Here is a 72,089-nt window from a genome sequence, read left to right as displayed (position 1 = left end):
TGACAACATCTACTAGTAGCAACCAATTTGGCTCCATTAAATGGCACAATGGAGTTACCTTTTCTAGGTCAGATGTTAGGCATTATTTGAAGGTAGGTATATTCAATACTATTCTAAGTTAAAATTAATACTTAAAACAATGTGTATTAAACAACATATAGACTATACTAAAAAAAGGAGACATTTGTTTACATTTGTGCGTTTTTTTTTTTAAAGGTAAGCAACTCAAAAGCGGAGAGAGCTGGCACTGAAATTCAAATTTGAACAAAATACACCAACCAATTTGAAGTATGTATTTATATTTTTGCATGTTCTTTGACTGCATGTCGTTAAAGGTACTGACTAATAGTAGACAGATACAAACAATGTTTGAAATTGTTGAATTAGTATTGTAGCGAACAGTGTAGGGCCAAAAATAGCATGTCAAATTGTATTTTAGTTAAATTGACAAAAAACCCCAACAACTTTTAAAATAAGAAAAAAGTTTCTAAACAAATACTCGACAATTGTCATTCTCCTAAGAAATATAAATTGGTTAACCCAAAGCTAATAATAACTTTAAGAGAACACAATACGAAATACAAATTAAATAATACTTTGAGAAGAATGGATAAGGATTTATAAAACAAATTGATGTGTTTCAAATAAAAATAACTAGAAAACAGTATAATGTTAATAAAATAAGAATTTTTTTAAAGAATTTTTTTATTTAAGACAAAGTTAGATAATATATTTTTAATATAAGGAGTTCCTCACTGCATCTGCCTCACAATACGAAGGTCCTGAGTGGTCTGGGGTTCAATCCCAGGCTTAGCATCCCCTTGACTGCGTGGGTTCCCTCCGGGTACTCCGGCTTCCTCCCACCTCCAAAGACATGCACCTGGGGATAAGTTGATTGGCAACACTAAATTGGCCCTAGTGTGTGAATGTGAGTGTGAATGTTGTCTGTCTATCTGTGTTGGCCCTTTTAAAATAAGACAAAATAGTAAATACAATTTTATTTCAGTTATATTGTGTTATATACATTTATTATAACTCAAATTAATCACAATAACAGTTTTGGTAGTATGAGACAACTAAAATAAGGCAATCCATGGGTTTGCATGGCCTACTAATAAACATTTGTAATTGGGTTAAAATGCTGTGCATAGTGGCGTAAATGCACTATTTACCTTAAATAAAATTTATAAAATTATTTATCAATCAATCGATCAATCAATCAATCAAAGTTCATTTATATAGCTTTTTAATCACCAATCCCTCAAAGGGTTGCACGGCATCCTTGGCTCTGATCCCACATCAGAGCAAGAAAAAACTCCATACTAATGTTGATCCAACACACTGTACTGTTATTTATAAACAGCATTAGCATGGACACCCTACTCACAGTACCTTGCAGTTTTAAAATAAGAACATATATTATTGCATTAATGTTTGCATTAAAAATAGCTAGCGATTAGCACTGTAGTTGCCAGCATCTGATTAGCCCTCTAGTTGCCAGCTGCTAGTGTTGTCCCGATACCAATATTTTGGTACGGGTACCGAAATGTATTCCGATACTTTTCAATACTTTTCTAAATAAAGGGGACCTTAAAAACCCTTATTATTGGCTATATTTTAACAAAAAAAATCTTAGTTAGGGTACATTAAACATATGTTTGTTACTACAATTATGTTATAAAAAAAATAGTGAACATACAAAACAACTTGTCTTTTACTAGTAGGTAAGCGAACAAAGGCTCCTAATTAGTCAGCTGACATATGCAGTAACATATTGTGTCATTTTCCATTCTATTATTTTGTCAACATTATAAAGGACCAGCTGTAACAATTGATTATTAATTCCCCGGTACTTTTTAGAGTACCAAATATGATTAATTAGCATCGTGGTACTATACTAGTACCGGTATACCGTACAATCCTACCAGCTACTGATCAATACTTTAGTAGTCAGCTATGATTAGCGCACCAGTTGCCAGCTAGTGATTTATTTGCAGACTAGTTGCCAGCTAGCGACTGGCGGTCTAGTTGCTAGCGAATATCGAGCTAGTTGCCAGGTAGCAATTAGCACTTTAATTGTCAGCTAGCTATAGCGGCACTACTGCTATTATTTGAACATCTTAGTATTGCACAACAATAAGGTACCTTTATGACCAGTTTAATATAAAACACTTTTTTTTTTACAAGAAATTTAAGTACAGGGTCCATCAGTTTGGGGGTCTTTAGCTTAGACAACGTAGAAGACCTCCGCTCTAAACAATCTCCTAATTAGACGATTTAACAAATATTTTTCTATGGCCACACAGCCGGTGATGGTTTTCTTTGTGTGGTTTTGTAAGTGTGAAATTTTAACACACAGCCAATCTCTTCGGTGCGGACACAAATACATAATCAGTAAATAATCACAGGATACTTTATTGTCTGACTGAAGGACACAAAAGTATTGTAGGTCACGGAGTTTGGTACAGTATTTAGAGATCGTATTGCCCTTTATACAGAGGAATGTGATTCACTGGAGTGTCTTTTACAATGAGGACACAAACATCAGCTAATGGGATGTATTTCAAAGCCTTTCATGAATCATATTGCTCTTTGCTGCCGGCGTACTGATGAACACACTCCCTGACTGGCCTTGAACACAACACAGAAAGACTAAGGGAAAGGGAAGCTTCCAAAGCCAAATTTTTCGAGGGAAACGTCTCTGAAGTGGCACAAAACATGGACGTCCTCAAACGTCATGGGACTTCCCAAAAGGTTTGAAGGAGAAACACGATGTACACCATACAGAACAGGGGTGTCCAAACTCTTCAGTGATTGCAGCAGACAAAGCAATTGAAGAGGGCGGTTTTACTTTGGCACATTTTGTACATTACAGATAATATATCCAATGTATATCATATATGCTAAGGCAGGAGTCCCCAATCCGGGCGTATCATTGGGTTAAATAAATTTGGCCAGGGGCCGGGCTATATATATTCAGGAAATCCCCTGAAGAGCTAGGAAACCTGCAAAACAGGCTTGTAGGGATGAAAAAGCCTATGTGTTTTTTCCTGACCTAACGTATATTCCAATCTACCCCTGTTTCAAGCACTCTATAATGGATACACCACATTAACCTCAACTATATACTGTATATCCATCCATACATTTTCTACCGCTTATTCACTTTGGGTTTGCTGGTGCGTATCTCAGCTACAATCGGGCGGAAGGCGGTGTACAACCTGGACAAGTCACCATCTCATCGCAGGGCCAACACAGACACACAACATTCACACTCACAGTTAGTGTTGCCAATCAACCTATCCCCAGGTGCATGTCTTTAGAAGTGGGAGGAAGCCGGAGTACCCGGAGGGAACCCACGCATTCACGGGGAGGACATGCAAACTCCACACAGAAAGATCCCGAGCCCGGGATTGAACCCTGACTACTCAGGACCTTCGTATTGTGAGGCAGACGCACTAACCCCTCTTTCACTGTGAAGCCCAACTATATATATATATATATATATATAAATATATATATATATATATATATAAAATCTGTCTCATTGCAGATTAGACAAAACTGCCTTTTCCTTACATTGTCCACTGATGCTTAAAAACTCTACAATCAGAGTCTATTTTACGTTTCCCCAACGAGTTTGCCATTTTTTTCCCGTCGTGCACGAACTGACTGAGTGTGCACCTGATGATGTCACGTTATCGATAGGAAATTTTATTTTTAGACAATATGATTTGCCTGACGGAATGGACTGAATGAGACACCCAGAACGTACATGAAAATAAAGAATGTGGGATCTACAATATTAACTATGAATGATAAAACACTGAATATTGACAACATGTGAACGTCACACCTCCATCGATATATTTTACAATCAACTGAAACGCAACAAAAATGCAACAAACACAGCAAAATATGAACGCGAAGGGAAAAAAATAAACCCACCTACAAACTGATATATCCATCACTAAGCTTTAGAACTTTGTTGTAAAAATCTCCTTCCGCGTCTTCGTAGAGTTAGCCTGACAATCAAACCACGACTCCGATTTACTCTTTTCTACAGATTGTTTTGCATTATTAAGGGTTGGTGTGTCTATGGAAATATCGAAAGTATTGATACCAAGGTGGGTACTGGTATCAGATTTCTCATTTGTACTTTTATCAAATTTCCCGATATTCCAGTGAGTTTATTGCAACACTGTAGTTTAAGGTAATAGTAATTATTTTACTTAAAGGAGCCATATGTAGTAATTTTATGTCAAGTCATCTTTCAATAGCCATTAAAAGGCATTAATAAATCAAGTTATTTTCGAATACCTTTATAACTGATAACGGTAGTTCAGCCAGGATATGCTCATTTCAAAATTAGATTTACAGCCCCGAAATCTTGCTATTGTTTTCATTTCAATGCCTTGCTCTCCACCGTTTGACCAATTGAAAAGTCTGTGAGTGTGTCACATCCAGGTTGCCAGTTACGCACCGCCACATTTGTCTGGCTCCTGCCACCGGTAAAGTTACTGAACATGTCAGACCTTAGTAAATCTAAAAAGGCATCATTATGATTCTCAACTTATTCATGACAAAGCCAGGAACAAAACAAGGATTTGTATCGGGAATGCCTTTGTCAGATGGAGACGATTGAAGGCAGGGAAGATTTTTTCATCTGACGCCAAATTTTCTAGTACAGTGGACCAGGGGTTAGTGCATGTGCCTGACAATACGAAGGTCCTGAGAAGTCCTGGGTTCAATTCCGTGCTCTGGATTTTTCTGTGTGGAGTTTTCATGTTCTCCCCATGACTGCGTGGGTTCCCTCCGGGTACTGCGGCTTCCTCCCACCTCCAAAGACATGCACCTGGGGACAGGTTGATTGGCAACACTAAATTGGCCCTAGTGTGTGAATGTGAGTGTGAATGTTGTCTGTCTATATGTGTTGGCCCTGCGATGAGGTGGCAACTTGTCCAAGGTGTACACCGCCTTCCGCCCAAATGCAGCTGAGATAGGCTCCAGCACCCCCCGCCACCCCAAAAAAGGGACAACCGGTAGAAAATTGATGGCTGGATAGTTTAGAATATTAAAAAAATTGCTTGATCAAGTGAAATTACTCAAAAACATTTGCAGGTAAAAAAAAAACAGTAACAGACTTATGTTTTTTAAATGGTGTGATAATTTGATTCTAGTGATACCTGTTGGTCACAACAATTTATTAAATCCACCTCATGATGCAGTAAATTGAAAGATGCGAACACATTTGTTACCGGATCCTTTTTTTTAAATCAACTATAATGACTTAATACTTGTTTATATACCGACAAATGTACTGTTCTAGACTTAAATATTGTTCAGTTAAAGACCCTTTTGTCATATGCCTTGCTTGTGCATTATTGTGTGCTTAGCTGTTGTGTAGCTGCTAGCCTACCACATGAAAAATTCCGTGCTCTCCCAGTAGATGGCAGGAGTAAGCCATTTCTGTCGGTGCATGGTGTGCCGTAGGGCAGTGGTTCCCAACCTTGGGGTATTCCGCACAAGAAAAAAAATAAAATTTAATAAATAAATACAAATAAAAAACACCCCCCCATTTTTTTGTTAGTTTTTCCCCCATAAAGAAATACAATCATGTGTGCTAACGGACTGTATCCCTGCAGACTGTATTGATATATATTGATATATAATGTATGTATTGTGTTTTTTATGTTGATTTAATAATTTAAAAAAAAGTATTTATTTTTATTTAAAACATTTTTTCTTGTGCAGCCCGGTACTAATCGGTCCCGGGCCGTGGCCCGGTGGTTGGGGACCACTGCCGTAAGGGATGTTAAATTGGCTCCATGATAATTAAGAAACACTGTGCTGAGCTAACAAATCAACATGTAACACCTGTAATATACATCTCATTAATAATAAATGTCAGGGCCAATAAAAAGTGAAATGAAATATATTTATATAGTGCTTTTCTCTAGTGACTCACAGCACTTTTACATCGTGAAACCCAATATCTACTTTACATTTAAACCAGTGTGGGTGGCACTGGGAGCAGGTGGGTAAAGTGACTAGGATGGCCGAAAAGGGGGATCAAACCTGCAACCCTCCAGTTGCTGGCACGCCCACTTCAACAACTGAGCTATACCGCCCAATAAAAACCCCCAAACTGAAATATAGCATTATTAGTTTTTGTTGCACTATTAACCGTATTTTCCTCAAATGGATGGATGGACGGGCATTTGTATGTAAGAAGAACTCACTTCTGATACTATATAATGATATTGGACTATTGGCCAAAACCATTATTATTCGACTCATTATGTATTGTTATTTTCTAGCTTGTATTATTAAAAAACGGCTTGATTGAGTGAAATTATTGAAAAACAATTGCAGGTATAAAAAAAACAGTAGACTTATTATGACAGACTTCTGTTTTTTAAGTGGGGTGGTCATTTGATTTTAGTGACACCTGTTGGTCACAGTAATTTACAAAATCAACCTTATGACGCACAATAACAAATGTGGCATGGCGTAGTGGGTAGAGCGGCCATGCCAGAAACCTGAGGGTTGCAGGTTCGCTTCCCACCCATTTACATCCAAATCGCTGCTGTTGTGTCCTTGGGCAGGACACTTCACCCTTGCCCCAAGTCCCGCTCACACTGGTGAATGAATGATGAATGGATGAATAGGTGGTGGTCGGAGGGGCCGTAGGCGCAAACTGGCAGCCACGCTTCCGTCAGTCTACCCCAGGGCAGCTGTGGCTACAGATGTAGCTTACCACCACCAGGTGTGAATGAATGATGGGTTTTCACTTCTCTGTGAGCGCTTTCAGTATCTAACAATAGAAAAGCGCGATAAAAAATCTAATCCATTATTATTATTATTATTATTATTAAAGGCCTACTGAAACCCACTACTACCCACCACGCAGTCTGATAGTTTATATATCAATGATGAAATATTAACATTGCAACACATGCCAATACGGCCTTTTTAGTTTACTAAATTACAATTTTAAATTTCCCGGGAGTTCGCAAGACGTCATGGGTTTTAAGGAAATATGAGCACTGCACACACACACAGCTAAAAGTCGTCTGCTTTAACGGCATAATTACACAGTATTTTGGAAATCTGTGTTGCTGAATCTTTTGCAATTTTTTCAATTAATATTGGAAAAGTCACAGTAGAAAGATGGAGTTGAGAAGCTTTAGCCTTTAGCCACACAAACACATGGTGATTCCTTTTTTAAGATTCCTGGAGGTGAAACTTTACTATGGATCAGAGCGCGGTCAAGCAAACATGAATCACGACGGAATGTCAACCAGCAGTTTTCGGTGAGAAAATTGTGGTAAAAACTCGCTTCTTACTGGAGAAAAGCTGAGCTTGTGCCGTCCATAAAGCTGCCGTCGGCTCCCCTGAGACATTGGCGTCAGCACACCCGTGGACATACACCTCTGACTATCAGGTACTATTTAACTCACTAAAACACTAGCAACACAATAGAAAGATAAGGGATTTCCCAGAATTATCCTAGTAAATGTCTTTAAAAACATCAAAATCCGTCCCAATGCAATCGCGTTTTTTTTTTTTACTTATTTTTTTAAATCTTTTTTTTTCTTCTAGTCCATCGCTATCAATATCCTCAAACACAAAGCTTTCATTTTCGCTCAAATAAATGGGGAAATTGTCGTTTTCTCGGTCCGAATAGCACTTTTTGTTGGAGGCTCTCATTAAAAACAATGTGAATATGTGAGGAGCTGTCACGCCAAATTTCTTCCCCTCTACAACCCCCCTCCGCCCCCATTTACTTCCGGGGTCATGATTAATACAGACGTTTTGTTAACGCTATATTATAAAAATATAACGCTATATTATAAAAATACAGACGTTTTGTTAACGCGGTATTATAAAAAAAATTAAAAAACAATTTACAAACACAAGCTATGGGATGACGCATTTACTTCCAGGTCACGTTTCCTCTTATGTCATCCCATAGCTTGTGTTTGTAAATAGTTTTTAAATTTTTTTTATAATATAGCGTTAACAAAACGTCTGTATTTTTATAATATAGCGTTATATTTTTTATAATATAGAGTTAACAAAACGTCTGTATTAATCATGACCCCGGAAGTAAATGGGAGGGGGGTGTTTGTAGGGAGAAGAAATTTGGCGTGACAGCTACCATTAAAAACAATGTGAATGTGTGAGGAGCCATCAAATATGTGACGTCATCGTCTGCGACTTCCGGTAGAGGCAGGGCATTTCCCTTAGCACCGAAAGTTGCGAACTTTATCGTGGATGTTCTCTACTAAATCCTTTCAGCAAAAATATGGCAATATCGCGAAATGATCAAGTTTGACACATAGAATGGACCTGCTATCCCCGTTTAAATAAGAACATCTCATTTCAGTAGGCCTTTAAATGTTAGGGCCAATAAAAAGAAAAGAAAAAAAGATTGCGGGCAGAAGATGGCACCTACGCCGCAATTTGGACACCCCTGCCGTACATTAATGCTGCGCTCGATGGACGTGACATGGGATGGCGGTGACCTCAGTGTCGCGAGTGCGTGCGGTACGAGTAGGTGTGCTGCGTGGAGGGGCTCATGATGTTCTCCGTGATGTACGCCACCAGCAAGCAGATGATGACCAACATCACGCAAATGGCTCCCCCGACTGTCGTCATGGCGATGACGATATCCTGCATCCCGGATGGCGGCAGGACGAACTCCACGCAGTCCCCGCGCCCGCCGCTCCTCCGGGCTGCGGCCCGCAGGCACACGCGGTAGGGGATGCTTTCGTGCAGCTCCGTCAGCAGGAAGTCGCTGCAGCCCGCGCCCAGGTGGACGCCGGCGCACTCGAACTGCGTGTAGCTGCCGTTCCACCAGCAGCTCAGCTCGTAGCCGCGGCGTCGGTGGCGGCGCCCGGCGAAAAGACTCGACAACCCCGGGACGTCGCTGTCTCGCCGCCACTGGAGCAGCACGCTGCCGTTGAGGAGGAGGTTAGCCGCGAGGCTGCCCGAGGACACCGCCGACCTGCAGTCCGGCCCCTGGCACGTGTAGCTCGGCAGCGGGTGGCGGAAGCAGAGCGGGCCGCCGACGCCGCCCTCCGTCACCTGGTAGGCGCACAGCGGCGGCGGCTCTTCGGACGCGCTGGTGAAGAAGCTGGAAGTGGCGCTTTCATGGCTGTCGTTGCCGTGGCGCCACCTGGGCTGCGGTGCAGAACCCGCAGCCGATCCGCCGCTGCCGTCAGTCTTGTCCGGGGATACACTCAGCAGGAGTACCGCCAAGGCGAGCACCGATGGCCGCCTGCTCATCCTCGTCCTCTACAGCGCGCTGGCGGCCGCCATTAAACGCATCATCTTCATCGTCATTACACGTCTTCCACGCAAAATCCTCACTTACTTCCTCCGTGATGGTGGCCGTGAGTGCCGTAGCCTCCTGTCGGGCTTGACGTAGCAGCTCGGATGTCCGTACTAGGCGTGGGCACGCGGGAAGGCGCGCGCACCACGCACGGTGCAAAATGCCGCCGTGCTCGTCGACAATCGGCGTTGGCTGAGTCACAATCCCACGCACTTAAATGTTCACAATGTGGAGGCTCGCTGAAATACACGTCACGCACTTTAAATTGGGTTTCACATTAGGGGCGTCACTAGACCTAATACTGTACTGGGGCACACCTGGGGCACAAATAATTCATGTGAGCGTGCAAAGTGCGCAAGCAAAAACATTTTTAGCTCTTATTTATCATAAAAAATACATAAATAGTCCTTTAAACTATGAAATCATATCAGATTATGTTGTATGGATCTTTGATTAACTACCTGAAATTAACTAATGCATTTGACCTGAAATTAACTAATGCATTTGACCTACTTGTGCACTTTTTTACCCCAGACTTCTAAACTGCTACTGGTAAAAGCAAAAAGGAAGAGCAATGAATCTTTTTGAAATATTTATTGCAGTAATCATCTGCAAATATAACATCTACAAAAGTAAAACAAAAAATAAAGCACCCCTACATCTCTGGGTTCTTTTATATTACTGAATTTCCATTTATGGCAATGTGGCGAATCCTATTTCAGATACACGAAACTATAAAATATACACAAAACAATAAAGCCACAGTAGTAGAATAAATGAACAACTGTTGTGTGTCTGTTCAGGGAATCATTTTCTGAGAAGTAAACTGTAACGTCTCCTTTTCATTTTTGCAAAGTGGTCAATCACTCTGGACAGACATGGAAATATTACAGTAACTGTTATACAGTTGACCAGTGGTTCCCAACTGCTGGGTCGTGACATAAAAGTGGATTGTGTGTCATTTTCGGTGAGTGGCAGTCAGATGTGTGCATGAAAAAAAAAAAGTTTAGGGAGAAAAAAATCAAATTGTGGCAACAAAACCAGATATTTTTAGCCATTTTTCTAGTGACTATTAGTGAATATTTTAGCAAAAGGCAAACTGACTAACAAGTTGGAGGAGGACTCAGAACAGACATGGAAATATATTTTTAAAAAATCTAAATGGGGTAACCAAACCCGATATTTTCAGCCATCTTTCTGAAAATAAATACAGAAATGTTACTATTTTTTCTGGAAACAAAACCAGATGCTTTAACTGTAGCCATTTTTCTGGTGACAAAACAAGATTATTTTAGTCAAAGTCACACCGATTAACAAGACAAGTCTACGGTGCTATTTTTCTGTGAAATAAACTTGAATGATTTAAAAATTTGGCTCACGACTTGATGATATGGAAAAATGTTTTTCCTCCTGAAGATAAACCATTTGAGAAGCACTCAACTCACACATGCTTACTCTAAATCATCATTGATGCAGAACCAGCAGACAATAACCAACATTATGTTTCATGTTGATTGGAAATTCCCCCGACAGCTCATACAGCAAATGAATATGTTTGTCTTGATACAAGGAATAACGTTAGCTAACTTAGCATCAACTTAAGACAATGATGTTGCCTAGCTAGCTAGGACTTCACTTACATCTCTCATTCCTTGCTGCTTCTTCCCTGCTGCTGGCGAATAACTTTCTGATATCCATCTAGGTTACAGTTTGAGTCAAATCCATATCAAAATAATATAATTAACAAATTGTTGTTGGCTAACGTTACTTATCTCAGCAGTGATTCGTATCCCCCCCCCCCCTCTCTCTCTCTCTCAACAGAAGTCTCCACACGTGAATAAATTACCATATTAATTAGCCATGTGCTCATTGTTGGATGGAGTGAATACAGTAGCAAACAATTACCATACTAAGTAGTATGTGCGCTGTTGTCCATGTTATGTAGACTTAAAACTCTGAAGCTTTTTTTTTTTATTGGTGAAATTTTCACTGGGGCACTGCAGATCAACACTGGGGCACGTGCCCCAGTGAAATCTGTCTGGCGACGCCCCTGTTTAACATTAAGACAGTGGTGTCAAAGTCGTTTTCACTGAGGGTTTGATTGATTGACTGATTGAAACTTTTATTAGTAGATTGCACAGTACAGTAAATATTCCGTACAATTGACCACTAAATGGTAACACCCGAATAGTGAAGTGAATTATATTTATATAGCGCTTTTCTCTAGTGACTCAAAGTGTTTTTACAAACCCCGTTTCCATATGAGTTGGGGAATTGTGTTAGTTCTAAATATAAACGGAATACAATGATTTGCAAACAATTTTCAACTCATATTCAGTTGAATATGCTACAAAGACAACATATTTGATGTTCAAACTAATAAACACTTTTTTGTGCGCAAATAATCATTAACTTTAAAATTTGATGCCAGCAACACGTGACTAAGAAGTTGGGAAAGGTGGCAATAAATACTGATAAAGTTGAGAAATGCTCATCAAACACTTATTTGGAACATCCTGCAGGTGTGCAGGCTAATTGGGAACAGGTGGGTGCCATGATTGGGTATAAAAGCAGTTTCCGTGAAATGCTCAGTCATTCAGAAACAAGGATTGGGAAACGGTCACCACTTTGTGAAGAAATGCTTGAGCAAATTGTCAAACAGTTTAAGAACAACATTTCTCAATGGGCTATTGCATGGAATTTAGGAATTTCGCCATCTACGGTCCGTAATATCATCAAAAGGTTCAGAGAATCTGGAGAAATCACTGCACGTAAGCAATGATATATTTACATCTAACACAATTTCACAACTCATATGGAAACAGGGTTTGTACACAGGGAAACCCAATACATAAGTTACATTTCAACCAGTGTGGATTCAACTAAAGATGGGTTGAAAAGAATTTGCAAATCATTGTATTCCGTTTATATTTACATCCAACACAATTTCACAACTCATATGGAAACAGGGTTTGTACATAGGGAAACCCAATACATAAGTTACATTTCAACCAGTGTGGGCGGCACTGGGAGCAGGTGGGTAAAAGTGTCTTGTCCAAGGACACAACGGCAGAGACGAGGATGGCGGAAGCGGGGGATCGAACCTGGAACCCTCAAGTTGCTGGCACGGCCACTCTACCAACCAAGCTATACTATATATAGCTTTTCAACAAAGTCATCATAAGAGCTAATCATCAGAGTATATACATTGAATTATTTACGGATGTTGGGGGGGGGGGGGGGTATTCAGTCAAAGGCTGGACTCCAGGGAGGGGCCCAGACTGAGGACAAGGAAAAAAAAACCTCATAGCCATAGCACACATAAACAAGTTACATAGAATCAACAAAACTTGCAACAAAGGGGAGGGAGTGGAAGCTACAGAGGCCGGAGCTACATGCCAACATTACTGTTGGGGGTGGATGGGGGGGGTTAGGTTGCTATCAGCATATTTCAGTCATCATACATGTATAGCATCTGAGAAATGGACATTGTAACAGTGTAGGTCTCACTTTGTAAGGCCACATTAGATTTGATTAGTTTATGTCAGCCACCCGAACGCCTCCCTAGGGAGGTGTTTAGGGCACGTCCGACCGGTAGGAGGCCATGAGGAAGACCCAGGACACGTTGGGAAGACTGTGTCTCCCGGCTGGCCTGGGAACGCCTCACGATCCCCTGGGAAGAGCTTGACAAAGTAGCTGGGGAGAGGAAAGTCTGAGCTTCCCTCCTTAGGCTGCTGCCCCCGCGACCCGACCTCGGATAAGCGGAAGAAGATGAATGGATGGATGGATGGATGGACGGATGGATGGATGGATATATCAAAGGCGACAATGCAATTTCATAAAAACACATTACTACACATGGTTAAAAAAGCCAGAACTAGTAGTCCGCTGGCCATGATGTAAAAAAAGGCAGTGAAAAATTAAAATGTTCAATAAAAATAAAAAAGCAAACAATACATATGCAATATGATAAAAAATAAAATACAACGTCACAACATAACATTTATCTTAGCATCAAAACAGGCTCATCTTTTAGTGCTGACATAATTGATTAATTATTCGACTCATAGTGTACTTTTGTTATTGTTATTTTCTAGTTTGGAATATTAGAAAAGGGCTTGATCAAGTGAAATTTTTCCCAAAAAATTGCAGGTATAAATAGAAAAACAGTAACCTTATGACAGACTTATGTTTTTTTAAATGGGCTGATAATTTGATTTTAGTGACACCTGTGGGTTACAATAATTCATAAAATCAACTTCATGACGCAGAAAATTGAACGATGCGGACACATTTGTTACTGGTTACTTTTTTTTTTTAATCAACTAAATCGCAGTTATGTTTGGGGGCCGCTTCTAACAGCGAATATTTTTTAGTAGGTTTTTAAAAAATAAAATGCAAAAAAATATATAGTACAAGTTGTAATAATTTCACCTCAAAATGCTGTGTACAGTACTGTAAATGGAAAAATAGTACTGCTGTTTTTAGGGTTAAAAAAAAAAAAATAGGCAGCTCAGTTGCAGAATTTTACTGTAAAATTTACCTTTGTTCTTTTACTGTAAATAACAAACCTGCAATTTTACAGTAAAATTTTTGGCACCTGTGCTGCTAGTTTGTTTGATTTTTTTTTTTTTTTACAGCAAATCAACAACTGTAGATTTTTCGGTGTATTACTGTAAATGCCAAAACGGCACCACAGTTTAATACAGTAAATCAATCAATCAATCAGTCATCCATCCATACATCCATTTTCTACCGCTTGTCCCTTTTTTGGGGTCGCTGGAGCCTAGCTCAGCTGCATTCGGGCGGTAGGCGGGGTACACACAAATATGAAAGTGATTATAAAAAATGGGATGGAGTGGATTTTTACACTCTTAAGAAAAATATATTCAAAAAAATTTTAAAACCATTTATCATCACCAAGCGGTTACTGCTACCTTACTCCATTTGACACTTACGGTATTTAAAGAAGAAAAGCTTGAAGGCACATCATGTCTTTATATCTGGGGGGTCCACAAATTAAGGAAAGACAAAGTTGGACTTATTTGTGCATCGCCAGCTGTAACGTACTTGATTGACATAACAAGTGCGGTGCTGCTGTAATCGTGACACTAATGAGAAAAGGACTAAGTTTGTTTGAAGTTCATTTCCTGCTACAAATACTAGTCTCATTTACAATTCGTGTCCGCAGGGGTTTTTATGGTGTGAAGTTTATATTTTGTCTCGTTATTTAGCAATACATACAGTATCCCTGTTGTTCAGCAATGTTTGCTAGCGATATCAAGGTTAAGTATATGCTGTTGAGTCATCTAGTTTATTGATACTATTAAGGATATTTTGTTGATGCCGACAAATGTCACTAAACACGCTATAATGTGATCATCTGTGTCGAATAAAGAACTTTTCTTTCCTGCACAACAACAAAGCCTTTAGTTTCTGTTATGAAAATCGACAACGAAAATATGGTGGATTGGACCAACAATCACAATATTAATTACTTGGACCTAGTTTATTTGTACAAGCATGTTTTACAGAAGTTATATTTAGGCACAGCAACCACAAAAGAACAAAAAAACTAATGTGATCTTTTGTCCTTTTCTTACGTTTATTCTGTTATCAAACATCACTAATATAGGAGAGGATAAACTCGATTACATTACATGTTGTTTTTCAAACAAATCAAATGTTCAAACACACATTTTCCAAAGTGATTGCTGTTGACACGAGCATGGTCCGATTGTATTCCACAAGGTGATGAAAGTGATATATTGAAGAGCCATTTCCTTCCACACACTTTTGTTTTTCCCTGACTTTAGTACCTTTATGAGCCACTTCTTTCAGGACTCTATGAAAGCTATTTTCTATCTCTCGATTTGAACGATTGGAACACCCAGGAACAGAACAGCAATACGACATTTTCTGATTAAAATTTACACCAGACTTGGGCAAATTAAGCGTAACGGGCCACAAGCTTTTCAATCTGGCCCGCCTGACATTCCCAAATAATTTTTTAAAATGATAAATGGGTTGTACTTGTATAGCGCTTTTCTACCTTTAAGGTACTCAAAGCGCTTTGACACTACTTCCACATTTACCCATTCACACACACATTCACACACTGATGGAGGGAGCTGCCATGCAAGGCGCTAACCAGCACCCATCAGGAGCAAGGGTAAAGTGTTTTGCTCAGGACACAACGGACGTGACTTCCACTGCGCCACGCCGTCGTTTTTAGATCTTTAAGATGGAAATTGTAGCTGCCAGTATGATGTACAGTAATGTTTTCTCATGACCGTAAGTTTTAGGGACGCATAAAAGTCACCTATTGCATAAACACACAAATCTACAGCAATATTGAATATAGGTTTAATAATGTTGCGCTGTGTGACAATTACATGAATTTACACGTATGTCAGTTTATTCCTGTCTGATGCCCAGAGAGGTACTTGGTAAAAGGCAGCAAAACAATTAGCACCAAGGGACATGGAAGAATTGCTGACTAATAAATGGAAACTTCTCCTCAGCAGCCCAGTAGGTCACAGGGGAAACGTGTGCAGACTTAATTAACAGGAGCAAGTACAAATAAGAATACACATTTGGGTTTAGTGCAAAAACTGATTAAAAGTAGAACAAATTGAAATTTTAATGCAAAACTACATAATAATAATACACTTTGTCACCTGCAAGCTGTTTTTTAAGATATAAATGAGCAGATAAAGGATTCAGACCAAGAGAACAATTAAAGGCTCAGAAAGAGTGCACAATAGAATAGTAGTGTAGATATTCAACATTTTGACCATTTTTCCCATTTATCAAGATATTACATTTGAGTATTATAAATAATCAATTAGCTATATATACATATTTTTTAGTATGTGACCTTCGAAGGGAAAAACTGTGAACACACTGTAAAATAACATTCACTCCTGAAATGCAGCGCACTATTATTTTTCTGACTTTTTTTTCTATATATAAACACCATTAGTGAGATCTGCGATGAGGTGGCGACTTGTCCAGGGTGTACCCCGCCTTCCGCCCGATTGTAGCTGAGATAGGCGCCAGCGTCCCCGCAACCCCAAAAGGTAATAAGCGGTAGAAAATGGATGGATGGATGGCATAAGTGAGATTAACTTGACATTTTTCGCAGAGCTCAACACATTTTTGCAACTTTAAGAGTGTTTAGCCAAATCAGCACACCATTTGGTACACCTCTTCAGGAGATGGACAAGCACATGTGTCTCAAATTTGAGTAAGATTGGTTAAAAAACATCATCACTATCAAACAAAACATCTTGGCAAAGTGCATGGGTGGGATTTAGGAAGTAATTAATCATAATTGGAATTAAATACATAAATCATGTGTTATTACATTTGTCATTGTTCAATTTAATATAAATTTAGTCATTTATTCAAATAATTTTAAAATTAATTTTGAATGTGCTGTATAAATGATTAAGTTGAACTGAATTGATTAAACTTATTGATTTTAATATTTGATGATTTAAATAATGGTTGATTTTATTATTTCATGATTTAAATAATGGTCGATTTTATTATTTCATGATTTGAATAATGGTCGATTTTATTATTTCATGATTTAAATAATGGATGATTTTATTATTTCATAATTTATTGATTAATTTAATTATTCATTAAATTAATGGCACATTTAGGTAATTATTTAAAGATTACTTTATTTAATTTAGTTAATTTGGCCTTTGTCAGTGCATCACAAATTTATTTTATCAGTCAAACCTCGCTGTCAAAAGTCAGTGGGCGGGTCCCAACAACTGATTAGTTAGCTGGCACTTCCACTCAGAGTGACTGGAGTCTGGACTATTCATTTGTGATAGCCTCAGCAGTAAATGTGATGTTTTCACGCTCCCTCACCCTTTAGTAAGCTGGAGTGCGGCAGTGACTTTAATGGGGAAAGTCTAAAATTTATCGCGGCCCTTGCCTCTTTCCGATGGCCATCCAACCAAAACCAAACACTGTAAAAACATGTTATCCAGGGTTAAAGTAGACAAGTGTGTAAACAAACTGAGATATTAAGCTCCGAGGTACGTGAAAGAATGACTGAGCTACAAGAGGAGGTAATCATGCCCTTTTTGCGTTTTTCTCAAAGCAATCCTCCATTAAAAGGGTGTCAACCAATTCAATTGGCCCCCCTTTTTTTTTTACTCCTAAATAACATAGCCATGGTAACACGAAACATCCCGGACTATACAGCACTTTCTAACGGTCCAACATATGTTCATCTCGCACTAATCGCGGCAGAAGAAGATACAAGAACCATAATACAATTTGAAGAATGAGAAATAATAATATGGGCTACTTGCTAAACATTCACTGCTGCCGTGCAGCATGTGGACGCCGCCATCATCGTCTTCAGCAGGTCTTTACACGCCGCCGCCATCTTTGTCTTCAGCAGGTCCTCCCATGATGCCACCATCTTTGTCTCCAGTGGGTCCTCCCATGACGCCGCCATACTCGTGTCCAGCGGGCTCATTGCCGCTTTTTGTCCTGGACTGAGCTCCAGCTTTCCTGCCGCACAAGCTGCCATCAGGCGCATGCACGCGGTCCCCTCGTTGGCCAAGAATGTGGACGTTTCATGGACGCCCTCTGCGCTATCACCAGCTATGCCCAGGTCCTGGGCAACGACGGTGGCAGCTGCTGGTGCTGCGTGGCTACTTGCGTCCGCCACCTCGTCAGCCACGGATGTGGCCGTTCCGTGGTCGCCCGCCTTGCCAGCCGCGGCGGTGGTCTACTTGTCGCCACTGCCATGTGACTCTTCCCCGCTGGTTGCGAGGACATATGGCCAGGCAACCCACCGGCTACTCGCCCCTCTGACCTCCCCTGACTCCGGACTTTTGTTTTTTGTTTTTCTGGGACATCTGGACATCCCTTAAGGGGGGTACTGTCATGATCCGTTGCTCAGGTCATGTGTTGTTAGTTGAGTAATTCCTTAGTTGTTGGTTATTTCTGGTTCAGCTCCCTTGTTTGTTTTCTTTGTTGCCTACCTCTGATTAGTGGTCGGTACGCTCACCTGCTCCCGGTCACTAATCAGCGAGCTATTTATTCCTGCCTCGCGCCACACTGTGCCTGGCAGTCTTATTCGCAACACGCGACAGTTACGTTAAAAAAATACTTGCCTTGCTTCTTGCTCCTTTTGTTGCCAAGTCTATTGCCGTAGCTTCACGTGCTGTCGCACGTTCCTTGTTTTGTATTCTTCCACCCATCCATCCATGCATTTTCTTCCGCTTATCCAAGGTTGGGTTGCGGGGGCAGCAGCCTAAGCAAAGAAGCCCAGACTTCCCTCTCCCCACCTACTTCATCCAGCTCCTTTGGGGGGATCCTGAGGCGTTCCCAGGCCAGCCGGGAGACATAGTCTTCCTAATGTGTCCTGGGTTTTCCCCGTGGCCTCCTGCCGGTCGGACGTGCCCTAACACCTCTCTAGGGAGGCGTTCGGGTGGCATCCTGAGCAGATGCCCGAACCACCTCATCTGGCTCCTCTCGATGTGGAGGAGCAGCAGCTTTACTCTGAGTTCTTCCTGGTTAACAAAGCTTCTCACCCTATCTCTAAGGGAGAGACCCGCCATCCGGCGGAGGAAACTCATTTCGGCAGCTTGTACCCGTGATCTTGGCCTTTCGGTCATGACTATAGGTGAGGATGGGAAAGTAGATCGACCGGTTAATTGAGAGCTTTGCCTTCCGGCTCAGCTCCTTCTTCACCACAACGGATCGATACAGCATCCGCATTATTGAAGATTCTGCAACCGATCCGGCTGTCGATCTCACGATCCACTCTTCCCTCACTCTTGAACAAGACTCCGAGGTACTTGAACTCCTCCACTTGGGCCAAGATTTCCTCCCCAACCTGGAGATGGCACTCTACCCATACCCGGGAAAGAACCATGAACTCGGACTCGGTGGTGCTGATTGTCATCCCAGTCGCTTCACACTCGGCGGCGAACCGATCCAGTGAGAACTGAAGATCCTGGCCAGTTGAAGCTATCAGGACCACATCATCTGCAAAAAGCAGAGACTTAATCCTGCAGCCACCAAACCGGATCCCCTCAATGAACAGAATCTGTGCCAAAGGGCAGTCTTGGCGGAGTCCAACCCTCACTGGAAACGGGTCCGACTTACTCCCGGCAATGCAGACCAAGCTCTGACACTGATCATACAGGGAGCGTACCGCCACAATCAGACAGTCAGATACCACATACTCTCTGAGCACTGCCCTCAGGACTTCCCGGCGGACACAGTCGAATGCTTTCTCCAAGTCCACAAAGCACATGTAGACTGTTTGGGCAAACTCCCATGCACCCTCAAGGACCCTGCCGAGAGTACAGAGCTGGTCTACCGTTCCACGACCAGGACGAAAACCACACTGTTCCTCTTGGATCCGAGGTTCGACTATCCGGCGTAGCCTCCTCTCCAGTACACCTGAATAGACCTTACCGGGAAGGCTGAGGAGTTTGATCCCACGGTAATTGGAACACACACTCCGGTTCCCCTTCTTGAACTGCTTATTTGAATAAACCATCCTTCTTACCTGCACTCTGCTTCCCGATGTCCATCTGTATCTTGGGGAAATGACCACTGCATAAACATGCGACCCCAACGTGACAGACACATTTGATAACACATTTATGCATTTAATTTCAATTACAAACGTTTGTATAATAACTTCATGATCCTAACACCCAATTATATAACACCTGATTGGTTGGCCGGCACTTCCACTTACCATGATTGGACTATGGATTTGTGGTAACTCCGCCCATTGAGTGATATTTTAAATAATTAAATAAGTCATTAAATCATAAAATAGTTCATTAAATTGTGAATTAATTAAATTAATAATTAGTTAAATAATAACATTTAGTTTTACATTAGATAAATTAACAACACATTTTTATAATACATTCATGTGTTTAGATTATTAAAATTTAATGACACATTTAAGTAAGTATTAATTTCATTTTGTCCCATCTGGCCCAGCATCATGTTTAAGTTGGCATCAGATAAGAGAGCTGCTAGCGAGCTGACGTACTAGCGTGTTTGTTCAGAGCTCTGATCGGTGAGGCAGATGGCGTCGGTGGAAAATGTCTACCTCGGCCAGACCTAATGCGCCTTGAGGCTCGTCAGCGAAGCTTTAATGCAGCGTGTGCGAATATAAAACCACAGCAGTTTCCTCAATGAGAGAATCTGGCGAGCTCACGACGCCACCATGCACGCGGGGCCATGTCGGCCGCCCTCACCGTGGACGCTATTTTGTTTGGGCTGCTGGTGTTTTGTGGCATTCTGGGAAACGTCCTGGTCATCTACGTGGTGAGGCCAACTAAAGCATCACGTTGAGGTGAGCGGTTGTGCTTATTTCCCCTGGTCTTCTTCACAGGTGGTTCAGGCTTCCACCAAGAGTCCATCGAGGAGACTCCGTCCCTCGGACACCATCTTGGTGCACCTTTCGCTGGCCAACCTTCTCACCTCGCTGTTCCGCACCGTTCCCATCTTTGTGTCGGACTTGGGGTTGAACGTGAGTCTGTCTCCGGGTTGGTGTCGGGTCTTCATGCTGCTGTGGGTGTGGTGGCGTGCGGTGGGCTGCTGGGTGACCTTGACGCTCAGCGTCTTCCACTGCACAACCCTCAGGCGGCATCAAGTCAACTTCGGACCGCTGGCCCAGCAGCGGGAAAGGCGTCGGGTGTGGATCGTCCTGGGGGTAGTGTGGGGTGCCAACCTGGCTTTCTCGGCCCCGGCTCTGGTCTACAGCACCCATGTCCATGGCAACGCCACCGTGGAACTGATGGTGATCAGCTGCACCACCCGGCCTCTACTGGGCTGCATATGGGAGTTTCCCTCCAGCCAGCAGGGAGCGGCGTTTGCCTCCGCCTCGCTGGCCCTCAACGAGGTGCTGCCATTGGTGCTGATGGTGTGCACCAACTTGGCCACCCTGCACTCCCTGGCCAAGCACATCAGGGCGGTGACGGCGGCCGGGGAGCACGGCGAGCTGGACATGCATGTGTCCAGCGAGCGAAAGGCGGCGCACGTCATCATGTTGATGGTGTCGCTCTTCGTGGTCTGCTGGGTGCTGCAGGTGGCCGCCGTGACCTACTACAACCACGACAGGGGGCATCACGCCGAGGGCCTGCTGACCGTGGCCCACTTCTCTGCCTCGCTGTTCGTGGGCTTCTGTCCAATGGTCGTAGCCCTGGGCCACGGAAAGCTGCGGAAGAGGATCGTGGGAATGGCGATGGGCTGGTTAGGACTTCTTAAATGGCACCGCACCAACACTAAGGCGCCACCGGCTGAGGAACAGAAAAAACAAACGTTTTTTGTTGTTCACAAGCAGAAAACTCACAAAAGAGAGCCTTAAATCATGGTGAGTATTATTAGTCAATCATCACTGGTCATTCTGTCCAATCCAAGGGCCTTGCCCATTTTACAGGGACAATTCAGTCAATAATGTCACATCTGTACGCTGCTGGCATAGAAACAGGATTTCAGAACTTTCAGGACAAAAATACATGAATTGGAAAAAAAATCGAATTCAAATGAATCCTTTAAAGCAGGGGTCGGGAACCTTTTTGGCTGAGAGAGCCATGAAAGACTGATATTTCAAAATGTATTTCCGTGAGAGCCGTATAATATTTTCTAACACTGAATACAACTAAATGCGTGCATTTTTAAGTAAGACCAACATTTTTAGAGTATAATAGCTCTCTTATTCTTTTTAATAACATTGTTATTCTAAAGTTAACCAATAATAAACATAATACTTCTTACCATTAATGCGACATCTTGAACAGGTGCGGTAGAAAACGAATGGTTGGATTAAAATTCATGAGAATGTTTTATTATTTGAACGTTATTTTTGACACTGTGATTACCAGCGGAATTATTCATGGTTTATCGTGTTAAGCAATGTCAGTCAAGATTTATCTGAGAGCCAGGTGCGGTCATCAAAAGAGCCACATCTGGCTCTAGGGCCATAGGTTCCCTACCCCTGCTTTAAAGTTAAAGTACCACTGATAGTCACACACACACTAGGTGTGGTGAAATTAGCCTCTGCATTTGAACCATCATCTTGTTCCACCCCCTGGGAGGTGAGGGGAGCAGTGAGCAGCAGCGCTGGCCAAGCTAGGGAATAATTTTGGTGATGTAACCCACAATTCCAACCCTTGATGCTGAGTGCCAAGCAGGGAGGTAATGGGTCCCATTTTTATAGTCTTTGGTATGACTCGGCCGGGGTCTGATCTCAGGTCGAACACTATAACCACAAGACCACTGAGCAAGCTACGTTGCAATTTAAATAATTTTACCCTGATGTTAATAAATATAAATTAAAAACAATAAAATAATCATCATCATCAGATCAATTAATATCATAATAATTTTACCTTATTGATAACCATACAGAAAATATTATGAATAATGAGATGCACTATATAATTAATTCTTATAATAAATCACAAATAAAATGTTGTGAGTTATTTTGAAAAATATTTGCACACAATCATTAATGTCATAAATACTTAATAATGATTATTGATGAAAATTATTAGGTGAATAATTGACTTTTAATTGTTATCAGAATCTTATGAATTCTTGATATTTGATTTTAACCTAATGTATGCAATATTTGATCTCCAATGCAAAATTAACAATGCATCAACAAAATTAAACTCTGGAGTTGAATTGGATGTGAAGTCACAATATTAGGTACACCTAATCCTAGACAAGTGCTGCATAAATGAAATTGATTGATTTAAACTATCCTTTATTCTTATTTTCAATTGTATCTTAATAAACATACAAATGAAGAGGTATATATATTAAGGAGCGCTATGATTAATCAATATGAATTATTAGTAACAACATTTATTATAAATGTTATACGTTTTTATGAATAATAATAGCACATCATCATTATTAAACTTTTGAATCCCCAATAATCATTATTTATGAAAATTATTACAAAACCCAAAACCAGTGAAATTGGAAGGTTGTGTAAATGGTAAATAAAATGATAGAATGATTTTAAAATCCTTTTCAACCTATATTCATTTGAATAGACTGCAAAGACATGATGCAAAAAAGACTGATAAAGTTGAGGAATGCTCATCAAACACTTATTTAGAACATCCCACAGGTGAACAGGCTAATTGGGAACAGGTGGGTGCCATGATTGGGTATAAAAGCAGCTTCCATGAAATGCTCAGTCATTCACAAACAAGGATGGGGCGTGGGTCACCACTTTGTGAACAAATGCGTGACCAAATTGTTCAAGAAAAACATTTCTCAACCAGCTATTGCAAGGAATCTGGGGATTTCACAATCTATGGTCCGTGATATCATCAAAAGGTTCAGAAAATCTGGAGAAATCACTGCACGCAAGCGATGATATCACGGACCTTCGATCCCTCAGGCAGTACTGCATCACTTTTAATTTTCCTGATGGAACTCTCCATCAATAAAGTACTATCTATCTATCTATCTATCTATCTATCTATCTATCTATCTATCTATCTATCTATCTATCTATCTATCTATCTATCTATCTATCTATCTATCTATCTATCTATCTATCTATCTATCTATCTATCTATCTATCTATCTATCTATCTATCTATCTATCCATCTATCTATCTATCTATCTATTTATCTATCTATGTATCTATCTATGTATCTATATATCTATCTATCTATCCATCTATCTATCTATCTATCTATCCATCTATCTATCCATCTATCTATCTATCTATCTATCTATCTATCTATCTATCTATCTATCTATCTATCTATCTATCTATCTATCTATCTATCTATCTATCTATCAAAAAGCGACATCAGTATGTAAAAAAATAAGTTTCTAAGTTCGAACATTAAATATCTTGTCTCTGCAGTCTATTCAATTGAATATAAGTTGAAAAGGATTTGCATTGTATCCTGTTTTTATTTGCCATTTACACAACGTGCCAACTTTACTAGTTTTGGGTTTTGTAAGTTAATAATTATCACTCAATGATTATTACAACGTTATGAGCTATTAATAAATTAATAACTAATTAAAAGACGAGTTTATGCAAATAATCTGTTACACTACATCAACAATATTATTTTTTGGAGTTGAATTTGATGTGAAATTACAATTGTAGGTATACTTAATCCAAGACAACCACTGCAAAAAAAAAAAAAAAAAATGATTGAGACTTTCACACTGGTAATACTGCACACATATTAGCTGCTTAAATAATCCAAATATTCCAAACAGTGAAGTTTATGGTCTTGACGTGACGCTGGTGTACCTAATATCGTGTCTGGCGGTTAGCAACACCCGGACCAGGTGCACCTGGCCTTCATGCGTCAGTAAGAGAGCACAGAGCGGATGAAGGAACGTAGTCGCCGGTGGCCCACCGCCAGCACCATGGGCGACATGGCGATGAAGATGATGTTGGCAAAGCGAGCGATGACCAGGAGGAACTCTGCCGACGAGCCGCGGTTGTAGTTGAAGTAGTTGACAGAGATGATGCTGGTGCCCCACGACACGATGAAGAGCATGATAAGAGCGAGGATCACCTGCAGAGGAACAATGAGCACCTGATATCAATCAACATGTATAGGACAAACTACGACACCTGCTTCGTTCCCTTGGTAGATTTTTCTTAAAATTGGCAGAAATAAATGCTTTTTCAGATGTAAGAAGTTTGTATTTAAACAATAACAAAACAGCAATAAGTATATTATTTTTCGTTTTCCAGCGAGCTAAAGACTACTCACTGCTACCATGAATTGATTAACGTGGACCCCGACTTAAACAAGTTGAAAAACTTATTCGGGTGTTACCATTTAGTGGTCAATTGTACGGAATATGTACTGAACTGTGCAATCTACTAATAAAAGTATCAATCAATCAATCAATTAAAACTCTTCTCCTTTGGCCACTTCCCGAACAGCTGCTTTGTTCATCCAATTGTATCCGATATCCAATTCTAGTTCTGTTTACTGATAATTTAAAGAGGGTGTCTCTTTATCCAGATAGGAGCAGTGGTGTAGCCTATACCCTCGCCCCCTTGCCCATCACAACACAGTAGGCTTGGTCTCGGAGTCACTCAGTTCTACTTCAAAACATAAAACATCCCTCCAGGATGAATTTGAGGACAAGTCATAGACAATTTAGAATGCAAAGCAAATTTTATTTTCACTGGCATACAAAACATTCCAACTTAGATTGTTTCCCTGGCTTCGAGACTCTCCTAAAGGACAGTGCGGCGAAGACACAACAAACTCCCTTATTGTCTCTCATGGACACACCCCTGGTGTTGTTGACTTTGGACTGACTGGCGGCTGCAACAACACCAAGGCTGCGGAACAGAGACATGCGGCAGGCTTACACACACACATGCATCCACAAAAAATACTCAAATCTGTTAGGGGTGATGGACAGCTAGGCAGCGCCTGAAGAGCTGCAACCTGGCACTGTAGCCCCCACTGCCTCCCTTCTGTTGCAAGTCTTAAATTGTAGGTTGTAATATGTGTATGTGCTTTGCTATGGAGTTTTTTTCCCCCCACTCTAGATTGTATTATTGTTTTTTTCATCCACCACCCCCGTTTACCTTTTTCTCATCTTTTACAGGGCGCCTTCTGGCGACCCATCAGCGTTCCTGGACTGTAACCCTGTACACTATTTATTTGTCTAATCTTGAACGGGTTTGTGCTGAAAACACAGTTTTGTTGTACTTGTGCAATGACAATAAAGACCGACCGACCGACCTACCTACCTACCTACCTACCTACCTACCCACCTACCTACCTACCCACCTACCTACCTACCTACCTACCTACCTACCTACCTACCTACCTACCTACCTACCTACCTACCTACCTACCTACCGACCGACCGACCTACCTACCTACCTACCGACCGACCGACCGACCGACCTACCTACCTACCCACCTACCTACCTACCCACCTACCTACCTACCTACCTACCTACCTACCTACCTACCTACCTACCTACCTACCTACCTACCTACCTACCGACCGACCGACCGACCGACCGACCTACCGACCGACCTACCTACCTACCTACCTACCTACCTACCTACCTACCTACCTACCTACCTACCTACCTACCTACCTACCTACCTACCTACTGTTACGTCGGACCAGTTCTTCCTCCCAGGTAATCTAAGTTACTGGTCAATCCCAAGTTTTTTGATGACATATATGCTGAGTAAGAAGGACCATCGAGACAGAATTGGAATATTTTCAAGTTTTACTAAAGCTTTAGGAGGTCAACTTAACCGATACATTCATATCGGCTTCTCGAGTTGATCAGGCATTCCAAGGGAAAAACACACTCTTTTCACACAAAAGAAAGCCCTCCTCCACCTCCTCTCAACACCATAAGGTGAGAGAGACTTGGGGGTTTGCTTCACATTCCGATGGTTTACAACACTAACCTGGGATCTGAGGACAAAGAGAGACTGGTAGAATACACAAAGAAAAAGTACTAGCTACTCTCAACATGGCTATGTAAAAAGGAAGAACTCTTAAACATATCAGCATCCTTCAACACTACCTACCTACCTAAATACTCAACTCACCTTGGATTGGCTGACTTTTGTCCACATAAGTGGTTGTCGGCATTGCCAGAAGTGAAACATTTAAACATTGATCTGTGATTTTGTCCGCAGGCACAATGAGAATGATGAGGTATTAAAAGATTTTCGTTCGTTGACATGTTTTGTCTCAATTTGTGCTTATCTCTATTAAGATTATTGTGTATTCATATATAAACCCCGTTTCCATATGAGTTGGGAAATTGTGTTGGATGTAAATATAAACGGAATACAATGATTTGCAAATAATTTTCAAACCATTTTCAATTGAATATGCTACAAAGACAACATATTTGAAGTTAAAACTGGGTATAAAGGCAGCTTCGATGAAATGCTAAGTAATCCACAAACAAGGATGAACGAGGGTCACCACTTTGTTAGCAAATTGTCGAACAGTTTTCGAACAACATTTCTCAACGAACTATTGCAAGGAATTTAGGGATTTTACCATCTATGGTCCGTAAAATCATCATAACATTCAGAGAATCTGGAGAAATCACTGCACGTAAGCGATGCTATTATGGACCTTTGAGCCCTCAGGCGGTACTGCATCAACGACCGACATCAGTGTGTAAAGGATATCACCACATGGGCTCAGGAACACTTCATAAAACCACTGTCAGTAACTACAGTTGGTCGCTACATCTGTAAGTGCAAGTTAAAACTCTACTATGCAAATCGAAATCCATTTATCAACAACACAAAGGAACGCAGCCGGCTTATGGTCTTGACGTGACGCTGGTGTACCTAATATCGTGTCTGGCGGTTGGACTGATGCAAAATGGAAAAGGGTTCTGTGGTCTGACGAGTCCACATTTCAAATTATATTTGGAAAATGTGGACGTGGTGTCCTCCAGAACAAAGTGGAAAATAACCATCCGGAATGTTATAGGCGCAAAGTTCAAAATCCAGCATCTGTGATGGTATGGGGGTGTATTAGTGCCCAAGGCATGGGTAACTTACACATCTGTGAAGGCACCACTAATGCTGAATGGTCCATACAGGTTTTGGAGCAACATATGTTGTCATTCAAGCAACGTTATCATGGACGTTCCTGCTTATTCCAGCAAAACAATGCCAAGCCATGTGTTACAAAAGCTTGGCTTCGTAGTAAAAGAGTGCGGGCACTTTCCTGGCCCGCCTGCAGTCCAGACATGTCTCCCATCGAAAATTTGTGGCGCATTATGAACCGTAAAATACGACAGCGGAGACTAAAGCTCGACATAAAACAAGAATGGGAAAGAATTCCACTTTCAAAGCTTCAACAATTACTTTCCTCAGTTCCCAAACGTTTATTGAGTGTTGTTAAAAGAAAAGGTGATGTAACACAGTGGTGAACATGCCCTTTCCCAACTACTTTGGCACGTGTTGCAGCCATGGAATTCTAAGTTAATTATTATTTGCAAAAAAAAAAATAAAGTTTATGAGTTTGAACATCAAATATCTTGTCTTTGTAGTGCATTCAATTGAATATGGGTTGAAAAGGATTTGCAAATCATTTTAATCCGTTTATGTTTGTTTACATCTAACACAATTTCCCAACTCATATGGAAACGGGGTTTGTAATATTTTATACTTTTATTGAACAAAGCTGCATGTACATAGGTTGTAATTCCTTACTAATGAAGTGAAATAATTAACTCATATTTTGTTTTGCTTATGGAGAAGATTTATGTCCAACTTGGAAAATGTGAACCACCAAGGTTAATTAAGTAGTGGTATTTCAGTTTGAGCACATAATAAGACAAGGCCCCTTAGTTTGACATTTGGAGGTGGATTGGATCACTTCTCGTAGGAAAAGAGGCTCTAATTGGGACTTCGGAATGCAAAAGTGATAACCCTAACCTTGGGAAAAGACGACCTGTCTAGCTTAAAGCCAACATTTAAGTTATGACTTAAATAGGTTGTTTTTTAGACACTGTCACATGAACATCTCCTTACATGGTCAGGTTGTGTCCTTCTGAATCAACACACACCCAGATGCAGGAAGAAGCGATATAAGACTCCGGTTCGGCCTTTCCAGGTTAGGAGACCTTCATTTTTTGACCTAAGCTCCTCCGGGTACTGCAGACCTGTTTAATGACGCTCGCTCGTAATAAAGCAAATTTTTGTTCAGCAAAGCGTCTCCAACGTCTCTTTGATCGGACCGCACTGCCATACAAAGACACAAATCTTTGTTAAGATGGCTAATAATCTATATAAAACAAATTAAATTGGTTTATTTTGTTAATTACTGTGGTAGATTCCAGGTTATTACTGCCATGCTTTTATTTTGAAACTTATTTTACACTGAGCAGGAAGTGTTTGTTTCAATGCTGTTTAATACAGTAGTTATGTTGCTGTTGTGATCACGATGACGCTCAAAATTCAATTATTCAAAGTTTATTTGTATATCCCTAAATCACAAGTGTCTCAAAGGGCTGCACAAGCCACAACGACATCCTCGGCTCGGATCCCACATCACATCACCACAGTTAGACTAATGTAACACATGTCACGTAAACCAGGGGTGTCAAACGTAAAGCCGAATCAGGCCCGCTAACAGGTTTTATCCGGCCCGCGGGATGAGTTTGCCAAGTATAAAAATGAGCGAACATTTTTGAATGAAAGAAACTGCTGTTCTAAATATGTCCACAAGATGTCTCAATAGCAATTATTTGTATTTTGTAGATGATGCTACATATGTAAAAAAAATAAACCACATGATGTTAGTGCACCAGTCGAGGAAATGAGCAAACTAAATAAATTACATTCTGTAAAAAGATATTGATGTACATTTTTTTATTTTGATAGACTGAAAATTAACAGTAATGAGTTGACTGATGAAAATTATCACATAATTTATTCGGAAAGTATACATTAGGACAAATAAAGATAGAATACTATTAACCGCAACATGTAAGAGTAAAAAAAATCCAACAACATTTTGATTTGTACATTTTCAGAATGTGATTGGACTATTTTTAAACAAAAAAAAAATCTGAATTTGTCTTTATTTCTAAGTTATCGTGCCGTGATTTTACCAGTCTGGCCCACTTGGGAGTAGATTTTTCTCCATGTGGCCCCCCATCTAAAATTAATTTGACACCCCGGATGTAAACTGACCCGTTTTTTTATATCCTCATTGGGTCAACACGAGCGGTCCATTTGAATAAAAAAGGTGAATAATATCAAAGCGGTCGCTGTATCGTTTCCTATTTCAGTATACGGCCTTTGAAATGTTCTCACCTTGGCTGCCCGTCTCTCAGCCGGCACTCGCTTGGCGATGTGGGTGTCCAGCACCGACTCGCGCACTCTGCCGTGCGTGTAGAGCGTGTAAAGGGAGCCCAAGTTGGTGAAGGCCATCAGAATGATGGGGATGGTCTCATGGATCACCATGGAGGTGGTGGCGTAGGACAGGCCGCTGAAGGAGGACGGGAAGTTCCAAACGCAGCCCAGCAGGGGGCGTGTTGTGCTGCTCACCAGCATTAAAGTCTGGAAAAAGGAGGCAAAGGAATGGACAGTAAAGGGCAGCGCAAAAAGCTTAATGTAGAGGCGCATTGTCAAACCATATCCACTAGGTGATGCTGTTTCTGCTTTTTTTAAATTTATTTTTTTAATTAACACCCACCCTTAGTTACTGTTTCTAAGTCTGTGCAAGCAGACTAGCAAATACAAATAGAACATTGTTAATTTTACCTTTTTGTATGTTTAGATCAGCCAAAATATTTACTAAATATGTTTTTAATGTCATGCATGCCAATTGGTTGTGCTTAACCAAAATAGGTTGAATTAAACACTTTGATTGGTTGATTGAAACATTTATTAGTAGATTGCACAGTACAGTACATATTCCGTACAATTGACCACTAAATGGTAAAACCCAAATAAGTTTTTCAACTTGTTTAAGTCAGGGTCCACGTTAATCAATTCATGGTAATTCACTGACTACATTTTTCGCACCCTTGGATCATTTTTGAGTTTTTATGTTGCCCTGCCTGCAGCTTATTTTTAATTTGCCCGCTGTACATTCTAAAATTACTTTCAAACAAGAAAATATAAATACAATAATAATAATAAAAAAAAAAAGTGGAACATAAGGAGAAAAAAAGTAGAAATAAGGTAACATTTTTAAATTCCAGAATATATAACTTCTCAGTATATTGGATTGGTTTTTAGAATTTTTAAAAAGAATGACAGTAGAAAAATGGTCGCTACATGCTTTAAATTTAAAAAATGCAACATAAAGAAAATATTACAAAATAAAAACAAAAAAACCAAACTGAAAACGGGCAGCATATGGGTTGTTGCTTAATGAGGTTCATTTTAAGCCATTTTAATAAATCTTTTAAAAATGTACAATGCATGATAATCTAACTGCAAAATATACATTATATTTTATCTTATTGTATTGTATACTATTGCTGTATAATCACTCGCCATACAGCAATAGATTATATCTGTCTATTACTCTCTGTTAGCTACCTCTCTTTGTTTATGATGTCTATTTTCTGCTGGATCTACTCTTTTTTTTGCTGCAGCTGTTACATATACTGTAATATTGTACATGGTAATTGGGATTTGTTATATATTGTATATAATATAATATAATATAATATTATAAAACAATATATCAGTATGTATTATTTACTGTATATATAATATTTAAATATTACATACATGTTATATTTTATATTGCTACTATGGTACATTTTTAGTCTATTTTATACATGCATTGTCCTTTCCATCCTTACTGTGTGGAACAATTCCCCTTTTGGATCAATAACCGTTGTCTGAGTCCTAGTTTATTAATCAAAATGTCCTGCATATTGATCTTATGGTATATTTAATTAATACAATGTATAAGATTAAATTACACACCCTTCAACATTGCTGGTCTCCGCTTCCTAATATTTGACTTTACCATGACACTTAATATATAACTACAATATAATATAAATCCATCCCAAATGTTGTACTTTTTAAACACTGGGTTAGTCCAGGGGTAGGGAACCTATGGCTCTAGAGCCAGATGTGGCTCTTTTGATGACTACACCTGGCTCTCAGATAAATCTTAGCTGACATTGCTTAACACGATAAGTAATGAATAATTCCGCTGGTAATCACAGTGTCAAAAATAACGTTCAAAATACAAAACATTCTCATGCATTTTAATCCATCAATCTGTTTTTCTACCGCACCTGTTCAAGAAGTCGTATTAATGGTAAGAAGTATTTTATTTATTGTTGGTTAGCTTCAGCATAACAATGTTATTAAGAAGAATAAGAGACTTATTATACTCTAAAAATGTTGGTCTTACTTAAACATGCACACATTTAGTTGTGTTCAGTGATAAAAAAATATATTATCTGGCTCTCACGGAAATACTTTTTAAAATATTTGGCTTGTATGGCTCTCTCAGCCAAAAAGGTTCCCGAACCCTGGATTAGTCCCTATCCAAGCTATACTTTGAATTGAAAACATTTATTTTTATTTTTTTTAATAATTCACATCGTCCCTGGGGTTTTACACTCAGTCCTGTTAGTCGAACACTTTACACAAGTCACATTTTTGAAGTTGCATCGTTCATATTCTCTGTAGGGTAGGTTCAGTCATATATTTTTCCCTATATCTAATTATATTGGATATTTTTGAATCATTGTGATATAGCTACTTTCACAGCGTAAATTCCATGTGGACATAATTCACTCCTGTTACTGTACTTTCAGTCCTGTTACTCAAATTAGTCATCTTTGAGTAAGAAACTTAGCAAAAAAGTTTTTAAAAAAAAGGGCCGATATGTGTGTTAACAGTGTTTAAAGGCCTACTGATATGAGATTTTCTTATTTAAACGGGGATAGTAGGTCCATTCAATGTGTCATACTTGATCATTTCGCGAGATTGCCATATTTTTGCTGAAAGGATTTAGTAGAGAACATCCACAATAAAGTTCGCAACTTTTGCTTGCTAACAGAAAAGCCCTGCCTCTACCGCAAGTCGCAGACGATGACGTCTTCACATTGTTTTTAATGGGAGCCTTCAACAAAAACAGCTATTCGGACCGAGAAAGCGAAAATTTCCCCATTAATTTGAGCGAGGATGAAAGATTCATGTTTGAGGATATTTATAGCGACGGACTGGAAAAAAAAAAAAAAATACAAGTTAAAAAAAAAAACGCGATTGCGTTGGGACAAATTCAGATGTTTTTAGACACATTTACTAGGATAATTCTGGGAAATCCCTTATCCTTCTATTGTGTTACTAGTGTTTTAGTGAGTTTAACAGTACTTGATAGTCGGCGGTGTGTGTCCAGGGGTGTCTTGACGCCAGTGGGCGGCACAAGCTCAGGTGATCTCCGGTAAGAAGCGATTTTTACCACAATTTTCTCACCGAAACCTACTGGTTGACATTCGGTCGGGATCCATGTTCGCTGTGATCCATAGTAAAGTTTCACCTCCGTGAATTTTAAACAAGGAATCACCGTGTGTTTGTGTGGCTAAAGGCTAAAGCTTTCCAACTCCATCTTTCTACTTTGACTTCTCCAATATTAATTGAACAAATTGCAAAATACTGTGTAATTATGCCGTTAAAGCCGACAACTTTTTTCTGTGTGTGTGTGCAGCGCTCATATTTCCTAACAGTCCATACACGTCATCATTACGCGACGTTTTCAAGAAAAAACTCCCGGGAAATTTAAAATTGCGATTTAGTAAACTAAAAAGGACGTATTGGCATGTGTTGCAATGTTAATATTTCATCATTGATATATAAACTATCAGATTGCATGGTGGGTAGTAGTGGGTTTCAGTAGGCCTTTAAAAAGCGTTAGAACAAGGAAAATATACTGATTTATGTGGAATAAATTGTTGATGATTTCCCATTGTGTCAAAATGAATTAACATTTTTGGAAGAAATAAGAACATGCACGTTTCACCTCTGTGGTGTTCACGTTGCCGCTGGTGGAGAAAATATACGCAGGAATGGAGTATATAAAGTTGAGCAGCCAGATGAAAGCCAGATTGATCAGGAGGGTACTCGAAGCGCCTCGGGGTCCTCGCAGGGTTATGATGGCGGGAGCCACCCTCCTTAGGGTCTGGAGGTGGAAAGCGCTGAGGAAGAGCGTGGACCACACGTTGACCGAGCGCAGCCACACCCACACGCCCATGAGGAACTGACACCACTCCTTGGACGAATACAACTGGGGAGAAAGCAGGACACGGTCACATCACGCAAAGATTGGCATTTGGAAACATGTCCGCAAACCTCCAGTCCCGTGTCCGAGATGACCAGCAGCGTGTTCCTCATCACCGACACCAGCAGATTGGACAAGGCCATGTTGATGATTATGATGTCCGAGTTACGACCCCGGCCGTGCTCCACGTACACGCTCTTGCCGATCACCACAATGACAGTGGCGTTACCCAAGGTGCCCAGCATTACCAGGAGGACGTAAAAGAATATCTGGATGGGGGACATCAAGATCCGAAGTCCCATCCCCACCAGCTCCATGTCCTTCTCCATCGTGCTGTCCATCATTGCACCTCAGTTGTATCTCAGCTATGCAAAGGATGCTGCAGCTTCCGTCATAGCAAACTGATATCTCTGCTGTGGGCCGGAGGAGGAAGGTGATGCTGTTTGTGCCATCAAACAAAAAATACCCACCTACTTGGGAAGGGTGTGTATATCTTTTCTCCCGGGAGCGCAAGCTGGGCACGCTAATGACCAACCACAAGTGATTAATCAGCCGCGCTCGCGGAAATCTGCTTTATTTGCAACTTGACTTGCTCGTGTCACTGCCTCGTCCGCAGGGAGGTTCAAGCATGTTGCAAGGTAAGTCCATACTTGCCAACCTTGAGACCTCGGATTTCGGTAGGTGGGGGTGTGTGGTTGGGGGAGGGGGCGCGGTTAAGAGGGGAGGAGTATATTTACAGCTGTTGTGTGCGCAGTTGTGCACTGCACTTTCTAAAGTAGATGTTATTGTCATGAATGCATGATTGATTGATTGAAACTTTTATTAGTAGATTGCACAGTACAGTACATATTCCGTACAATTGACCACTAAATGGTAACACCGCAATAAGATTTTCAACTTGTTTAAGTCGGGGTCCACGTTAATCAATTCATGGTACAAATATATATTTTCAGCGTAATACAGTCACCACACAAGTTAATCATCATAGTTGATACATTGAATTATTTACAATCCGGGTGGTGGGAAGAGGAGATTTGGTTGATATCAGTACTTCAGTCATCAACAATTGCATCAACAGAGAAATGGACATTGAAACAGTGTAGGTGTGACTTAGTAGGATATGTACAGCCAGCAGAGAACATAGTGAGTTCAGATAGCATAAGAACAAGTATATACATTAGAAATACATTCGATTATTTACAGTAGATTATTTACAATCCGGGGAGGCGGGGTGTGAATGGAGGAGGATTAAAGGGTTGAAGTTGCCTGGAGGTGTTGTGGTGCATCATGTACAGTAGATGGCAGCATTGTCCTGTTTAAGAGTGTCACATGCTGTTTACGGCAGACGAACTGCATTACGGTAAAGTGTTAGACGTAATTATGACTGTTGTTGTTGTGTGTTGTTACTGCGCTGGGAGGACGTTAATGAAACTGCCTAACAATAAACCCACATAAGAAACCAAGAACTCGCCCTCGATCATTCTACAGTTATAACGTCATTGGGCAGACACGCTCTCAGACACGTCACTCAGGTCCTCATGGAGCTAGGGGGGCGTGGCCTCCAGCTCCGCTTGAATTTCGGGAGATTTTCGGGAGAAAATTTGTCCCGGGAGGTTTTCGGGAGAGGCGCTGAATTTCGGAAGTCTCCCGGAAAATCCGGAAGGGTTGGCAAGTATGGGTAAGTCACTTCTGCAAAAGACTTCAGAAAAGAGAGGGTGAAAAGTAGGAAACAAAAGGTAGAAGATGGTAAAGGGGAACATTATCACCAGACCTATGTAAGCGTCAATATATATATACCTTGATGTTGCAGAAAAAAGACCATATCTTTTTTTAACCGATTTCCGAACTCTAAATGGGTGAATTTTGGCGAAATAAACGCCTTTTTATTTATCGCTCTGACGTCAGAACGTGACGTCACCTAGGTAGTCAATCGGCCATTTTGTCAAACACATTATACACATCGAGTCAAATCAGCTCTGTTATTTTCCATTTTTTCGACTGTTTTTCATACCTTGGAGACATCATGCCTCGTCGGTGTGTTGTTGGAGGGTGTAACAACACGATCAGGGACGGATTCAAGTTGATTTACGTTGAATGTGCATCGATTAGCACGGCATGCTAATCAATGCTAACATGCTATTTACCGGCGATGCTAAGGCAGACATGGCACAGAGATGTATGGATAACCTGCAGATGCATTCCCAACGATAAAGTCAAAGAAATCACAAAGGTGAGTTTTGTTGATGTTGTTGACTTATGTGCTAATCAGACATGTTTGGTCGCGGCATAACTGCCAGCTAATCAATGCTAACATGCTATTTAGGCTAGCTGTATGTATATTTGAAACTATATTTACATCCAGCGTTTCCTTCCACCCACATTGAATGCCAAACAAACACTTACCAATCGACGGATTTAAGTTGATCCAGTGTCACAAGATGCGAAACTTCCGATCGTTGGTCTGCACATTTTACCGGCGATGCTAAGGCAAACATGGTCAAATAGTGTCAATAGCTATTCGCTTAATAGCTTCAGTTTCTTCTTCAATTTCGATTTTGCTATCTGGCTCCATACTCCAACCATCCGTTTCAATACATGCGTAAGCTGTTGAATCGCTTAAGCCGCTGAAATCCGAGTCTGAATCCGAGCTAATGTCGCTATATCTTGCTGTGGTAACCGCCACGTTGTTTGTATTGGCATCGCTATGTGACGTCACAAGAAAATGGACAGTGTCTTCGCAGATAGTGAAAATCAGGCACTTTAAAACTTTTTTTAGGGATATTCCGGGACGGGTAAAATTTTGAAAAAAAAAAAATAAATAAAATAAAATAAGCCACTGGGAACTGATTTTTATTGGTTTGAACCCTTTTGAAATTGTGATAATGTTCCCCTGTAAGCACTATGGGTAAGAAAAAGTAAGATAAGGTAAGACGATTGTAAGAAAAGGCAAAAACGAGGGCGGAGCAGACGATGACATGGAACACGGCAGAGGCCACCACAGTGTATATGTTTTGTTGTTGTTGTTATTGTTGTTGTTTTACTTTTGTGGCTGTGTGTCAAAGTGGCTGGTTGCATCAGCGCTGCTATTTTACTGTCTTTAATGTCCTTTGTGTTCTTTCATGTTTCCCTCCTACACACATGTTTATGTGTGCTATGGCTATGAGGTTTTTTCCCCCCTTGGTCTTACTCTAGACTCTAGACCCACTCTCCAGGAGCCCAGGCTTGGATTGAATATATATATATATATTTTCCTCACCCCATCATCCCAGTGTTTACCTGTTTATTACCTTTTCTGTAAGGGCCGCCGCAATTTGGCAGACCAGTCAGCAATCCTGTTCTGTCACCCTGTAATGTTTGATCCTGTTCTGTCTCCCGGTAATGTTTGATCCTGTTCTGTCTCCCTGTAATGTTTGATCCTGTTCTGTCTCCCTGTAATGTGTGATCCTGTTCTGTCTCCCTGTAATGTTTGTCTGCTCTTGAATGGGATTGTGCTGACAATCTTAATATCCCCTCAGGGATTATTAAATTTTTTCTGATTCTGATTTTTGATTCTGAAAAAGTAGGTAAGAAAAGGCAGGTAAGAAAGGGTACAGAGTAAGCAAGAAGTATGTAGCAGAAGGTAAGTTGTAGGTAAGTGAAGTAGTTAAGAGAGCATAATAAATAGGCAAGAGAAGGTAAGAGGTAGGTAAGAGAATGTAAGAACCAGGCACAAAAAGGTGAGAAGTAGGTAAAATAAAATAAGACAAAGTAAGATAAGGATACAAAATTGGTACGAAACGGTAAATGAAGGTAAGAAGTAGGTAACAGGAAGTAAGATTTAGGGAAGAAAAGGTAAGACAGGGTAAGACATAGATTTAAGTATGTAAGAAGAAGGTAAGATAAGGTAGGAGAAGGTAATAGAAGTTAATAGAAGGTAAGGAAAGTACGATAATTAAAGGAAAGGATAAATAATTGGTAAAAGGAAGGTAAGAGAATGTAAAAATTAGGCACAAAAAGGTAAGAGAAGGTAAGAAGTAGGTAAGATAAAATAATACAAAATAAGATAAGTAAAGGAAAGATAAAACATTGGTTAGAAACAGTAAATGGAGGTAAGAAGAAGGTAAAAAGAAGTAAGATTTAGGGAAGAAAAGGTAAAACCGGGTAAGACATAGATTGAAGTAGGAAAGAAGAAGGTAATAGACGGTAATGGAAGGTAAGGAAAGTAAGATAATCAAAGGAAAGGATAAGAAATTGGTAAGAAACGGTAAGTGAAAGTAAGTAGTACGTAACAGAAAGTACGATTTAGGGAAGAAAAGGTAAGACAGGGTAAGACATAGATGGAAGTAGGTAAGAAGGAGGTAAAATAAGGTAAGAGAAGGTAATAAAAGGTAAGAAACATAAGATAATTAAAAGAAAGGTTAAGAAATTGGCAAGAAACGGTAAGTGAAGGTCAGAAGTACATAACAGAAAGTAAGATTTAGGGAAGAAAACATAAAACAGGGTAAGACATAGATTGAAGTAGGTAAGAAGGAGGTAAGATAAGGAAAGAGGAGGTAAGAGACTGGTTGATTGGTTTTATTTGGAACATGTAGTTGCACCATGTTCTTCCAGCCTCTTAAACTTGATCACATTAGTACATTGTTTGACTTCTTTGCTTAAACCCTTCTAAAATAATTACACACGGTGATATGCTAATAATTTTTAAGTGTTACATACAAATGTTTCAAGTTAGATTTTTCTCTAAGGTTTATATTTCTCCTCTTTTGTTGAGAAGAATTGTTGCAGATTCTTAGGTAGAAGGCTATAGTTTGCTTTGTACATCATTTGAGCTGTTTGCAAATGCACCAAATCTTTGAATTTTAATATTTTTGATTGAATAAATAAAGATTTTGTGAATTCGCTTTCTCATATTATCTATTAGTCTAACTTTTTTTTTCTTAACACTGTTAGTGAATGTAATGTATTTTTTTTAAATTCCATCCCTCCTTTTTCTACCGCTCGTCCCTTTCAGGGTCGCGAGAGGTGTTGAAGCTTATCCCAGCTGCACTTAGGCGGAAGGTGGAGTACACCCTGAACAAGTTGCCACTTCATCACAGGGCCAACATAGACAGACAACATTCACACTCACATTCACACATTAGGGACCATTTAGTGTTATTTCCCCATATTTCTACACAGTAACTCAGATAAGGTACAAAAGTGGACACTAGTAGACCACACAAGTAATCTCCTGTACAAGAAAGGCTGACACAGTTCTGGCTGATACAAGGCACGTGAAAAAAATACACCTATAAAATATGGGGAAACAACTATATTCGTATCTTTTATTACTTTCTTCATTCACTAATGGTGTTACAAACAAGATCAGTTAGAATAATACATAATGTTGGATATAGGGAACATACAGTACATACCCTTTATTTTTTGAATCAAAAATAATGAAATTCACTGACTTGGTGCGTTTGCAAACTGTTAAAATGATGTACAAAGCAAACCACAACCTGCTACCCAAGAACAATTCTTCTCAACAAGCCGAAAAATATAATATTAGAGGAAAATCTATTATAAAAACATTTGTATGCACGTACCACACTTAAGGATATTTAGCTTATCAGTATGTGGATTTATTTATGGAATGGATTAAGTAAATAAATAAAACAAAGCACCCATATAATTCAGTTCAAGAGACTGTTCAAACTACACGTTTTTACAAAGTACAACAAATTACAGTTATCATAAATATCTTGAACCTTTTTAAAAAATAAGAGAATGATTATTTAGATGTTTAATTCACTCGCTTATGGTATATTTATCTATCATTTATTTATTCACTGTTCTGTTACAAACAGAAAACAAATACATTGGATAAAACTGCCCTGATATGAAAAAGGGTAGGATTAAAGAAGCTTTGTTTCTTCCTACTACTTTTTGGATATGCTGTAATTGTACAACTGGAAAAATGTGATGCATGACATTGTGATTGTATTGTATGCATCAGGGGTCCCCAAACTTTTAGACTCGGGGGGATAAAAAGGACAGATTATGGTAAATGGTAAAGGGCTTATACTTGTATAGCGCTTTTATACCTTCAAGGTACTCAAAGCGCTTTGACACTATTTCGACATTCACCCATTCACACACATATTTACACACTGATGGCGGGAGATGCCATGCAAGGCGCTAACCACGACCCATCAGGAGCAAGGGTGAAGTGTCTTGCTCAAGGACACAACAGGAGGGACAAGGTTGGTAGAAGGTAGGGATCGAACCAGGAACCCTCAGGTTGCTTGCACGGCCACTCTCCCAGCTGTGCCACGTCGTTGGGAGAGTAAGAGAAGGTAATAGAAAATAAGAGAAAGTAATAAAAGATAAGATAAGGTAAAAATTAAATAAGGTAAGGGAAGGTAATAACAAGTGAGAGAATGTAAGAGAAGTATACATTAGGTAAGGTAAGGTAAGAAAAGGTCAGACAATGTAAGAGAAGGAAAGACAAGGTATCAGAAAGTATAATAGAAAGTAAGAGAAGATGAGGTAAGATAAGGTAAGTAGGTGATAGAAATAACAGAGTAACACAAAGATGAAAGCGAACTGACTTTAAACAGTTGCAAAAAAAAAGGAGCTTGTTAAACGCTGACACTTAAAACGCATTATTATTATTACCTTTGTAAATGTTAACAGTAACACAAATGTTATTTTACCAAAGTAAAAGTGGAAAGTGCTCAAGTGAACAAATGAGCATTAGTGCGGGAAAAGGTTTCTCACTTAGTGTGTACACAAGGTGATACAAACTGGCTTCCGACAACTTCACAATGTGGCAACATGTCATTTATTTGCATTTCATAACATGTGAGGTTGGTATTTACTTCCATGAGGTGATTATTTCAAAATAGCAAGTCATAATTTATATTGTCTATAATTCATAATATTTGGAGCCTTGTCCTGTTTAGGGAAACAAAAAGGGTCATTGAGTGTAATTTCTAAAAGTAGTCACTAGATGGCGGCATAATTAAAGTTAAAGTTAAAATACCCATGATTGTCACACACACACTAGGTGTGGCGAAATTATTCTCTGCATTTGACCATCACCCTTGATCACCCCCTGGGAGGTGAGGGGAGCAGTGAGCAGCAGGGGTTTGCTGCGCCCGGTAATCATTTTTGGTGATTTTACCCCCAATTCCAAACCTTGATGCTGAGTGCCAAGGTCCCATTTTTATAGTCTTTGGTATGACTCAGCTGGGGTTTGAACTCACGACCTACCGATCTCAGGGCGGACACTCAAACAACTAAGCCACTGAGTAGGTGTTAACTAGGAGCCAGAGCAATAAGTTGGCATGAAGCAACATATTTTAAATGTTTTCAAATTTCTTTGGACACTTTTTATTTTATTTTCCTTCGACGTCCAATATAACACAATATATAATAATATATTATTTAATATATTATTTTCTCTCAGTGTTCAAAAATGGAGACTCCTTAAACCAGGGGTGTTTAACCCATTGTAACTAAACAATCTACAAAATTAATATAGGTTGCATCTCTCTCTTCCCCTCCATCTTTCTGTATTCCTTTTTTGTTATTTTTTTTTTATCTCTCTAGTTATCATTATGTATACGTGTTGTTGCATTTGAACAACTGTATTGTTGATAATGGAGGTAAACTATTGGTATTGTTCATGATCAATAGCGCTTTTTCTATTGGTATTTGTATTGCTCCAGTTGTAGTGTAAAAATGCTCATTGTCATGTCTATATTATTATTTATTTCACTAACTGCTTCTTTGTTATCACTTTTACCATCATATTTGTACATATTGTATGTGCTGGTGTTGTTCTATTGTTGTTGTTGTTATTGTTGTGTTTGCTGTTGTTGTTTTTGTCTCTCTGTCTAATCCCCCTCTTATCCCCACAATTTCCCCCTCTGTCTTCCTTTTTTCTCTTTTTCTATCCTCTCCTGCTCCGGTGATATAAATACATTTAATACAGTCAAATTCAAATAAGGCAACCAGAGAAGTATCCTACACTTCTCTTTTGTAAAGTAAATCTGAACAGCCAATATGGGCATCTACATCAACTATATGATTTGCCTGAGAAGCCGGACAGGACAAAAAAAAAACAGGGGTGTCAAACGTTCGGCCCGATAAATCAGGTTTTATCCAGCCCGCGGGATGAGTTTGCTAAGCTTAAAAAGTAACCTGAAATTTTTGAATGAAAGAAACAGCTGTGCTAAATGTGTCCACTAGATGTCGGAATAGCACTTCTTTGTATCTTTGTAGATGATGCTACATGTTCAAAATGAACCACATGATGTTAGTACATCAGTCCAGGAAAATGATCAAACTACATAAATAACATCCTGTAATTTGATTGGATCTTGATAGATTGAAAATGATCACCGATGACTGATGAACATTATCACATAATTTATTCAGAAAATATAAATTATGAGAAATATAGATATAGTAGGCTTCACGGTGGAAGAGGGGTTAGTGCGTCTGCCTCACAATACAAAGGTCCTGAGTAGTCAGGGTTCAATCCCGGGCTCGGGATCTTTCTGTGTGGAGTTTGCATGTTCTCCCCGTGAATGCGTGGGTTCCTTCCGGGTACTCCGGCTTCCTCCCACTTCCAAAGACATGCACCTGGGGATAGGTTGATTGGCAACACTAAATTGGCCCTAGTGTGTGAATGTGAGTGTGAATGTTGTCTGTCTATCTGTGTTGGCCCTGCGATGAGGTGGCGACTTGCCCGGGGTGTGCCCCGCCTTCCGCCCGATTGCGGCTGGGATGGGCGCCAGTGTCCCCCGCGACCCCAAAGGGAATAAGCGGTAGGAAATGGATGGATAGATAGATATGATACTATAAACAGCAACATGTAAGTGTAAAAAAAACCCAAAACATTATGATTTGTACAATTTCAGAATGCGCTTGTTCTATTTTTAAACAAAAAAAACAATCTGAAGTTGTCTTTATTTTTAAGTTATCTTGCCGTGATTTTACCAGTATACCCTACTTGGGAGTAGATTTTTCTCCATGTGGCCCCCGATTTAAAATTTGTTCGACACCCCTGCCCTTAACACGGGAAGTGAACAAACTTCTACACTTTTTAGTGTCAAAACGTAAACACATTATTTATTGTGTTAATTAAACACAGTTCAAATTAACTATCAATAATAATCAATCAAACAATGTTTATTTATATAGCCCTGAATCACAAGTGCCTCAAAGGGCTGCACAAACCACAACGACATCCTCGTTGGAAAAACTCACCCCAGTGGGACGTCGACCATGATGACTATGAGAAACCTTGGAGAGGACCACATAATAGTTGAGACATGGAAATAATAAGCTCCGCTTCTTCTAATAAGCTCTCCTTTTCGGACAATTTTGTTGTTCTTAGTGTGCAACGACAATAAAAGCCTATTCTATTCAATGTTGAATTGTGCAAACATGTCATGTAAATGAAAATTGCTGATTAGGCAGAAAGAGCATTGTCCGTTCCTGACTTGTGGCTACCAGAAAAATCTGATAACCAAACACGCTAGACTTAGAAAAAGGGAAAATTTAGGTTCTGCTAACCTCTTTTCTTGTCTCTCGTGCAGCATACGCCCTCTCCTCGACCCCATCTGTACACCGGAGACACGCACACTCGGTTGCTGGACGCCAAGCGTGCGAGTCGCATGGATTGGGAGGACGGGGGCAGGTACGTGGACAAGATGGCGTCCCCTCTCTCCCAGTTAAGCCAGTAGCCTTTCACATCCTGTTGATGGGCCTTCCACTCCACCTGGACCTCCTCGTCCTGCACTGACGTCAGCTGGAGATCGACGACGGCAGTGGGCGCCGCTGCTGCTTACGGAGGACAGACGTCATTCCAAAAACTGTACAGTGCTGAAACCGTTATAGGGATGACGACTACGAGAGATTACGCACGTTCTTCAGTGCACGCTTTCACGGACATGGCTCTTTGTTTGCCGTCCTTGTACAAAGCGCTGACTGTGACCAAGTACTGAGTCCCAGCCTGCAGACCCAGCAGCGTGGTCGAGTTCTGATGGCTTCGTACCGTCACCTTTTTCACCGCTCCGCTCGGAATGGCTCCGTACTCCACTGTGTACCTCTGGACTCGAGCTGGCTGCAGGGGAGCCCAGCTGACTCGGGTCTGATGGGGTCCTGAGTCTGACACCGAGACCACGGCTGGGCTTAAAACATCTGGCATGTGAGATTGGAAAAAAAGTGAAAATAAAACCAAAACAAAACACTGCCAATGCTGACAGATGTCAAAGTACCGTTTTTTTACCCCTTTGATAAAAGTAAAACATCTTACACTATTTTGCCAAAAGTATTTGGCCACCTGCCTTGACTCACATATGAACTTGAAGTGCCATCCCATTCCGAACCCATAGGGTTCAATAGGATGTCAGTCCACCTTTTACAGCTAATACAGCTTCAACTCTTCTGGGAAGGCTGTCCACAAGGTTGCGAAGTGTGTTTATAGGAATTTTTGACCATTCTTCCAAAAGCACATTGTTGAGGTCACACACTGATGTTGGTCGAGAAGGCTTGGCTCTCAGTCTCCGTTTTAATTCATCCCAAAGGTGTTCTGGTCAGGACTCTGTGCAGGCCAGTCAAGTTCATCCACACCAGACTCTGTCATCCATGTCTTTATGGACCTTCCTTTGTGCACTGGTGCACAGTCATGTTGGAAGAGGAAGGGGCCCGCTCCAAACTGTTCCCACAAGGTTGGGAGCATGAAATTGTCCAAAATGTTTTGGTATCCTGGAGCATCCAAAGTTCCTTTCACTGGAACTAAGAGGCCAAACCCAACTCCTGAAAAACAACCCCACACCATAATTCCTCCTCCACCAAATTTCACACACAGCACAATGCAGTCTGAAATGTACCGTTCTCCTGGCAACCTCCAAACTCAGAGTGCTCCATCCGATTGCCAGATGGAAAAGCGTGATTCATCACTCCAGAGAAGGTGTCTCCACTGCTCTAGATTCCAGTGACGACGTGCTTTAGATCACTGCATAAGACGCCTTGCATTGGACTTGGTGATGTATTGCTTAGATGCAGCTTCACGGCCATGAAAACCCATTCCATGAAGCTCTCTGCGTACTGTACGTGGGCTAATTGGTATAGGTCACATGAAGTTTGGAGCTCTGTAGCAACTGACTGTGCAGAAAGTCGGGGACCTTTTTGCACAATGCGCTTCAGCATCTGCTGACCCCTCTCTATCCGTTTACGTGGCCTACCTCTTCGTGGCTGAGTTGCTGTTGTTCCCAAACTCTTCCATTTTCTTATAATAGCGCCGATATTTAACTTTGGAACATTTAGGAGCAAGGAAATTTCACGACTGGATTTCTTGCACAGGTAACATTCTATGACGGTTTCACGCTGGAAATCACTGAGGTCTTAAGAGTGGCCCATTTTTTCACAAATATTTGTAGAAACAGTCTCCATGACTAAGTGCTTGATTTTATACACCTGTGGCCAGTCCAAATGATTAGAACACCTGATTGTAAACAATTAGATGGGTGGCCAAATACTTTGGCAATATAGTGTACAGTATATTCGTGATCTAGAGAGATTTAAACGTGCAAAGAAACAGGGGGCGTCAAGCAATTTCCCATATCAGAGCTTTTCTTCCTGTCACACACTGGGAGAGAAGAAGCAAAACACTAGGAACGCATACCGAATGTTGGCACCGGTGTAATAAATGCTGAGTCAGCCCCCTGCAACAAGTACAAGTAACATCTTGTCAGAAATGTTGATGCGCAACAACAGTGCTGGCATTCGTCACTCGAGCAACACAACAATACCTTCTTATTATCCCCCAATCACGCTGGCTCTCAGGTGCATTAATGAACACTGGAATTCTGAACCTCAACATCACAATTAGAGACGTGTGCAGATTTTAGTCCTTTTATATGTCGGTGCCGATTCACACAAAACCAAACGGTGTTGTATTTCCACAACTTTGATGTCCGGTTGCAGACTCTCCACCGGCTCAAGCACTTGGCGGGCAAACAGGTGTATTCATAATTGGACTATCTCTATGTAATGGTTCAATTTTCCATGCCAACAAATGAGAATGTCTGACAGAGAGCACTCGAAAGTAAGGCTCCATTTTTCAAAATGCGCCATAGGTCGATGCTAATTTACTCATGCTACTGATTAGCATTAGCGATTTTACTCCAAATTTTGTAATGGAAATTACAACTAAGATGCACGTTTCAATCAAATAAATGTAATTACATGCATTTGGCAACAATAAATTGGCCCTTGTGTGTGAATGTGAGTGTGAATGTTGTCTGTCTATCTGTGTTGGCCCTGTGATGAGGTGGCGACTTGTCCAGGGTGTACACCGCCTTCCGCCCGAATGCAGCTGAGATAAGTGAAGTGAATTATATTTATATAGCGCTTTTTCTCTAGTGATTCAAAGCGCTTTACATAGTGAAACCCAATATCTCATTTTTACATTCAAACCAGTGTGGGTGGCACTGGGAGCAGGTGGGCAAAGTGTCTTGCCCAAGGACACAACGGCAGTGACTAGGATGGCGGAAGCAGGGATCGAACCTGGAACCCTCAAGTTGCTGGCACGGCCACCGAGGCACCAGCAACCCCCGCGCGCCCAAAAAAGGGACAAGCGGTGGCAAATGGATGGATGGGTTAACACTGTACATATTACAGATTGTTATGAACATGTCTGGGGATAGGTTGATTGGCAACACTAAATTGGCCCTTGTGTGTGAATGTGAGTGTCAATGGTGTCTGTCTATCTGCATTGGCCCCGCGATTAGATGGCGATTTGTCCAGGGTGTACTTTGCCTTCCGCCCGAATGCAGCTGAGATAGGCTCTAGCACCCCCACCACCCCAAAAGGGACACGCAGTAGAACATGGATAGACATTTGGCAACACTAAATTGGCCCTAGTGTGTGAATGTGAATGTGAATGTGAATGGTGTCTGTCTATCTGTGTTGGCCCTGTGATGAGTTGGCGACTTGTCCAGGGTGTACTCCGCCTTCCGCCCGAGTACAGCTGAAAAAGGCTCTAGCGACCCCAAGTAACCCCGAACGGGACAAGCGGTGGAAAATGGGTGGATGGATGGTGTCTCTTACTACATTATTGCAGCATGTACATAACAGGCTGATGGAGGGTTTTAGAGGGCTCTGAAAGCTACAGTAGTGACTCCCCTCAGCCGCATCTTGCAAGAATTTTACATCATCCTCAGAACCAGTGGCGGGGCGAGCGTTTCTCACCTAGGCCTTCGGTGATGTCCTAGTTAGTCTGACTTCACCTCTCAAAATACCCTAATTGACGTCACCGCAGGGACACGGCTGGAGATACTATAGAGAAACACACTTGCACACTACTGGGCTTTGAAACCCCTCAACAGTGTACAAAACCCCTTTAACATTCAAAAAACCCGCTTCGGTAAATAAAATACATCTTACGTGGTACTGTCAAAATTAAAAGAATTGTACATATAACAAATGGAACATGAAAAAAAATGAAAATAATTTTATTCAATTTGTGGAACCCATTCAACACTGTATAAGCCAGTGGTACCGTTCGTAGTCGGTTGATTCGGAGTCGGTTGATTCGGAGTCCGCCGACCTCATTTCACAAGATGTAGTTCCTCTTAACTATCATTCTTGAAAATGGCCTTGCTAATATATAGCTGCCACCCTTCAACATTTTGCTCTCCTTTGTCTTTGGCTTTCAATGGCTCCGGTGCCACTTCCTTGGGAAGTGACAGTCCTTGGGACTACCAAGTGAGTATCCAATCACAGTGTAAGGCCAGCGAGAAGGCCTTACTGACAACAACTCGTGATCTGATTGACTATGGCAATTGTCTATCAGCTGTATGTTTCCGTTCGTTTACAGTGCAAAGACGCCCGCATTGTTGATTCTCAAGGCCCTGGGCAGATTTTGTACAGCATGGCAACATAAGCTAGCTGAATTCTGATTGGATAAAAAACAACAGCACTGGAAGGAGCATAATATGACACGAAGAGAATATGAATACTTTTAGATATTTAAGGAAAGTACATGAACAATTACTTTCATTTTTAATTATGATCAGGATTTCTGGTTATGTTAGGCCAGCAGAGAAGACCTTGCTGGCCCTGACGGCACACTACTGCTTAGAATCTTAAAATAAAGATGTGTGTTCTTGTCTTACATAAAGATTGTGAATGATAGGCAAAATTTTACGGCTCAAGCACCTGCCACCACACATTTTTCTGTGCACTCCTCTGAGCCCACGGGTGTTCCTCTCTTGCAGCGGCCACGCCTCCACTCAATCGGCAATCAACACGCCTGCCTCTGATGAAACCTTTACGTCCTTCTTAATCCAGTGTGTCCTGCATTCCAGTGCCAGAACGTAGCTACCTGTACAGTATAATACATTAAGCTCACACGTCTCTGGCTCCTTTTTCACGTGTCTACTCGTTCTCTGTTTCCCCTTCTCTGTGCTCATTGTGTCTTGTCCTGTGTCGTCATACAGCAGCTCCTCTTCGTTCCCTGGATTCGAGCTGTGTGTCTCGTCTCCCCGGATTCCCGCTGGTCTTCTTGCTGCCTTCCCTGATCTTGACCTCTCGCTTGGACACGGTCTCTGACGCCTCGCTCCTGCCCTTAACCTCCTGCTTGTCCACGGACCTCCGAGCCTGCCTTGCCCCTTCTGGACTTCTGCATCTCTCACAACACGCACTTTCAACATTGTACGGTTTTTCTCACTAGTTAAACGCATCACATAGTCACACACCACGTATTTGGTTTACTTACACACGTCACATGGTTGTGCTAATAAACACGCCTCAGTGCCGTCTCCTTCTCCGCTGTACCAGTACACAAAATTCCTCAAAAAGTGCAGTTCCCCTTTAAGGTTGCCAGTGCCAGTTTGTACGAACATTCATAATGAGCTTAATATAGGTGCAAAACAGCGACTGTAAAACAGTTTTAGCCTAAATGGATTGCACTGGCTATTTCTGCTCATATAAGAAACGCAATCCTCATTTGCACTATCAAGTGTTCTTTGGTTCTAGTAAATCATTGGCAGATCAGGCCCTCGGTAGATGCGTCCTTCAATGTTATTATATGGTCTTACCGGGAAGCGTGGTGAAGCTCACAGTGAGTGTGCTGAAAAGCCCGCGGTTAGGCTCCGGTCGCAGGAAGGCGGAGTATGTGGTCTCAGGCTGCAGGTCGGTCAGCTGTGCCCGGTCGGAGTCGCCCGGGAGGATGCGTCTCGGCTCTGCGAGCGTATTGTCTTTGGCGTGGTACCACAGCTCGTAGTGACCATTGTGTCTGCTTAGAACAGGACGCCACTGCAGCACGGCGCCGTGGGATGTGAGCTGGACCACCCGCAGACGCTCTGCTCGTAGGATTTCTACAAAAAAAAAAAGGACACAAGAATGACTTAAAAAGTGGAAAACTTTAACTGGAAGGTAAAAAGAAAAACGTTTTTTTAAAAACTCGAATTGGGCTGCAAGGTGCTCACGTACTGACGATGGCCACTCGTAGGTCTTCTGTGATGATGTCCATGTTGTCAATGTCCACCGAGTACAGGTGGGACTCCACAGGAGGGGAAACCGCACGCTGCAGCACCTGGAAGTTTCCGTGCACCGTAGACACGATCAACACAGAAACCCCCCGCGCCTTCAGCCGTCCGATGGGCCCGTCCACTTCGCCCAACTCCACGCCATCAGTCAGCCAGAGGAGAATTTTGGGCACACGTGAGCCTGTCAGGATTTGCTCGGCCACTTGCAGTGCCGCCTCGGTGTTGGTGTCCCCCTGCAGCTGTTTGACGGCCAGCATCGCTTTCTGCAGACTTTCTTGTTTGCCGTGCACGTCCAGGCCAAACTCAAGGTTTGGCTTGGTTCCCACCTGCAAAAGCCCGACTCTTACATGGCCGAGACCCAGCGAGAAGGGGCGCAGGAGCTCGGCTGAGAAGCTCAGAAGACGTGAGAACTCGTAGTTGGCCACACTGCCTGAAGAGTCCAGCAACAGGAGAAGGTCCCCCTCACAGCAGTTGGACACTGGTCACAAGACCGAAGACAGGATGTTGTTTATATCCGCGATCGGTATCTCGAAATATACATACATGTTTTCAATGGATCTCGGTTTTAATTGGTAATCCGTTCCAAACGGTCTTTTGTGGTAGCAGAGGCGTGGCCAATCATCATATAATTGGCATAATTGACTATGACGATCCATCCATCCATCCATCCATTTTCTGCCGATTGTCCCTTACAGGGTAAGGGGGGGTGTTGGAGACTACTAGGACTATATAAAAAAGAATATAACAATGTCATGGATATATTTAAAGACCAATCAGTATGACAAATGTGTGTTATTAGTAAATAGTATCAACCAGGGGTGTGCCGACAACTTTTTCAACTTCCAATACAAAACCGGTTTTGAAGCCCGGACTATTGGCAGACACCGATATGATATTGGCAGTAAACAAAGAGCATAATATTATTATTTTGTAGTGTGGAATGTTAGAAAAGGTTTGATCAAGTGAAATTAGTCAAACAGAGACTAATAATTCAATTTTGGTTTTGACCTCTGTATGTATGAAGAGATTATCGCAGATCTTCAAGATGCAACCTTTTAATGAAATTTGAATAATGGGATATTGAGACGGATTTGGTGGATCCAAAGATTACTTTTGTATTTATAAATGAAATTATAAAAGGGTATTTTGCGGGTAGATTTTGAAATTTGTTGTATTGCCTTTTGTATATAATATGATGATGTATATTTTTACTGTGGGTTCCTGTCCATAAGCTGTGTGCTTCTAGGGATAACCTTTTTGCAGACTCTGATATTAAAAAAGAAACAATAATGAAATAAAAAAACTATGTCTGCCTGTAAATAAAATAATAAAAAAATGAGAACAATGGTTGGTATTAAAAACACAAATTAATTTATTATTAACCCTCTGGAATGGACTTACGTTGTCTATAATAAGTTGAAGTGGAGGGGTACTTGTTTTTTTCGGTGACACCTTGTGGCCACAATAATCCATGAAGTTGAGATCATGATGCAGTAAGTCGTATTTTGCTGACACGTTTGTTACTGGATACTTTCTAATACGCTTCCGCCTTGGAGACTTTGTATATGCAGGTAATATGCAACTATATTTATGAGATATTTGTTTATATTGACAAATGTGCTGTTTTGACAGCAGTATTGTTCAATTATTATTATGTAATTCTAGCTTTTGTTATTGTGTGCTTTGCTGTTGTGCAGCCGCTAGCTCCTAGTGGCCTATAGTCTACCACAGGGGTCGGGAACCTTTTTGGCTGAGAGAGCCATGAAAGCCAAATATTTTAAAATGTATTTTCATGAGAGCCACTGAATACAACTAACATTTATAAGTAAGACCAACATTTTTAAAGTCTTGCATCTTTTAATAACATTGTTATTTTCAAGCAAACCAATAATTTATAAAATACTTGTTGAACAGGTGCGGTAGAAAACGGATGGATGGATTAAAATGCATGAGAATGTTTTGTATTTTGAATGTTATTTTTAACACTGTGATTACCGGCGGAATTATTCATTACTTATCGTGTTAAGCAATGTCAGCTAAGATTTATCTGAGAGCCAGATGCAGTCATCAAAAGAGCCATATCCGGCTCTAGAGCCATAGGTTCCCTACCCCTGGTCTACCCTGTTTCCCTTTTGTAAACGACTTGACTAAAATAGGGAAAAAGACCAACTTTGTGTGCTTATTGTAGGACATTTGGATTTTAACTGTCTGTCCAAGTAAACACTGCTTGTATTGAAGCCTTACTGTACATCGGAATATTTAGATGCAAGCCAAATCTGATACTGATCTGATTGTTGATATCAGACCGATATCCAATAGCAATATTGGATTGGGACACCACTAGTATCAACATATCGTTTCTCTTCTTTACATTTTATTCTTTTGCTGTATTTTCCAATATTTATTATTTATTTTATTACTACAATTTAACACAGGCTTCACATTTACTTTTCCTGATTTATTGACAGTCTGCTTTAAACCTCACACTCTAATTGTAAAACACATAACATAGTTAAGATTGCCACAATATGTTAGCATAAATATCACAAAGGTGAAGTGTTACCTTCCTTTATCGCCAAACAGAAAAGAAGAATGAATGTACTATACAGGTAGCTACGTTCTGGCACTTTTATTTGTGGCAGCCCTAAATTCATTTAGTAGGCCACGTAAAAATAAACAAATGTATGGAAAACACTGTGTAAATCCAAATATATGAATGCAAATCATAGTTGTACATGAATAAAACAATGTGAAATACATATAAATGATGAAATAAATGTATAAATGCACTTTTAATTGTGAAGAACTGTCGCATTCATGCTTGGTTGTGTTTCCTTAGTTTGTGCTTATATCCTGTACGCGCTCTTATTTTAGTTCCATATACTGTATGTCTCCCTGAGCGCTCGATTCCCTCACTTGTCCCTGATTGGCAACCTGGCACACCTGGTTGCAGTTGCCAATCAGGCTACTATTTTTGCCTGCCTCGCCCTCTAATCAGGGCTCGATGATTGTTTTCTGATTCCGTCGCCTCCGGCACATCCTGATTTCCTGCCGCACAAGCGACAATCAAATGCTCACACGCCTCCTCCTCATTAGCCAAGTGAGTGGTCTTTCCGTGGTGGCCCGCCTTGCCAGATGCAGCGCCGTTCAACGCGTCGCCGCCACCTGGCTCTGGACAGTTGGTCGGCCTTTTTAGGCAGGGGCGCAGTTTGGCGACCCTCCGCCATTCCTTACTCCACCCTCCTGTGACTTTTGAACCTTGTTTTTTTGGGGGAACATCTAAGGTGGTGATTGTGTTTCCTTAGTTTGTGTTTTTTTCCTGTCAGTGCTCTTATACTAGTTTCATTTCCAGCATGTCTCCCTGAGTGCTCGTTTTCCTCACCTGTCCGTGATTGGCAGCCTGGCACACCTGGTTGCAGTTCCCAATCAGGTTGCTATTTATGCCTGCCTTGCCCTCAGGTCAGGGCTCGATGATTGTTGCCTGTTTCCTGTTTCCTGTTTTCCCTGCATGTGCACTTACTAGTTGTACGATTTGTTTTTTGACATTAAAGTCATGCTTTCCTGCGCTACGCCTGGCATCTGTGCATCTTGGGGTTTAAGAGCAGTACCTGACATTAATCAACCAAACTTTATTTATTAATCGCGTTTCATACATTTAAAAAAAATGCAGCGCAAAGTGCTTTACAAAGTTAAAAACAATACCCTGATGACCCATTATCACATACGCATGAACGGACACAGATACCAAACACAAACACATAAACACATATGCAACTGTATGGACAAATGATTGCATGCCAAAGTACAGAAGAGATATGTAAATCCTATCACAGGAGCCACCTGCTAATATTGCTTTTAACATTTACCTTTGTTAAAGACTCTTGGTTGGTTAAATCAATGACAAGCTGGGAGATAGAAAGCGAGGGAAGAGGGACATAAGTGCCATTTTTGTACAAACCCCGTTTCCATATGAGTTGGGAAATTGTGTTAGATGTAAATATAAACAGAATAAAATGATTTGCAAATCATTTTCAACCCATATTCAGTTGAATATGCTACAAAGACAACATATTTGATGTTAAAACTGATAAACATTTTTTTTTTTCAAATAATCATTAACTTCAGTATTTCATGCCAGCAACACGTGACAAAGAAGTTGGGAAAGGTGGCAATAAATACTGATAAAGTTGAGGAATGCTCATCAAACAGTTATATGGAACATCCCACAGGTGTGCAGGCTAATTGGGAACAGATGGGTGCCATGATTGGCTGTAAAAACAGCTTCCATGAAATGCTAAATAATTCACGAACAAGGATGGGGTGAAGGTCACCAATTTGTAAGCAAATTGTCGAACAGTTTTAGAACAACATTTCTCAACGAGCTATTGCAAGGAATTTAGGGATTTTACCACCTACGGTCCGTAAAATCATCAAAAAGTTCAGAGAATCTGGAGAAATCACTGCACATAAACGATGATATTACGGACTTTTGATCGCTCAGGCGGTACTGCATCAAAAACCGACATCAGTGTGTAAAGGAAATCACCACACGGGCTCAGGAACACTTCATAAAATCACTGTCAGTAACTAAAGTTGGTCGCTACATCTGTAAGTGCAAGTTAAAACTCTACTATGCAAAGCCAAACTCATTTATCAACAATATCCTGAAACGCCGCCGGCTTTGCTGGGCCCGAGCTCATCTATGATGGACTGATGCTAAGTGGATAAGTGTTCTGTGGTCTGACGAGTCCACATTTGAAATTATATTTGGAAACAGAGGACGTTGTGTCCTCCAGTACAAAGAGGAAAATAACCATCCAGATTGTTGTAGGCGCAAAGTTCAAAATCCCAGCATCTGTGATGGTATGGGGGTGTATTAGTGCCCAAGGCATGGGTAAGTTACACATCTGTGAAGGCACCATTAATGCTGAAAGGTCATTGCAGGTTTTGGCGCAACTTATGTTGTCATCCAAGCAACTTTATCAGCAAGAGAATGCCAATCCACGTGTTACAACAGCGTGGCTTCGTAAAAAAAGAGTTCAGACCTGTCTCCCATCGAAAATGTGTGGCGCATTATGAAGCGTAAAATACGACAGCGGAGAACGACTGAAGCTCTACACAAAATAAGAATGGGAAAGAATTCCACTTTCAAAGATTCAACAATTAGTTTCCTCAGTTCCCAAACGTTTATTGAGTGTTGTTAAAAGAAAAGGTGATGTAACACAGTGGTGAACATGCCCTTTTCCAACTACTTTGGCACATGTTGCAGCCATGAAATTCAAATTATTATTAATTATTAATTGCTAAAAAAAAAAAACAAAGTTTGTGAGTTTGAACATCAAATATCTTGTCTTTGTAGTGCATTCAATTGAATATGGGTTGAAAATGATTAGCAAATCATTGTATTCCATTTATATTTACATCTAACACAATTTCCCAACTCATATGGAAACGGGGTTTGTATGTTTTTACTTGAATTAAATAGTATTTCTCACCTTCATTATCAAAACGCTGGTACTCGCAATTCCTTTTGACCCCATGGTCATTGTAGGTTATTTTCAGTCGTATTTAACAAAAACGTACACAGACTGAGTCACCGACATGCGGGTTTCTTTGTTTGGGCACCAGATTGCGTGGAATGATACAGAGATAAACGGTTTAGTTTAGCGGTATGATAACTGACACAGTATACAAAATCTGGGGCAAACTTTTGGAAACATTTTTTATCTCAAACCAAATCATACAAAAAAGTGGGGCTTACAAAACCTGATACATCACTTTATAGTAAATATTATATTCCTTCCTTCCCTGCTTCCTTCTTTCTCTACATGTTTCCCTGAATCATGACCCACACTTTCTCCCTGTCGGCAGCACTCATGCAGTCCTACACTGACTTGACTGTCCATCCATCCATTCTTCCATTTTCTACCGCTTATTCCCTATGGGGTCGCGGGGGGTGCTGGTGCCTATTTCAGCTACAATCGGGCGTAAGGCGGGGTACACCCTGGACAAGTCGCCAACTCATCGCAGGGCCGACTCGACTGTAAAAACGACACAATTAGGTTGCTACTCACTTGGGTTGCCAGCTATTTAAACAATAACTGCTATGGGTTATTATTATTTTTATACCTAATTTTCAGCGCAGAGTGAATCTATACTGCTATACAAGCAGTACACTGACTACTCTAATGTAAATACAAATTTACTGTCTTATAGTACTATCATACAATGCCTGGGGGGTAGATCACAGTAATCATTTGTGCAGTGTACATTTTTCAAAATAAAGGTATCATATTCTTGAAAGGTAGAAGGAAAATGAGGCAATCAAAGGAAGCAGTTACTTTCCAAGCAGAAAATAACTCGCATGAGTTTGAGAGAAGCAGCTAAAGTGGAGTTAAAAAAAACAGAGACAGAGACTAAACACCCGAGAAACACAGATGAGGGTTTTATAGACAAAACGCTGCGACGCTTGAATGGAATGTTACCTATTTGCATCCATCCAAAACTTCCCCAAAGTGTCCTTTGATTGGATAAAGATTACTACTCAGACAGATCAAGTGTTTGTCTTCCTTGCACAATAACTGATGCAGAAAAATGAAAAAAAAAAAGGTGTGAGTAATGACAGCCTCCCTCCAAAAGCATAAACATGACATAATGCATGAAGCATACTAATGTGTGTTTGAATGATCACAGCCACACCTTCACACATAAAAGGTCAGCGAGTGTTTTTATATGCCAGATATTGTTAGAAAACATGTCATGGGACTAGAAAAAGAAATCTCTAGATTTCACGCTGAAAAACCGGGAACTCAGTCGCCCGAATTTTACCGTAAAAAATGTTTTTGGTGGTTTTTATATTAAAAACTGTACCACTGTTATTTTTATGATGACATTTTTAATGTACTGATATTATTTTTAAAGTGAGAAATGCACAAAAATCCATCCATCCATCCATCCATTTTCTACCGTTTGTCCCTTTTGGGGTCGCGGGAGGTGCTGGAGCCTATCTCAGCAGCATTTTAGCACTATTTGACTTAAATCAGCATTTAGAATAGTACCAAGGGGGATTAGTAGATGTGGGAATCTTTGGTGACTTTAAGTTGTCATTATGATTCAGGGGCTAAGGTTATATTATAAATCCATTATCTCTGCACATTTAATTATTGTACTGTCTATTATTGTCGTCCATCCATCCATTTTCTTCCGCTTGTCCCTTTTGGGGTTGCGGGGGATGCTGGAGCCTATCTCAGCAGCATTTGAGCGGAAGGCGGCGTACACCCTGGACAAGTCACCATCTCATTGCAGGGCCAACACAGATAGACAGACAACATTCACACTCACATTCACACACTAGGGCCAATTTAGTGTTGCCAATCAAACTATCCCCAGGTGCATGTCTTTGGAGGTGGGAGGAAGCCGGAGTACCCGGAGGGAACCCACGCATTCATAGATGTGACGTAGCTCCGAAGTGACTGTTTGATTCAAACAACAGCCCGCGCTGTGTCGTGTGCCGCCATTGATTCTGCTATTGCAACTGTTTTGCGACATCGATCAGAAATGATTATCTAAAAGATGAACAGAGAACGGTTTTGAAGAAATGAAAGAACATCGCTCTCATCAGTGTCATGAGTTGATTTAGATGTGAGTGGTTAAAGTAGCATTCAAGATAATGGACAAGTGGTTTATCCATTCACAAACAATTATTTTTTTTTTTTACAAGGCCCAGCCTTCTGAAACAAAAACCCTGTTTCCATATGAGTTGGGAAATTGTGTGTAAATATAAAAACGGAATACACTGATTTTCAGATCCATTTCAACCCATATTTAGTTGAATGCACTACAAAGACAAGATATTTGATGTTCAAACTCATAAACTTTATTTTTTTTTGCAAATAATAATTAACTTAGAATTTCATGACTGCAACATGTGCCAAAGTAGTTGGGAAAGGGCATTTTCACCACTGTGTTACATCACCTTTTCTTTTAACAACACTCAATAAACGTTTGGGAACTGAGGAAACTAATGGTTGAAGCTTTGAAAGTGGAATTCTTTCCCATTCTTGTTTTACTAACCCTGTTTCCATGAGTTGGAAAATTGTGTTAGATGTAAATATAAACGGAATACAATGATTTGCAAATCTTTTTCTACCCATATTCAGTTGAATATGCTACAAAGACAACATATTTGATGTTAAAACTGATAAACATTTTTTTTTTTGTGCAAATAATCGTTAACTTTAGAATTTGATGCCAGCAACACGTGACAACGAAGTTAGGAAAGGTGGCAATAAATACTGATAACGTTAAAGAATGCTCATCAAAAACTAATTTGGAACATCCCACAAGTGTGCAGGCTAATTGGGAACAGGTGGGTGCCATGATTGGGTATAAAAACAACTTCCATGAAATGATAAGTCATTCACAAACATGGATGGGGCGAGGGTCACCAATTTGTAAGCAAGTTGTTGAACAGTTTTAGAACATTTCTCAACGAGTTATTGCAAGGAATTTAGGTATTTTACCATCTACGGTCCAGATTATCATCAAAAGGTTCAGAGAATCTGGAGAAATCACTGCACGTAAACGATGATATTACGGACTTTTGACCCCTCAGGCGGTACTGCATCAAAAACCGACATCAGTGTGTAAAGGATATCACCACATGGGCTCAGGAACACTTCATAAAACCACTGTCATTAACTACAGTTGGTAGCTACATCTGTAAGTGCAAGTTAAAACTCTGCTATGCAAAGCAAAACCCATTTATCAACAACACCCAGGAACGCCGCCGGCTTTGCTGGGCCCGAGCTCATCTAAGATGGACTGATGCAAAGTGGAAAAGTGTTCTGTGGTCTGACGAGTCCACATTTCTAATTATATTTGGAAACTGTGGATGTGGTGTCCTCCGGAACAAAGAGGAAAATAACCATTGGGATTGTCATAGGCGAAAAGTTGAAAAGCCAGCATCTGTGATGGTATGGGGGTGTATTAATGCCGAAGGCATGGGTAACTTACACATCTGTGGGGGCACCATTAATGCTGAATGGTCCATACAGGTTAAAGTTAAAGTTAAAAAGTTAAAGTACCAATGATTGTGCCGCTGTGACAATGTGCCATTCAAGGACTCTTTGTTTGTCGGAAGCTGAGTTGGGGTGTCCAAACTTTTTCCACTGAGGGCCGCACACTGAATAATCAAAGCGCTGTCACAAAGACGAGATGGCGCCCAAGGCTGATTATAGTGAACTTAAAAAGGCGATCGATACTCTGATCGAGGAAGTTGCTACACTCAAGGAGCAGCAGAAAACTATCATGGCCCTTGTTGTGCAGCTGGATCAGATAGGAGCTGACAATTTGGAGAAAGACAAGAAAATTGCAATTCTGGGGAACAGAGTTGCTGATTTTGAGCAGCATACACGGATCAATGACGTGATCATCACCGGACTTAGCATCAAATCTCGGTCTTACGCACGAGCTGTAACCCCAGCAAATGGAGGGGAGCCGGCGGAGTTGGATGTCATTTCAATTGAGCGACAGGTAGCGGTCTTCATGCAGTCCAAGGATATACAACTGGACTGTAACAGCATTGAAGCATGTCACCTTTTGCCCAGGAGAGGGACAAACGACAAGCCGAGCGTTATCCTGAGATTTGTAAACTGGAAGCACAAGTTCGCGTTGCTAAAACAGGGAAGGAAGCTAAAAGGAACAAACGTTTACATGAACGACCATTTGACCAAACGAAATGCTGATATAGCTCGAAAAGCACGCCAAATGAGGAGAGAGAAGAAAATTCTACAAACTTGGACAGCGAACTGTAAAGTATTCATCAAACTCAACTATACTCCGGAGAACGCCAAAGTGCTGGTGATTAGAAACATGGAAGATCTGAACGAATATGACGTTTGAACTGGACTGTAAGGTAAAAGCGACTAAACACAATCATGACACACATTGACAATACGCAAGATGCAACCCATGACACGAGCCACATCATTCAGTCGATAAATGAATATGACAATGTACAGTTGAAAGCATCCCAATACACTGAGCACCACCTACAAGACATGGAACAGGATACAGACCAGGACAATAATTTCCTCCTCAATATCAATGAGAACTGCTGCTGCTATACCAATGAACAGTACAACCAGAATATTATTACTAAAGGCAAAATATCAATTATCCATTTTAATAGTAGAAGCTTAAATAGGAATTTCAAAGACATCAAGGACTATTTACACACATTTTCACAACCATTTAACATAATTGCAGTATCTGAAACTTGGATTAACAGTGAAAACGTGTCAGATTTTGAACTGGATGGTTATGACTTTATTAATATAAATAGACAAAACAAGGGGGGTGGAGGGTGGCAATCTATGTGGATAGCACCTTGAGATTCAAACGTCTGGATGATATGACAACTGTGGTTGATAACCTACTTGAATGTCCAACGGTTGAAATTTGTATGGAAAAAAGTAGAAATGTCATTATTAGTTGTATATACAGATCACCAGGTGCAAGCATTGCACATTTTACAGATTGGATGGAATGCCTGTTTTCAAAGAAGAGTAATGTTAATAAAGCTGGCTACATTTGTGGAGACTTTAATATCGACCTTTTAAATCCCAGTAAAAATAACGATATAGTTAATTTCATTGACACAATGTACAGTATAAGTTTATATCCCAAAATCACCAGACCTAGTCGAATTTCATCCCACTCTGCCACTCTAATCGACAACATATTCACCAAGGATATTGAAAATAAGACCGTAAGTGGGCTATTGATCAAAGATATCACTGACGACCTCCCAGTTTTTCTGATATTTGATGGTAACTACAGGACAAAAAAATTAGAAAAGCCAACCCAATACAGAAGAACGAGATCAGAGGAATCCATTAGTTTATTTAAACATGATTTACTGGAGCAGAATTGGGATGTAATTTATGAAAATGGTGATGTTAATAGTGCTTACAATATATTTTTGAGAATATTTAGGTCATTATATGATAAAAATTGCCCAATAAAAGAATGCATCAGCAAAAGAAAGTATACTAATTGTCCTTGGATCACAAGATTGAAAAAGGGACGGCGTGGTGCAGTGGAAGAGTGGCCGTGCGCAACCCGAGGGTCACTGGTTCAAATCCCACCTAGAACCAACCTCGTCACGTCCGTTGTGTCCTGAGCAAGACACTTCACCCTTGCTCCTGATGGGTGCTGGTTGGCGCCTTGCATGGCAGCTCCCTCCATCAGTGTGTGAATGTGTGTGTGAATGGGTAAATGTGGAAGTAGTGTCAAAGCGCTTTGAGTACCTTGAAGGTAGAAAAGCGCTATACAAGTACAACCCATTTAAAACAAAAGAAGCAGAAAATAAATATAAAAAATATAAAAACAAGTTAACTAATATTATGAGGTCAAATAAGAGGGATTATTATAAGAAATTACTAGATGATAATAAAAATAATATCAAAGGAATATGGAATTTATTAAACAGTATTATATGAAACAGTACCTCTTCAAATAACTATCCAACGTATTTCATGAATCATGGTAAAGAAAATGATAATATTGAAGATGTAGCTAATGCCTTCAATAAATTCTTTGTAAGTATTGGACCCGAACTTGCAGCAAAAATCCCAGATCAAAGGACAACTGGTAAAAATATGGAGGGATTGTTGGAGATAAACCTCAATTCTATGTTTTTAAATGCAGTGGGTGAAGAAGAAGTGTTGGATATTGTAAACAAATGTAAGAACAAAATGTCCACAGACTGCAATGACATTAGTATGGCATTGGTGAAAAATGTCATTACAGGAATATCAAAACCATTAACATATATCTGTAATCTGTCATTTCAAACCGGCACATTTCCGAATGAAATGAAAATAGCTAAAGTTATACCTCTGTTTAAAACTGGGAGCAAACACCACTTCACAAACTATAGACCCGTCTCTTTACTTCCACAATTCTCTAAAATATTAGAAAAACTATTCAATAACAGGTTAGAGGCATTTATAGAAAAACATAATTTACTCCCTGACTGTCAATATGGGTTTAGATCAAACAGATCTACATCAATGGCAATCATTGAAAAAATTGAGGAAATCACAAATGCCATAGACAAGAAACAATATGCAATGGGAATATTTATTGATCTAAAAAAAGCATTTGACACAATTAACCATGATATATTAATCAATAAAATGGACGGCGTGGCGCATTGGGAGAGTGGCCGTGCGCAACCCGAGTGTCCCTGGTTCAAATCCCACCTAGTACCAACCTCGTCACGTCCGTTGTGTCCTGAGCAAGACACTTCACCCTTGCTCCTGATGGGTGCTGGTTGGCGCCTTGCATGGCACCTCCCTCCATCAGTGTGTGAATGTGTGTGTGAATGGGTAAATGTGGAAGTAATGTCAAAGCGCTTTGAGTACCTTGAAGGTAGAAAAGCGCTTTACAAGTATAACCCATTTATTATTTATTTAAAAGTATGGAATCAGGGGAGTTGTACTAGACTGGCTTAAAAGTTACTTAAATAAGAGACAACAGTTTGTGAAGTTGGGGGATTGCTGTTCATCGTGTTTGGACATTGCTTGTGGTGTCCCCCAGGGGTCAGTGTTGGGGCCAAAATTGTTCATCCTGTATATCAATGATATCTGTAAAGTGTCTACATTATTGAAATTAGTATTATTTGCTGATGACACTAATATTTTTTGTTCAGGGGATGATTTAAATCAATTACAGGAAGTCATTATGGAAGAAATGAGTAAACTAAAAGCTTTGTTTGACTATAATAAATTGTCATTAAACCTGACTAAGACTGAGTTAATGCTGTTTGGAAAGAGGACACGTGAAACAAGGGTACAGATACAAATAGATGGGGTGGATATTGAAAGGGTTTTTGAAATAAATTTCCTTGGAGTTACAATCGACTATCAAATTAACTGGAAACCACATATAAAACATGTGCAGTCTAAGCTGTCAAGAAGCATCTCAGTAAAAAATAAAGCAAAGCAGGTTCTAGATCACAAACCACTCCACATTCTCTACTGTTCATTAGTTTTACCATATTTAACCTACTGTGTGGAAGTCTGGGGCAATAATTATAAAAGCTCATTAAAATCAATAACTATACTTCAGAAAAGAGCTGTACGCATCATCAAGGTTGGATATCTGGACCATACTCATTCACTATTCTTACAGTCAAAAATATTGAAATTTAATGATATTATTTTGTATCAAACTGCACAAATAATGTATAAAGCCAAAATAAATAAACTCCCAGGAAGCATTCAAAAATTGTTCAGCACACGAGAGGGGGATTATAATTTAAGGGGAAATTTTAATTTCAAAATGCTTAGTTGTAGAACGACCATCAAAAGTTTTTGTATTTCAACCTGTGGAGTGAAACTATGGAATGGTTTGAATGCGGAGTTAAAGCAATGTCCAAACATAAACCAGTTTAAAAAGAAGTTTAGGTACATGGTATTCCAGAGGTACAGACATGAAGAAGGGCTTTGATATTGGGTTTCTTGTGTTACAAAAGAGTTAGGGGCTGCCCATTGAGGCACTGGTACTGCTGGGTTTTTTTTTCATGATACTATTTCCATGAGCACTTGTGGTAACGGTGTGGCTATGTATGTGTGTAGTGTGCATATGTATGTATATATTTACCATTTATTTATATACAAGTTCATTAAGTTTGTACATAGAGTGAACAAGGAAGTTCGAGCTCAGAGTAATTTATGATTTAAAGAAAAGGGGTGGGATTAAACAAGTGTATACTTTTTCTCACTCCTTTTCAAATATGTAAAAAAAAAAAATAGAAAAAAAGTCGAATGCTCATTTGTTTTTTTTGTTTTTTTTATTCTCCATTGTTTTCATTTTGTTATAATAGCCGTTAAGGCTATAGCACTGTATTGGATCACGCTTGCTCTTGTTTGTTTTGTCTTTTTTGCATATTTGAAATAAAAATATATCAATCAATCAAAAAAAATTGTCACACACATACTAGATGTGGCGAAATTATTCTCTGCATTTGACCCATCACCATGATCACCCCCTGGGAGGTGAGGGGAGCAGTGTGCAGCAGCGGTGCCGCGCCTGGGAATCATTTATGGTGATTTAACCCCCAATTCCAACCCTTGATGCTGAGTGCCAAGCTGGGAGGTAATGGGTCCCATTTTTATAGTCTTTGGTATGACTCGGCCAGGATGTGAACTCACGACCTACGGATCTCAGGGCGGACACTCTAACCACTAGGCCACTAAGTAGGTTATTTTAAAAAAATTTTTTTTTTTGGAGCAAAATAAGTTGTCATCCAAGCAACGTTATCATGGACGCCCCTGCTTATTTCAGCAAAACAATGCCAAGCCACGTGTTACAACATCGTGGCTTCGGAGTAAGAGTGCAGGTACTTTCCTGGCCCGCCTGCAGTCCAGACATGTCTCCCATCGAAAATGTGTGGCGCATTATGAAGCGTAAAATACGACAAGAGGACCCCAGCATGTTGAACAACTTAAGCTGTACATCAAGCATGAATGGTAAATAATTCCACTTTTAAAGCTTCAACAAATAGTTTCCTCAGTTCCCAAACGTTTATTGAGTGTTGTTAAAATAAAATGTGATGTAACACAGTGGTGAACATGCCCTTTCCCAACTACTTTGGCACGTGTTGCAGCCATTAAATTTTAAGTTAATTATTATTTGCAAAAAAAAAATAAAGTTTATGAAATTGAACATCAAATATCTTGTCTTTTTAGTGCATTCAATTGAATATGGGTTGAAAAAGATTAGCAAATCATTGTATTCCGTTTATATTTACATCTGACACAATTTCCCAACTCATATGGAAACGGGGTTTGTATGTAGAGCTTCAGTCGTTCAACAGTCCGGGGTCTCCGCTGTTGTATTTTACACTTCATAATGCGCCACACATTTTCGATGGGAGACAGGTCTGGACTGCAGGCGGGCCAGGAAAGTACACGCACTCTTTTTTTTACGAAGCCACGCTTTTGTAACATGTGCCAATGTGGCTTGGCAGTGTCTTGCTGAAATAAGCAGGGGCGTCCATGAAAAAGACGGCGCTGAGATGGCAGCATATGTTGTTCCAAAACCTGTATGTACCTTTCAGCATTAATAGTGCCTTCACAGATGTGTAAGTTACCCATGCCTTGGGCACTAATGCACCCCCAAACTATCACAGATGCTGGCTTTTGAACTTTGCGTCGATAACAGTCTGGATGGTTCGCTTCCCCTTTGGTCCGGATGACACGATGTCGAATATTTCCAAAAACAATTTGAAATGTGGACTCGTCAGACCACAGAACACTTTTCCACTTTGCATCATCCATCCATCCATTTTCTACTGCTTATTCCCTTTGGGGTGACGGGGGGCACTGGTGCCTAACTCAGCTACAATCGGGCGGAAGGCAAGGTACACCCTGGACAAGTCGCCAACACACAGAGGTGGGTAGTAACGCGCTACATTTACTCCGTTACATCTACTTGAGTACCTTTTGTGATAAATTGTACTCTAAGAGTAGTTTTTATGCAACATACTTTTACTTTTACTTGAGTATATTTATAGAGAAGAAAAGCTATTTTTACTCCGTTCCATTTATCTACATTCAGCTCGCTACTCGCTTCTGATTTTTATCGATCTGTAAATGTTTATTTTGCTTTGTCACAGAGCTTCAAAGTAGGATCTACGCATGCCTGCGTTTCACCAATCACATGCAGTCACTGGTGACGTAGGACCAATCAAACAGAGCCAGGCGGTCACATGACCATCACACGTGGCAGCCGACTTAAACAAGTTGAAAAACTTATTGTGGTGTTACCATTTAGTGGTCAATTGTACAAACTATGTACTGTACTGTGCAATCTACTAATAAAAGTTTCAATCAATCAATCAAAAGTGTAAAGGAAAAAAGACACTTTTTTTTCAACCGTACTTCTCGTCAAAAGCCTAAAGACTGATCGCACAGTTCCTGTCTTCACAATAAAAGTGCCGCTCCATCGCGCCTGCGCTAACAAAATAAGAGTTTCCGAAAGCCAGCGCAAAGAAGCTAGCAAGCTACGGAGTTTGCCGCCAATGTATTTCTTGTAAAGTGAATAAAAACGAATATGGAAGCTGGACAAATAAGATACCAAAAACCAACGACTTTCATGTGGTATTGTACAGAAAGGAGGAACTTTTTTTCTCCTCCATTTGAAAACGTGGACGTTATCAGCACTATACTGTCTGATTCCAATCAATGCAAGTCATCAGAATCAGGTAATACACCAACTTATATTCTTGTTAAACATGCATGTATATATGTTAAACATGCATGTATATTCATTAAAACACCCATATGAACAAAAATAGCAAAATAAATAGATATAAATTATATACTGTATATATAAATGTATGTATATATATATATATATATATATATATATATATATATATATATACATATATATATATATATATATATATGTGTGTATGTATATGTATATATGAGGCAGATCACCTCGACTTGGTCATTTATTAAGTAATTGATTAACGTTAAAAAACTTATTGGGGTGTTACCATTTAGTGGTCAATTGTACGGAATATGTACTGTACTGCAATCTACCAACACAAGTTTCAATCAATCAATCAATCAATGAATGCCTACTGAGCCTATGGTGCTGTTGAGTTATTTTTGCTCAATTTGCCTTAATTTTTTTTTTTATTGTAATGTATTATTATTTAATATATATTATTGTTTTAGTTGCCTAAGAGATATTCCTGGCTCTGAATTTGCTCATTGCTATGTTTATGTTTTTGTGCATTATTTTTTGCCGTAAACATTAAACGAACAGGTTACTCATCAGTTACTCAGTACTTGAGTAGTATTTTCACAAAATACTTTTTACTTTTACTCAAGTAAATATTTGGATGACTACTCCTTACTTTTACTTGAGTAATACATCTCTAAAGTAACAGTACTCTTACTTGAGTACAATTTCTGGCTACTCTACCCACCTCTGCCAAAACAGACAGACAGACAACATTCACACTCACATTCACACACTAGGGCCAATTTAGTGTTGCCAATCAGCCTATCCCCAGGTGCATGTCTTTGGAAGTGGGAGGAATTCGGAGTACCCAGAGGGAACCCACGCATTCACGGAGAGAACATGCAAACTCCACACAGAAAGATCCCGAGCCCGGGATTGAACCCCAGACTACTCAGGACCTTCGTATTGTGAGGCAGATGCACTAACCCCTCTCCCACCGTGAAGCCCCACTTTGCATCAGTCCATCTTAAATGATCTCAGGCCCAGAGAAGCTTGCGGCGTTTCTGGATGTTGTTGATAAATTACTTTTGCTTTGCATAGGAGTTTAACTTGCACTTACAGATGTAGCGACAAACTTTATTTAGTGACAGTGGTTTTCTCAAGTGTTCGTGAGCCCATGTGGTGATATCCCTTAGAGATTGATGTCGGTTTTTGATACAGTGCCGTCTGAGGGATCGAAGGTCGGTCATTCAATGTTGATTTCCGGCCATGCCGCTTAGGTGGAGTGATTTCTCCAGATTCTTTGAACTTTTTGATGATATTTTGGACCGTAAATGTTGAAATCCCTAAATTTCTTGCAATTGCACTTTGAGAAGCAGTGTTTTTAAACTGTTTGACTATTTGCTAACATAGTTGTGGATAAAGGGGTGCACCTCGCTCCATCCTTTCTTGTGAAAGACTGAGCATTTTAAAGTTGTTTTTATACCCAATCATGGCACCCACCTGTTCCCAATTAGCCTGCACACCTGTGGGATGTTCCGAATAAGTGTTTGATGAGCATTACTCAACTTTATCAGTATTTATTGCCACTTTTGCCAACTTCTTTGTCACGTGTTGCTGGCATCAGATTCCAAAGGCAATGATTATTTGCAAAAAAAAAAATAAGTTGATCAGTTTGAACATCAAATATGTTTTCTTTGTAGCATATTCAACTCAATATGGGTTGAAAATTATTTGCAAACCATTGTATTCTGTTATATGCACCAGCGCCCCCCGCAACCCCAAAAGGGAATAAGCGGTAGGAAATGGATGGATGGATGGATGTATTCTGTTTATATTTACATCGAACACAATTTCCCAACTCATATGGAAACAGGGTTTTTTACATTTCCTATTGAGAAGTCCCAGATCCTTGTGTGGAGCTCGGCGAACAACAAGGATATGGCGAGAGTCAGTTTAGCTGTTTGAACATTTACACAAATGTCTTTCCATTGTATTTTACCCAGTATATCCCACCCTCTTATGGCTTCTCATACGTAATGATGTATTCACGTATGCACATAACACATGCAGGCGAATTAACTTTAGGTGTTGTTAGCTAATATTAGCAATTTGGGTAGCTAGTGTTAGCTGTCATTGAATATATATATATATATATATATATATATATATATATATATATATATATATATATATATATATGTATATATATATATACATATACACACATACATATATATATATATATATATATACACACATACATATATATATATATATATATATATATATATATATATATATATATATATATATATATATATATATATATATAAGGGGTGTGGGAAAAAATCGATTCGAATACGAATCGCGATTCTCACGTTGTGCGATTCAGAATCGATTCTCATTTTCAAAAAATCGATTAAAAAAAAGAATATATATATATATATATTAATCAATCCATTAAACCATTACACAGCAATACCATAATGCAATCCAATTCCAAAACCAAACCTGACCCAGCAACTCTCAGACAGAGCATTGAGAAGACACAAACACGACACAGAACAAACCAAAAGTAGTGAAACAAAAATGAATATTATCAACAACAGTATCAATATTAGTTATCATTTCAGCATAGCAGTGATTAAAAATCCCTCATTGACATTATCATTAGACATTTATAAAAATTAAAAAAAAGAACAATAGTGTCACAATGGCTTACACTTGCATCGCATCTCATAAGCTTGACAACACACTGTGTCCAATGTTTTCACAAAGATAAAATAAGTCATATTTTTGGTTCGTTTAATAGTTAAAACAAATTTACATTATTGCAATCAGTTGATAAAACATTGTCCTTTACAATTATAAAAGCTTTTTGAAAAAATCTACTACTCTGCTAGCATGTCAGCAGACTGGGGTAGATCCTGCTGAAATCCTATGTATTGAATGAATACAGAATGGTTTTGAATCGGAAAAATAGCGTTTTTCAATCGAGAATCGCGTTGAATCGAAAAAATCAATATATTATCCAATCGCGACCCCAAGAATAGATATTGAATTGAATCGTGGGACACCCAAAGATTCACAGTCCTAATATATATATATATATATATATATATATATATATATGTATATTCTCTTATAACAACAACATGACTCCAAATCATTTATATTTTATTACATTAACCTTGTAATTGTGAATAAATATAGACAATTGTCAAACAAAGGTGTTCTATTAAACCACTAATAGCATCATTGGATAGCAGGTGGCGTTCTCGTTCTATGCTTTGAAAAATGTAACTGTCGGGAAGTTGCAAACAGCACGTATAATAATCGATGTTTGGACATTTGTCCATCGATTCAGCATCGTCCACGTTCTAATCATAATGCTTTGGAGAATCTATTCCTTTTTCCATCTCTACTGATAAGTAACAACAAATACATATGTGTATACTATCTGCACGAGGAACACATGTCCCATGCCAGGGGTGTCAAAGTCAAGGCCCGGATGAATGATCAATGGCCCCCGGGATGATATTTTATTAGTATTTGAACCGGCCCGCAGGCCACAGACGCCTGCTGCTGCTGTTTTGCATGCACCAATACTCCATCTGTGTTGGCGCTAGGAATTTTCAAAATGTGGTCCCAGGGATATCATCAAGTCATAAAAATGGGGTTCCACAGTACATTTTTGGGGTCCCACTTTTTTGTAACTGTTTCAAAAACAAATGTACAGTATGCATTATCCTGTTATATCTCACATTCTATATTGTGTTTTTGGAAAAAAGGTTGTCCTAAACGTTACTCAATTCAATACAAAAGAAAACCAATTTTATGCATATGTAAATAAATTCAGTTATAAACATTCATTCACTGTTTTCTTTCCTACATGGACTTAAACTTTACCGCTGCCGGTTATTTTTTCCTTTATTTTTATTGTAATATTTTCAGAATGCGCTTTTTTAATTTTTGGCCAATGTAAGACAAAAACAACAATCTGATGTTGTCTTAATTTTTTTGTTTTAATGCCATGATTTTAATATTCCGGCCCGCCTGTGCACAGATTTTTCTCCATGCGGCCCCTGAGCTAAAATAAGTTTGACACCCCTGTCCCATGCTGTTATGTTTTTATATTCTATTTGGGCAACAGAATCACAATATATTGTATTTTTCTATTCATTCAATTCTATGGATAAGCAACTCCTATTAGCCAATCCTACTAATATCCCACTTTATATCTTATTCTATTTAAATTATGACGTAGTACATATTGTTCTTTCCGTACTGATTGGAATAAATCCAGGACCTGTCTGTTTTTGTAGTTGTACTTTTTGGCCATTACTGCATTCCAACCACAATATACGCTAAATACACCTGCAGCATATCAAGATCCAATATATTGTACAAGCTGTACGAAAATAAATGTTTTATCCCTCTCATGACGCGAATTAATAATGAAGTCGTGTGGAGACGAGCCTGTTCTCACCTGTGTCAGGTAGCACAGTTACCTTTTGCAAGTCGCCCCGCTGTGGCAACATCATCCACAGAAAAACGACACAACCGTGCAAAAGAATGCTCTTCATCCTCTCCAGGGAAGCGTTCAAAGACACCATAACATGATCAAAAGCTGGAGAAAGAAGGTCAAAACGCAGCTGCGTTCTTGTTCATTTCTGTACACGGGCGTGAAGTCATTTTACCTTCCTGCTATTCCTCCTCCTACTCCTCGCCTCCAGACAAGTAGGAGATCACATCATTGGTTTAATACGGCCATGCATTGAGGTGCTTCAACTTGTCACAAACTTGCCTGGGGTCATGACGCACGCACGCACACACACACACACACACACACACACACACACACACACACACACACACACACACACACACACACACACACACACACACACACACACACACACACACACACACACACACACACACACACACACACACACACACACACACACCTATTCTTGTATTTTTTACCTTCTTGAGACCTCTGAAAAATGTTTACCTCTTTAGGACCACTTTATAAGTTTTTAAAAATCTTTATTCTTTACTTCAAGTTAATACAGTATCTCTCGCTCTCTCTCTCTCTCGCTTTCTCTCTCTCTCTCTCTCTCTATATATATATGTATATATATATATAAATAAATATATATACAAATATATATACTGTATATATATGTGTGTATATATATATATAAATAAATATATATACAAATATATATACTGTATATATATGTGTGTATATATATGTGTATATATATATATATATATATATATATATATATATATATATATATATATATATATATACAATTAATTTTGGCTAAAGGGGGCGCATTTCAATTTCTTACATACACTTGTTATTTCATATGTTGACCAGAGAGGGGAGCACTTTTAAAACCGACACATAGTCAATTTGAAAAATCCCTCCTTTTTGGATTCACCCTAATTTTGATAGATTTCATCACCAGGGGTGCAAATGAGACATTCTCTATTAGATGCAATGCTTTTCCGTATTGGGACCATGATTTATGTCCTAACTTGTTCACGGGTTCTCATATGGAAGGTACTTTTCCTGGTAGATGTCTCAAGAAGGGTAGAAGTACAAGAAAACACACACACACACACACACACACACACACACACACACACACACACACACTCACACACACACACACACACACACACACACACACACACACACACACACACACACACACACACACACACACGTGAATATGTGCATGCCTACAAACTATTACGACTGCTCTTCAGTCATCTAGTCTAGTCTAGTCATCCTCCATCATGAAAACCAGAAACAAGCTGAGAGATGCTGAAACCACGATGGACTTGGCGTTCCACCAAAACCTGGCACACGAATATGTGTCAAATAATCTCCAGAGACGCCATTTTTAATGACGCACCTACTGCTATCTTATTGTTAATTTAGTCATTTGTGAAGTGAATTATGTTTATATAGCACTTTTTATCTCGAGAGCGGGGGTCAGCAACCCGCGGCTCTTTATTGCCGCCCTAGTGGCTCCCTGGAGCATTTTTAAAAAAGGATTGAAAATGGAAAAACATGGGGGAAAAACATTTTTTTGTATTAGTATGTTTTTTGTTTGAGGACAAACAT

General features: G+C 40.0%; 4 protein-coding genes across 6 annotated transcripts; 1 reads left to right on the top strand and 3 right to left on the bottom strand.

The window, feature by feature from the left end:
- Positions 1–2,395: 2,395 nt before the first annotated feature.
- fndc10 (fibronectin type III domain containing 10) lies at positions 2,396–9,616 on the bottom strand. Its single transcript, XM_061874227.1, has one exon. The coding sequence runs from the start codon at positions 9,292–9,294 to the stop codon at positions 8,533–8,535; it is 762 nt and encodes a 253-aa protein (XP_061730211.1). The 5' UTR covers positions 9,295–9,616; the 3' UTR covers positions 2,396–8,532.
- Positions 9,617–20,005: 10,389 nt separating this feature from the next.
- LOC133534908 (olfactory receptor class A-like protein 4) lies at positions 20,006–34,811 on the bottom strand. The gene is made up of 5 exons (XM_061874226.1): positions 34,211–34,811; positions 33,882–34,145; positions 30,197–30,442; positions 24,652–24,922; positions 20,006–21,651 (listed from the first exon to the last, which is right to left on the bottom strand). Exons 1-4 carry the CDS (start codon positions 34,481–34,483, stop codon positions 24,710–24,712), a joined length of 996 nt encoding a protein of 331 aa, XP_061730210.1. The 5' UTR covers positions 34,484–34,811; the 3' UTR covers positions 20,006–21,651; positions 24,652–24,709.
- On the top strand, positions 20,591–21,719 carry LOC133535713 (olfactory receptor class A-like protein 4). Its single transcript, XM_061875652.1, has 2 exons — positions 20,591–20,677; positions 20,745–21,719. The coding sequence occupies exons 1-2, from the start codon at positions 20,591–20,593 to the stop codon at positions 21,717–21,719; spliced, it is 1,062 nt and encodes a 353-aa protein (XP_061731636.1).
- A 130-nt stretch (positions 34,812–34,941) lies between the features above and the next one.
- On the bottom strand, positions 34,942–70,688 carry LOC133534907 (von Willebrand factor A domain-containing protein 1-like). Of its 3 annotated transcripts, none has more exons than XM_061874223.1 (6): positions 70,431–70,688; positions 49,614–50,147; positions 49,220–49,498; positions 44,040–44,315; positions 43,689–43,955; positions 34,942–35,838 (listed from the first exon to the last, which is right to left on the bottom strand). In XM_061874223.1, exons 1-6 carry the CDS (start codon positions 70,555–70,557, stop codon positions 35,684–35,686), a joined length of 1,638 nt encoding a protein of 545 aa, XP_061730207.1. In that variant the 5' UTR covers positions 70,558–70,688; the 3' UTR covers positions 34,942–35,683. The 3 variants fall into 3 exon arrangements, with proteins under 3 accessions (XP_061730207.1, XP_061730208.1, XP_061730209.1); XM_061874224.1 differs by lacking the exon at positions 70,431–70,688 and adding an exon at positions 56,155–56,306; XM_061874225.1 differs by lacking the exon at positions 34,942–35,838 and adding an exon at positions 40,926–43,415.
- Between the last annotated feature and the right edge of the window lie 1,401 nt (positions 70,689–72,089).

The sequence above is a fragment of the Nerophis ophidion genome, linkage group LG16 (assembly GCF_033978795.1).
Source record: "Nerophis ophidion isolate RoL-2023_Sa linkage group LG16, RoL_Noph_v1.0, whole genome shotgun sequence".
Taxonomy (NCBI): domain Eukaryota; kingdom Metazoa; phylum Chordata; class Actinopteri; order Syngnathiformes; family Syngnathidae; genus Nerophis; species Nerophis ophidion.
This window is presented reverse-complemented; position numbering and strand designations above follow the sequence as displayed.

What these genes read in the sequence shown, in the direction of transcription:
- fndc10 (XM_061874227.1), bottom strand. Translation starts at nt 9,294, where the DNA reads ATGAGCAGGCGGCCATCGGTGCTCGCCTTGGCGGTACTCCTGCTGAGT.
- LOC133535713 (XM_061875652.1), top strand. Translation starts at nt 20,591, where the DNA reads ATGTCGGCCGCCCTCACCGTGGACGCTATTTTGTTTGGGCTGCTGGTG. An exon ending in ACGTCCTGGTCATCTACGTG is followed by an intron (nt 20,678 to 20,744) that starts GTGAGGCCAACT and finishes TCTTCTTCACAG; the next exon opens with GTGGTTCAGGCTTCCACCAA.
- LOC133534908 (XM_061874226.1), bottom strand. Translation starts at nt 34,483, where the DNA reads ATGATGGACAGCACGATGGAGAAGGACATGGAGCTGGTGGGGATGGGA. An exon ending in TCTCGGACACGGGACTGGAG is followed by an intron (nt 34,146 to 34,210) that starts GTTTGCGGACAT and finishes CTTTCTCCCCAG; the next exon opens with TTGTATTCGTCCAAGGAGTG. An exon ending in CTGAGAGACGGGCAGCCAAG is followed by an intron (nt 24,923 to 30,196) that starts GTGAGAACATTT and finishes GTTCCTCTGCAG; the next exon opens with GTGATCCTCGCTCTTATCAT.
- LOC133534907 (XM_061874223.1), bottom strand. Translation starts at nt 70,557, where the DNA reads ATGGTGTCTTTGAACGCTTCCCTGGAGAGGATGAAGAGCATTCTTTTG. An exon ending in GAAAGCGTGCACTGAAGAAC is followed by an intron (nt 43,956 to 44,039) that starts GTGCGTAATCTC and finishes CTCCGTAAGCAG; the next exon opens with CAGCGGCGCCCACTGCCGTC. An exon ending in CACGAGAGACAAGAAAAGAG is followed by an intron (nt 35,839 to 43,688) that starts GTTAGCAGAACC and finishes TCTTTTCTGAAG; the next exon opens with TCTTTTGCAGAAGTGACTTA.